The 70,379-nt window shown below is 42.6% G+C and overlaps 6 protein-coding genes and 1 long non-coding RNA gene across 7 annotated transcripts in view; 2 read left to right on the top strand and 5 right to left on the bottom strand.

Annotated features, from left to right (window-relative positions):
• Nucleotides 1-1,503, bottom strand: part of LOC118792313 (syndecan-1-like) — a 1,616-nt gene extending 113 nt beyond the window's left edge. Inside the window, exons 1-3 of the mRNA XM_036550139.1 lie at nucleotides 895-1,503; nucleotides 516-636; nucleotides 1-45 (exon numbers count right to left, since the gene is read on the bottom strand). The exon at nucleotides 1-45 is cut by the window's left edge and continues 113 nt beyond it. Of these exons, the coding sequence (XP_036406032.1) occupies nucleotides 1-45; nucleotides 516-636; nucleotides 895-1,503 (775 nt within the window). The remainder of the gene's footprint in view (nucleotides 46-515; nucleotides 637-894) is intronic.
• A 6,549-nt stretch (nucleotides 1,504-8,052) lies between these two features.
• LOC118791965 (rho-related GTP-binding protein RhoB-like) lies at nucleotides 8,053-9,530 on the top strand. The gene has a single exon (XM_036549563.1). It carries the CDS (start codon nucleotides 8,205-8,207, stop codon nucleotides 8,793-8,795), a length of 591 nt encoding a protein of 196 aa, XP_036405456.1. The 5' UTR covers nucleotides 8,053-8,204; the 3' UTR covers nucleotides 8,796-9,530.
• An 11,185-nt stretch (nucleotides 9,531-20,715) lies between these two features.
• Nucleotides 20,716-37,474, bottom strand: LOC118791964 (apolipoprotein B-100-like). The gene is made up of 26 exons (XM_036549562.1): nucleotides 37,375-37,474; nucleotides 36,796-36,840; nucleotides 35,791-35,903; nucleotides 35,536-35,681; nucleotides 34,853-35,000; nucleotides 34,295-34,447; nucleotides 33,837-33,961; nucleotides 33,485-33,570; nucleotides 32,819-33,269; nucleotides 32,484-32,601; nucleotides 32,243-32,389; nucleotides 31,921-32,132; nucleotides 31,586-31,814; nucleotides 31,228-31,407; nucleotides 30,903-31,106; nucleotides 29,891-30,058; nucleotides 29,566-29,771; nucleotides 29,269-29,451; nucleotides 29,034-29,164; nucleotides 28,713-28,914; nucleotides 28,442-28,614; nucleotides 28,149-28,324; nucleotides 27,820-27,932; nucleotides 27,317-27,690; nucleotides 22,365-27,061; nucleotides 20,716-22,177 (listed from the first exon to the last, which is right to left on the bottom strand). The coding sequence occupies exons 1-26, from the start codon at nucleotides 37,427-37,429 to the stop codon at nucleotides 21,014-21,016; spliced, it is 9,999 nt and encodes a 3,332-aa protein (XP_036405455.1). The 5' UTR covers nucleotides 37,430-37,474; the 3' UTR covers nucleotides 20,716-21,013.
• Nucleotides 37,475-39,343: 1,869 nt separating this feature from the next.
• LOC118791821 lies at nucleotides 39,344-50,671 on the top strand. The gene is made up of 3 exons (XR_005005576.1): nucleotides 39,344-39,728; nucleotides 50,189-50,276; nucleotides 50,611-50,671. It is a non-coding gene; the product is annotated as an uncharacterized LOC118791821 (long non-coding RNA).
• Nucleotides 50,672-52,341: 1,670 nt separating this feature from the next.
• Nucleotides 52,342-64,560, bottom strand: LOC118791818 (apolipoprotein B-100-like). The gene is made up of 15 exons (XM_036549282.1): nucleotides 64,370-64,560; nucleotides 63,895-64,059; nucleotides 63,520-63,725; nucleotides 63,235-63,417; nucleotides 62,997-63,118; nucleotides 62,703-62,904; nucleotides 62,427-62,599; nucleotides 62,036-62,199; nucleotides 61,800-61,903; nucleotides 61,245-61,603; nucleotides 54,755-60,997; nucleotides 54,534-54,645; nucleotides 54,139-54,168; nucleotides 53,853-54,039; nucleotides 52,342-53,626 (listed from the first exon to the last, which is right to left on the bottom strand). The coding sequence occupies exons 1-15, from the start codon at nucleotides 64,487-64,489 to the stop codon at nucleotides 52,364-52,366; spliced, it is 9,633 nt and encodes a 3,210-aa protein (XP_036405175.1). The 5' UTR covers nucleotides 64,490-64,560; the 3' UTR covers nucleotides 52,342-52,363.
• Nucleotides 64,561-64,631: 71 nt separating this feature from the next.
• Nucleotides 64,632-66,787, bottom strand: LOC118791819 (apolipoprotein B-100-like; the record flags this gene model as incomplete). Its single annotated transcript, XM_036549283.1, has 6 exons — nucleotides 64,632-64,874; nucleotides 65,035-65,233; nucleotides 65,332-65,543; nucleotides 65,726-65,872; nucleotides 65,993-66,107; nucleotides 66,297-66,787. Coding segments are annotated over 6 exons (1,356 nt in total), but the record flags the coding sequence as incomplete, so codon positions are not given.
• Nucleotides 66,788-67,869: 1,082 nt separating this feature from the next.
• The window catches only part of LOC118792312 (apolipoprotein B-100-like), a 2,763-nt gene continuing 253 nt past the window's right edge, over nucleotides 67,870-70,379 (bottom strand). Inside the window, exons 2-6 of the mRNA XM_036550138.1 lie at nucleotides 70,059-70,103; nucleotides 69,177-69,289; nucleotides 68,922-69,067; nucleotides 68,476-68,623; nucleotides 67,870-68,070 (exon numbers count right to left, since the gene is read on the bottom strand). Coding sequence (XP_036406031.1) covers nucleotides 67,885-68,070; nucleotides 68,476-68,623; nucleotides 68,922-69,067; nucleotides 69,177-69,289; nucleotides 70,059-70,103 — 638 coding nt within the window. The 3' untranslated portion in view covers nucleotides 67,870-67,884. The remainder of the gene's footprint in view (nucleotides 68,071-68,475; nucleotides 68,624-68,921; nucleotides 69,068-69,176; nucleotides 69,290-70,058; nucleotides 70,104-70,379) is intronic.

The following is a 70,379-nucleotide window of genomic DNA, read 5'->3' as shown; positions in this document are numbered from 1 at the left end:
GAGCCACAGCCAGGATGAGCCCCACCACGCCCCCGGTCAGCACCCCTGCAGAGGAAGGATCAGACGCTGTGTCACAGAGACGCTGTGTCACAGAGACGCTGTGTCACAGAGGCACCGTCTCCAGCTGGCACTGCCCACAGGGGCAGAGTTCACCCTGACACAGCCTGGCTCAGTGCCTGGCACAGAGGTAATCAGTACATGATATAGGTGGGGACTGAATGACAAGGACACGATTTGTTTTTCTAAAATCATTGCAGCATGATTGCATGACACATGCATGAATCATTCATATTCTACAATGATTTAAAAGAGCACTAAATCTATCATTGCTATTGTAATAAAATGATAGATGTATATTTCCAGAAAGCGGCATCTTTTGATGTGAGGAAACAATCTTTGCATCTTAATCCTTGTGAAATCTCCATTGTTACACAAGTATGTAGAGGACATTAGGTGTACAAGCTTCCTTTAAATCCTATCAGTGATCTTTAGATGGTCACAACAGCAGATCTTACCTGCAAGAACTTCCTTCTTCTCCAGAAGGCCCTGGCTCTTTGCCAAACTGCCCACAGGAGAGTCTGTTGTTTCTGCTTCCTCCTCCTTTGTCTTGGGATCAAATGTCAGGTCTGAGTCATCCTGAGAGGTGTGTGGAAATGCACACAGGTGAAAGTGACAGTAAAAAACCTCAGAAATCCACACGACTGCCACAGTGACACAGTAAATCACAGTCATACACATCTGTATATTTTATGACACTGAAAGTATATCTTTGCATTTATTAATAACAAACACCCATAAGTCTACAACTGCTAGAACTATCAGTCTGTTTTGAAAAGAAACTAAGCCGGAGGGGTGAGGCTTGTCTCGCAGCCGGGTCCTCAGCGCGGTTCTTACTGCTGTTTCACTGTCCGTGTTGTGGGCCCTGCCGTGGGGAATGAGCTTCTCCTCCTCGGTGAATATGGACTCAGTGCGTCTCTCAGTTGTGAGAAGTGAGCTGGTCGACATCCCAACCGCACCATCGCCAGACTCGGCGTCGTCTCCAGAGGAGTCCAGGCAGTCGGCCTCCTCCGAGCAGGGTGTGGTGTGTGAGCGAGCTGTCCCCTCCTCCTCCAAGCGGGGCGTGGTGTGTGAGCGAGCTGTCCCCTCCTCCTCCAAGCGGGGCGTGGTGTGTGAGTGAACAGTAGGGGGCGCTGTCCCCTCATCCTCAGGTGGGGTGATCATCGGCTCCCCTACAACCTCATGCTCCACATTCCCAGCAGTGAGTGCAGTGGGAGGGGTCTTGGGTGTGGCTTTTGCATGAGGGGGTGTGGTTATTGGCATGGTTTCTGCTGGACTGGCAGAGACGGCTCGGTGCTGGAGGTCCTCAGGATGAGGGCCGCTGGGTGGGGCCGAGGTGGTGCCGGTCTCCCCCTCAGTGGGGGGGTGGACTCCAGGGGGCTCCCAGTCCCCCGAGCCCGAATTGTCCAGGTCATCACCAGATCCATTCAAGGCCTCCAGGATCATAGGGTCCTGCTGTCAGGCAAACGAGGGAGACAACGTTCAGAAAATGTTCAGAGAACATTAGGTCACAACAAGTAACGCAGGCAGACATGCAGTGGGACACTGGAGTCTGGGCCTCTGGGTTCAAAACCAAGATGGTTTTCTAATGCAGAACTGACTGTGATACTGAGGGGTTACAGAATAAAGCTCCTAACGCTAAACATCTGAGGTCACATACACCCTGTATGTAGAATGAGAGATTACAATCCAAATCTGAAAGGTAGATAACAATCCAAATCTGATAGGTAGATTACAATCCAAACACCGAATGGTAGATTACAATCTAAACGCCGAAAAGGAGATTACAGTTCAAACGCTGAAAGGGAGATTACTGTCTCAAACACACTCTCACTCAGAGACACACTCTCACTCAGACACACACTCTCACTCAGACACACACTCACTCAGAGACACACTCTCACTCAGAGACGGACTCTCACTCAGGGACACACTCTCACTCAGGGACACACTCTCACTCAGGGACGGACTCTCACTCAGGGACGGACTCTCACTCAGAGACACACACTCACTCAGGGACACACTCTCACTCAGAGACACACACAGAGAAACAGCTCCCTGGCTGATGGCTGGTGAATCTCATTTCCCGATTAACTGCTGAGATAAGTGAACAAAGTGGCCTTTGTCTGCAGTAAGAGAATCGGTTGAGATCAATAAATGTTTTATCACTTGACTCTTTCCATAGGACAGAACTAAGATGACCTCTCTGACTGCATACGGTATGTGTGTGAATGAAGTCAAATATTACTTCTGTGCCACTCACTACAGCCCACACAGAGGGCATGTGGACACACAGTTTTATACCAAGGTTACAATGACAGCAGCTCTAATACTGCTCTTCATGGCTTAACCTTGAGGAATCTCTCAGCCAATCGCATGTCTGAAAAGTATCATCATCTAACACTTCAGTCAGCAGCATTCTAAAATCTAGAGCAACTAAGCCCTGGAAGACATACAACGCTGAGCAAACAAGGGCTCTAACAAACAGACCTGTTTCCTATTTCCCCCAAAGCTCAGCCTCATACAGCAGTCTTTCATGCCTCACATTCACCTCTCGTGCGCATGGCTGCAGAGGAATGAAAATAAGCAGCCACAGGCTGAACTTGCTCCTCTAATTCATTCTGATGCTTTTAATACATGTAGCCTTACAAAGAGAAAAGCACAATTTGGCAGAAATACCCTTCTCCTTTCCTCCTCGTTCCATTCTCAGACTGCTCCGACTGCACAGCTGTGCCTGACAGAGGAATCTCTGTGGAGCCAGACCGCGTGTCAGCATTCTGACAGTGACCGCTATGAATCCAGTGCAGGTTTTATTCCTCTGGAGTGGCTGCCCTCTGCCCACAACCTGCCTCTGTGCACAGCAGTCACAGATGATGGTGAGATTTAGTAACTGGCAGAGGTGTGCGAACGCTGCAGTTTTAACCTTGATATGATGTTATACGTGCAGTGCTTCTCAGATGAGATTAACACTTTACACATTAACCCTCTTTTTCAGGTAGCAAAGTGCCACAAAGAGAAATAAAGGGAGACAGAAACTGCTAACCAAAGGAAGCACAAGGGCAGCGGTTAAATGAGCTGGCTGAACAATGGGAAGGGTTATGGTTTATTGTGAACACGGCAAGTGACTGGGTGTGTCTCTGTAAAACCTGACAGTGCCACCCAGCCTCCACCTGTCCGGCTGTTTAAACAGACTCTCAGATGTTCCCCTGGCCCAGTGCACCTCTCCCAAACCCAGAGAAACCCGGGCTCCACAGGACGCCTGCAGGACAACCGCAGGAAACCCACAGGACACCCGGGTCTGCAAGAAACCTGGGCTCTGGGGTTAGGGTTAGGGTTAAACAGCCAGTAAGAACATATGGAGGGATTGGAGCAGGGTCCTGTTTTAATCTGTCCACAAAGGCCCTTTTTGTCTGAAGTACAATATAAATTTACCTCAGTATAAAAGCAGGAATTCTACCTTTTCTGCCCTCAAAAGGGTAGGTTTGTATTTCTCATTCTTCAGCCAGCAGCTCAGCTGGGAGAGTGTAATCGGACTCAGAGCTGAGGACTGGATGCCCGTTCCAGCAACGTGGGACTGACCCCACCCTCCCCAGGGCTGTAGCATGGACAGGTTGCGTTTGGACCTGCTCGTCCCTCAGATCAGAGCTGCACAGTCCAGCTGCCTGGGAGAAGCCTGGAATTCAGCCACACTGCACACGTTTGGTCCCTCTCTGGACTGAGGTGGACTAAATCATAACATGTCAGGCCTTTTATTAACATACACCACAGTTTCCCTTTTCCATCATCAGAACTGAAAAACATGCACTGATGTTCCAAACAGAAGGCAGAGAATCTGCAGGAACACAGCTGGCTGGGACCAATGGGCCGACAAACACAGACACCTGAAATTCTTATGGAACTACCAAAAGTAGCACCAGTAAGCAATTTGTTATACATTTTAACTTCATGAGTTTTAGAGATCTAAAGAGAGACTGATTAGGTCTAGAGGGGAGTATATTCTCAGTCAAAAATAATTTAGCCATCACTAGGCTTCCCAAAAGGAAATCCTTCATCAGCGAGAGATAGCCAAAGCATAAACAAATGCTCCAGAGCAGAGAATCTGCAACCTTTTATACGGAACTGAGAGTAGATACCATGCAGAATTTCAAACAAATTCAGGAAAAATTGCTGGAAGATCGATATGAAGGAAATAAAGTGTTGATCATCATCCAACCCGACCTACCACTCAGAGAAAGAACAGGCACATAGATTTATCACTAAAAACCATGTACGTTATACTTATATATCAGCTCTCGAAATGGAATCTATGGGGTAAACAGACTACATGAACATTACTACATAACCTTCAGCGTGGGTTAAAAAAAAAACTAAAATGATGATTGAAATGATTAAAGATTTAAAGTGTTAATTAAGAATATGAGAATTGCATAGACTACGTAATGAAGTAATTTCATGCATAATTTATAACAAATAATACCGACGGCTCTATAGCCTACATTAAAATCTGTCTGCATTACATTAACCCCGTTAAGACGTCCAATGCTGTTAAAATTACGGAAGCCGTCTGAAGACGTAGAATCGACAGTTATACCCGCCCCTGCGAGTACAATCCATTAGCGTAAAGTAAACGTGTGCTTACAAATCTGTTTCTCGCTCGTTCCCGTTTGCTTATGAGTCCTGGCGTAAGTTTTCATAATAACCCACTTCTTTCGTTTTTGTAAATACCACGCTGCTCAAAGAATCACTCATCACCTGCGAAGGTGTGACGATAGGAAAAGTTCGGTTAAAGTAACTTCAAACTCACCGAAAGCGCAACAGAAAAACAGCCGAAGCACATCAGCAGCATGGCTGTACCTCGCATTTTCATTTTGTCTTATGAATGAGGTGTTATTTCTTGTGACAATACTGAAGACCTATCATCGGAAGCGAGTTATTTCTTATATCTTTCAGTGGCACTGTTACATATCCTGGTGCGCTAATTGTTGAATATCAAACATAATATCACAGATAAGCTCTGATACCGCTCACTCCGCCCACGGTTGACTGACTCAGTGAAGGTGCGTCTGTCCCCGCTCAGAAAGTTTCACAGGCGTGCAGTACAGGTTGACACAAATGGCTGGCAAAGAAACGGACCGTGCTTTTATTGCTACAACTTGTGCTCTTCTTGGTTGGTGACATCCATCTTAAAAGGGAAATAAAGTTTTCAAAAAACAAGAATTATTTGTCGGGGTATCAGTCAGGCAGGGCGCTGAACTGGGGTTTTTTCAGCCTCCCAATGGGCGCGTCAAAGCACGAAAGAGCCAAACTGACATTATTAATAAACTCCGTGATCCTAATGAAAGGCAGCCATCTGATTCCTCACAGAAAATGTGCCACCATTTTCCTGGAGCGAGAGCTGAACTCATATTCTTATACGGATGTGAAAGGGGACACACACACGCACACTCACACTCATGCCAGTTCTTCAGATTCATTCTCGGTTCTACCTCAGTCCCCCCCTAACATCTGCTACTTGTAATACTAACTGTTTATCTGATTATTTCTATCTATTATTTCAATGTGTTCTGGAGTCTGTGATCTCGTGACGGTGATGTATGGCAGTGTGTGTACTTGGCTTCCCTTGGTTTCTAGGCTGTCTACTCGAATGGCGTCATGTTCACACTCAGTGGTCTGGGAGTGTTGTTGAATGGTCTGACACTTGCTCGTTCAGCTTGAATTGATACACTTCTGCACTTTTGTGCTGGAAGTCGCTCTGGATAAGGGCGTGTGCCAAATGCATGTAATGTAATGCAAGTTCTTAAATGATAGCTTTGAAACAGTCCACATATTAATTTCCTGCAACTACACCTTCAAAATTATAGGCATGTGTTAGTGTCCAAAATGATTAGTCTAGCAATGTATGGATTGAATTGTGTACATTCATTCACTCATTTCCAAATTCTACCTGCTTCCATCTATCTGCTTGGCCATCATCTTGTGGGTGTCGATAACTAGGATTGCACCGCCATCTGCTGGCCATGATTGAGGATGTCTCGTTAAAGGTAACCTTGTTCTTCCGTGGTAAGATTGCTCAGAGATAACGCAATCACAAAAAATCATGGTACAATGCATGAAACACATGCTACATAATGGAATTAGTGAAGTTAAATACATTATATTAAAGAATTGGTTAGAGACTAGAGATAGATAGAGACTATGCTAAAATGGTGTCTCCTGGGAGGTAGTGAGTGTGTCTACTGCGTGGATTAATTGGATTTTATGCCAAATAATCAATGATTGTGGATGTAAATGACCCACTTAATTATTAAAAGGTATCAGCAAAATCAGATCATTTACACCTGCCACCCTAACATGGAGCATGTGTTTCCTCTCTTGCCATTAGTTACATATCTTCCAGCAGAAAATGTAACACAGGTTTAGGTGCTACACCTTACAAGCTGTGTACAACACTGTATAAAAACATAATAATTACAATATGTTTCCATCAATGCTGATATAGACTTCCCTTAGTAAAACGCTAATTTAATGAAGAAGAAACTGCACAGCTCATTGGCTGATAACTAGAAGTGATATTGCCATAACTTTAACTGTAAGAATGCGTTGTTGAGACCACAGCAGTAGGTGTTGCATTTACTGTATGGGTGGTGAATAAGGGCAGTTACCAAAAACACAGTTCACTCACTGCACCCATCTGGACATTCCAGTGCCACCTAACACTGGCAGGTGACATGGTGCACAGTCATTCAGCAGACTGTGGTGGGCCCCGCCCTGTCCACAGCACATTAGCTGGGAAAAGAATGGAGCTTTATTACAATTATGACTTTACCCACTCTAATATCCAGCATGTAACTGAACTTGTGCATCTCCTGCCAACACGCCTGCTTACCTCTGTATCGATGTATATGTGACAGATCTCTCCACAGTCTCATGGACAGCGGAAATGCACACCATCTTTCAACAGAGCCTTCAGACCTCCTCCATCACTCTTTAAGCCCATATTATTAGCCATGTCCATGGTGGTGAACTGAAACCATCACTGATAGAGACACAAAAGTCTGTCAGAGTCTGAAAGGCAATGATTTTACACTCCCTCACTAAATGTGTCCTTTAAATATGTGGCACAGCTGTTATAAAATTATTAAGTTGAATATATATTTTAAATTGGCTTAAAATTGGTTACTTTCATCAGTGTCCTGGTGATACATGGTAAATACTGATAGCTGTTCATGGAAGGGAGAACTTTGTGTGAAAGCTGTATGAAACTGAATGAAACCAGGCTTTACAGCGATTGCTGTTGCATTTGATGATTGAAAGGGGAACATGCTGCGACATGCAACGTACCCAGCCAGGAACTCCCGCCTCCCGCTTCATGATGGCTGTTAACATTACCCTACACGTAAACACTAACGCCGTGCAGTGAAAACTGCTTTGAACTCTAGCATTTTATTAATTCAGTTACTGTTTTTTGCATGAAAATAAAGAAAAGTGAATGTCACAAGATCGTTTCTCACAGATTATTTAACGTATTTATTGGGTGGTCTGCTAAGGTCTGCTAAATTAGTAACATTTAACGTGATGGCATGGTTATCACAATCTCTAGCTGTATTTTTGTAATTACTCTTTAGATTTCCGAGAGCATTGCGTTTGATGTGCGCTCTATTTTCACAACTGTGATATTGGACGCCTGCATGATACTTGCTGACCCTGTGTAATCCCATGTAAATAGGGCCTAGTGGAGAGTGTGCTTTATTCGCGCGAGGGTTAGGTGGTCCCGGATCAGCGTGCTTGCTCCGATCCTCATCCCCACTCAGCGTGGGACTCCTCGTGGTAATACCCTTACCTCCGCTAGTGGGGTATCACAGTGTCGACCAATCAGCTCCTCTTTCACAATCAATGAGCTCACTTCTCCTTTCCCAATTGGATCGCTATATTAGGAAAGCAGCTGGGCACTTTATAAAGAAGGTGCCCCGATACAGTTAAAAATTGTACCAAGTACCAAGATACGGAGAGGGTGAATCCGCTTCCTGGGGCTGGGGTTTTTAACTCAGCGTTTGGTTACAGATTCATCATCTCCAAAAACCCAGACACTGTTAAATTACTCAGGTCATCTTCTGAATTGTCCTCTTTTTGTCAGAAGATTGGAAACAATGGCCGCTATCCGTAAGAAGCTGGTGGTTGTGGGAGACGGTGCGTGTGGCAAAACCTGCCTGCTGATTGTATTCAGTAAAGACGAGTTCCCCGAGGTGTACGTGCCCACCGTGTTCGAGAACTACGTGGCCGACATCGAAGTGGACGGCAAGCAAGTGGAGCTGGCCCTTTGGGATACGGCCGGTCAGGAAGATTACGACCGACTTCGTCCGCTGTCCTACCCGGACACCGATGTGATACTGATGTGCTTTTCCGTGGACAGTCCGGATTCGCTGGAAAACATTCCCGAGAAGTGGGTGCCGGAGGTGAAGCACTTCTGTCCAAATGTGCCAATTATTTTAGTTGCCAACAAGAAGGACTTGCGGAATGACGAGAACATCAGAAACGAACTGGCCAGAATGAAGCAGGAACCGGTGAGAAGCGAGGATGGGAGAGCCATGGCTGTGCGTATCGGCGCATACGACTACCTGGAGTGCTCAGCCAAAACCAAGGATGGAGTGCGGGAGGTGTTCGAGACGGCCACCCGCGCAGCTTTACAGAAGATATCCAGGTCGTCTGGGGGCTGTGTGAATTGCTGTACCTTGCTGTAAACTGAATGGGTGGAACTACTCCAATGCGAGAGGTGAAATCGCAAAAAAAATCGTCCATCTGTGCCAAAAGGGTGCAGAGACCTCCCCGACACCGGCCTTTAAGCTCGTCTGTAAAACGCGGTGCGCTTCGCATAGGACGTTAGAAGGGTTTGTAGACCTCTGTCTGCTGTTTGATGGACCTCTGTCGTGGGACCGTGCTGGGGAAGTTTTGTTGACCGTACTGAGAGTATCTGGGACGAAATGTATCATGTTACTCGGCGGTACATTTTGAAGATAAATCCTGCTGCAATTACTACCTAGCTAGCTAGTAAAACGAAAGACTGATGCAACTGGGAAATAATTTGGAAGGACAATTTAGCAGTAAAGAGACACTTTACCTGAACATGCTTCAGATTCTGACGCTTCCTGTACGTCGTGAGTGAACGGAACAGCCGTGGAACAGAACGGAGCATGGTGAAATAAATGGGAACATTTTAAAAGGGTGTGGGGGTTGGGTAATAGCGCAGACTGGTCTGGCGACAAATGCTTCAGCCACCTTGCTTCTATAAACGGGTTGATCAATAAAAACGTGCCTGCTTTGTCTCCGTTTGCAGAGTTTTGTGTACAGTACAGTATTATGGAACTCCAGCTTTTGCCCTGTTGGCTAACCACTTCTTCCGTGTCTTTATGTTGCACAATAACCCGGTGCTAATATGCAGACAAACCTCTACATCAGCGTCCAAACGCAGCGTCCCGAGAAATTATGCTGTGAAGTCTCAAATTTTTTGCTCGAGTGATCTAAGCCGCATTTGGCTGCCATAACAGGACATTGTAATGTACCTCGGTTTTAGTGAGTAAAATAACTTTTGGAGTATTGAAAAGTGTTTGTGTTAAAATGCATTGATTTCTCTCTTGAAGAGAAAGCTAGGAATGTTTCCTGATGTATTTTTCATACTTCTTAAAATGTGTAGTACAATGGTGTTTGCCGTTTAAATTACACTTTGTATGAGATGTTAACAGTAAGCTGTTTAAACAGCTTTTCTGAAACTATTAAACATTTGAGATAAATACTCTTGTGTAACTGAAATAGCGTTTCACAACATTCTCTACGCCACAGAGCATGATACATACAGCACTGTAAATGTGCATGGCTTTGATACTCATTCCATTCACACTAGAGCAGGGGTGGCCAACCCTCTGCATGTTTTAGGTCTCTTCCTGCTCCAACACAGCTGATTCAAATGATCAACTCGTTATGAACTCCTGAAGCTGCTGAATAACAAACTGATCATTTGAATCAGCTGTGTTGGAGCAGGGAGTGATCTAAAACATGCAGGAGTGAGACAAAAAGTCCTTGGTAGTATTTGGTATCCTGTGTTTCCAGGGTGAGGTCGCAGTGTGTTCATTCCTGAAGGTCCTAGTGCTCGAAAGTTTCAGTTGTAAATATGCTTCAAGACTACAGTGTAAACATAGTGTATATGCTTTTTGTTTCAAGACTACCCACTTATTTTTCAGATATTGCATGGCAGAAGTCAGGCTTAAGGCCAGTCATAGCTCCTCTGTTGTTCGTTCTGGTGTAAGTTGCGGGGTTGGGATAAACCGCCTGTAAATGCATTCTCTTATACCCACTGAGTTAAACTTGACTGCAGGTGGTTTTGCGAAGCAGCTCAACAGAACAGCACCAGACAGCAAAGAGCCCATAATCCTTTTGTCTGTTTTTTTTTTTAATCTAAAACTGCAATTACACTTTGTAGTGATCAGAAGATTGATGATTGTCTTGTGTTTGAGTGTTTTCAGCAGAATTGCAGTGAGTGATCACTACCAGCATTGCAGTATGGATGCTGACTGTTTGAGTGAAATTAAAGGCACACATAAAGAATGTTTGTTCTGGTGGGGACACACAGCCTGCAGCTGCTTTCAGTCAGTTTAAAAACATCAAGATCAAAACAAGATGTGGGATGCTGGGGGTGTCACATGACCAGCCTGTCAGTCACACAGCCGTTTGCCTCCTCACATGCCCAGACGTGTCCCAGCTGGAGTGGGACCCGTTCATCAGAGTGCTAACATGGCACATCTCTCCCTCATCAGTGTTTAAGGCTCTGGATAAAGAGGGACCAAGCACCTATGGCCTAGCCTTTTATGTGGTACTCGTTCACATATATGTATTTTTCATTTCGTTTCTGAAATCTAACAATTCCAAGACAGATAGATATATATATAGCTATATATTTCAGTATTTTAAGTAATTTTACATCAACAATTTCATTTTAGCCTTTATCAATGGGAAGAAACCTGAGCTGAGTCTGCAGAACAGAAAGAGGAAACATCCATCCCTCAGCACAACATCATACACACAGGGCCTGCATGCACTGAAATCAGCAGCACTGGAATGCTTTGAATTGTCGCTCACTATTGAGTTTAAGACTCATACAGGAAGCTGTTGTTGTTGATGTTTTTGTTTAAATCAGGAAACGCTAAATCTGTGAGGATGAAAAATCACTGGCTGAGGCCTGCGTGGAGCGGCCAAGCCTGGGCTTTGAGTTGTGGCTCACTGCTGTCCCCAGCTTGTCCCCCCCAGCAGTCAGCTCAGAGGAGCTGGGTCGCTCAGAAGCCGTCTAAACAGCTGTCACATTGTAACTGACAGAAAATGATAGCGTCCATCTTTTCCACACCCCAGAGAGCACGGGGGATAGCGGGAAGGAACCAGACAGAGAGACAGAGAGCATTGAGTAACTTTAATGTTGCAGAGTCACTTCAGACCTCCGCTGTGGTAACAACTTCAAAATTGCTGAAATTCTCTGCTGGAGGGAGAGGTGAGGCTTGAAGAAGACCATTCAGCATACACGTGTGTTACCTGGACACAGTTTCTTAAAGTTTCAGAGATACAATGACATACATGACAACACGCTACGGACAGCTCCTTCACCCCAGTCCTTCAGACGGGGCCTGAAGACGCACCTCTTCAGACTCTACCTGGACTGACCCAGCACACAATTGCTGCCCCCCCCCACCCCCCCCCGCCCATCAGTGCTGTCGTAAATTGCTGTGCTTTTTAAATTGTGCTTTTAAATTTTGTCTCTTGTTGCCGCCTTTACCCTGACGCTCATGTGCCGTTTGAAGTTGTTGAAGTTTGCCGTTCGAAAGTATATCGTACTAGTTGCCCTTTAGGCTGTAATTGTAAAAATCTGATAGTACTGCGTCCTCAAACAGACCTTGGTCTCAGCTGAGAACTGTCTCATTGTGGAACTGTACACATCCTGTCCCCGTACTGTCGCTGTACCTACTGTATGCACTTTTGTAAGTCGCTTTGGATAAAAGTGTCTGCTAAATAAATAAATGTAAAATGTAAATGTAACACTTACAGACATGGGTTTTAATGCACAATGAATTTCAAGTACTATGACAAGAATACCACTTGAAAGGGTTTGATGGCAATGTGAAAAACACAATGTTAAAATCACATATTAATCTATGGCAGATACCCATCTCCACAGTCCTGTTCTCTCACAGGTATGTACCTGTGCGTATAAGACTTGAATTTGATTTTCTATAAATCCTTTGATTATGTTTCTGAGATCAATCTCTGTTAGTATTTATCATATTCCCAACACTCCCCGTAGTTTTTCCCGAGTGAATGTAGTAGTTTAATGAATTGTTGATGTTTTTTTCTTCTAGAAATCCACTTTTCTGTGCATAACACACCAGAAGAAATACAATCTACTCAGAGAGGTGTCAGTCTCTCCACACTTTGATTTATTCCCAGTCCCAGCCTTGCAGTGAGAGATGGGCCCTCTGGGACTCTCCTTGTCAGCCTCAGTACAACAAGCAGAGCTTGCTGATGTCTCCTGGGAACTCAGTCCCTCTCCCAGCATCTGCAAAGAGCTGTTTGCTCATTTTCACTGTCCCCCACAGAGATGTATCAGAAATGTGTCATTGGATTGCTGTCTGCAAATGTATGCATTTGTTTTTGCACCTCACATAATTTCATATATAAATGTTTCCTCAAAATAAAACTGGATTCAAGGGCAGTAATTTGCTACTGATCATGTCTGGATGGACAGACCTTGCTGTCAGATATCCTGAGGATCCTGAGAATATTGGCCTACTTGCATACTGAGGGGGCCATTTTGGCTTCCAAGATTCTCATTTCCTTTTTGGTCAGCAGTGAATGTTGAGGTTTTGATTGTACCCACATATGTAAAATGATTGGACCATGGTAATCAGGCTATACTGCAGTTCAGTTCATCAAAATACATCTGAAGTGGTTCAATTTGTGTGCGCTTTGTGTGTGTGTGCGTGTCTGTGTGCGTGTGTATGCATGCATGTGTGTGTGTAGTTGTGTGTGTGTGTGTGTAGTTGTGTGTATGCATGTATGTGTGTGTGTAGTTGTGTGTGTAGTTGTGTGTGTGTGTGTGTGTGTGTGAGTGTGTGTGTGTGTGTGTGTGTGTGTGTGTGTGTGTGTGTCTGCGTGTGTGTGTGGGTCCCTGCATGCATGTTTATTTAGTGCAGTAGAAATGGCACAAAATGGAAAACTGTTTATCTTTGGGTTTATCTTTGGAAGACACTCCTTTTGGAAATGAGACAGAAGGCAGTCAGCTGAAGCCAAGGCAGAGCCTCACAGCCCGCTGTCTGTGGTGCCTTTTAAGGCTCCGTTTGCAGCTGAGCTTTCCTGTGTTTGATTTCTCACTGCACGAACGTTCCAAACTAGCCAAGACAACCCCTCTCTGCTTTAATTTGTGTCCTGCTGCAATTCCAAAACTGTAAAGCTTTCACATACACTGTAGCTCCACATGAACCAAAACACACTCCAGTTTGCATCAAAGGGTCAAATGAGCATGGTGTGAAAATACCTTATGATCAGACAATGTAGTGTGCTTACTGTCAGATACTTCAGCAATGCACTTGGTGCCTTTTGGCCACAGCTCCTAGTGTTTGTAGAGTGCATTCAGGGGTTAGGGCAGCCGTGTGTTTGCAGTCTGCACACAAGCCCCTCTCTGTGACATCACTGTTCCAGGGAGAACATGTTCTATGGTCGATTTTTGGAAATGAAGCAATACATTGGTGCACTTTCCTCAGTATTGGGCTATGGAGTATTCTTTCCTTGATCTGCCTGGGATGTATTGACTGTTCAAGCCTGTACCAGCTTCCATCAGTGGTTTTACAAATGGACAATGCACAAAATGGACAATCATAAAATGAACAAATGTACAAATGAATAACTTAACTAAATGAATAATTTAAACAAACAATGGAATCAGGCACATGTAGATAAAAAAGCATGAGATTTCATAAATTTCCTAAAACTGATGCATAGCATTCACCATCACACCATTGGGCCATACTATTAAAGGTGTCTTCGCCATTGTTTGACTCACACCCAGCTCTCTGATACTGCTACCGATGTGCACTCACTTCCTGTGAAATAGAATTCCCTTGATGACACTTTCCATTCAGCAGATAAGACACACGTTTATTGAGCAGAAGTCATCCCACTGCGATTAAGATCATCACATTTTTGCTGTCTCAGAAGAGTTCCTTCTTGCATCTTGAACTGGCACACATGTTGGGAAAGGGACCAGCAGAATTTGAAAGCATTGAAAACAATCCAAACCTAGATAGTGCATAGCATTAGTGGCTAACCCTATTCCTACCGTCTTATACCTGGATGGTACATAGCTTCATTTATATTTCATTTATATTGTACGTCATTTAAAGTTCAATAAAACGTCATTTATATTTACTGTGTAAAGTGTTATGTTGCAGGGCTTTGTATTGGGGTTGGTATATCCTGCTGAAAGATACAGGCACATACTGGACATCATTACAGCCAAAAGGGCTGGACAAAACCAACAACTTATTAAACATGAACGCGTTGATCATGGTCACTACTTTAGGTCATTACTTGGTTGAGCACTGCAAAATGACACACATCTTTTCACCACTATCATCGGATGCCTGCCGCTGGCTGCTAGTCACTGCTGTTTCCCTGGGGACCTGGTGTACTTTTTTTCCAGAGTTCTGTTAGCTCAGCAGCTGCATTACAGTTGCCTGTATGTCCTGAAAGCAGCTTCAAACACACTTTGGCACACGTGCAAGGGGAGCTATCTGCTCTGTTTTTACCTGATAGTTTTCTGCACAAAAACTTAAAAATGTATAAGTGTGTGTTTTGTTAGAATTAGGGCCACATCCATTTACATTTACATTTATTCATTTGGCAGTGAGGTAGAGTACAACACAAGCAAAAACCATATGGAGTTAACAATATTAATTTTATTTTATTTTTTTTAATTCAGTTCAGTTTTTTTTTTTTTTTTTTTTTTTAATTTAGTTCAGTAGGAAACAGTTTTGAGGGGGTAGTGTTTCAGGTGCTCAGGTGAGAGCGGAAGAGCTGTGTCTTCAGATGTTTCTTGAAGACAGAGAGGGACTCAGCAGAACGGATGAAGTGTGGAAGTTCATTCCACCATCGGGGGACAATGGCGGAGAAAGTCCTGGATAATGATTTAACACCACAATGCGACGGGACCACCAGGCGCCGTTCGGAAGCAGAGCGTAGCGGTTGCAGCAGTGATTTCAGGTAGGTAGGTGCAGTTTTGATGGTCGCCCTGTACGCAGGCATCAAGGCCTTGAACATGATGGACCGAGAGCAAGAGAGGTGTAATGTCAGGCATTTTTGGCTGGCTGAAAACCAGACGTGCGGCCGCATATTGTATCAACTGCCTCAAACAGGTGAATTGCTGCCCGGAAGAAGAGGGAGAAACAAGCATATTCTAGAATTCTAGAACTTGACGGAGACATTGAGGATATTGTTTGCATACAGTTTGGATGAGGAGACCAGTTTACAGCATTTGGTTGTGGCTGATAACGATTCTGGTTTTTTCCGTCATTTTGCGGATGGTTTTCATCAGGACGCTGATAAACAGCGGTTGTTTGTGGCCTCCGGCGACCCTAGAGCTAGGTTGTTTTGATATGCTGTTTGTTCCGTTGGGACTCGTATTTGTATTTTTAGGCTCTCTTACTCGGTGTCAGTTCTCTGAAGCCGATTTTGTGCCTCGTTTTTAAATAAAAATAAACTAAGCAGATCAAACCTCCGGAGGCTGGCCCGGGAAGAGACCCCACAGTCGGCGGCGTCACTGCTGTTAGCTCGGCCTGGGAGCTGTGTCTCACATGACTTTTTTGGGTTGGTTGCTTGTTTGCCATCTTCATTCATTTCGAGCCAGGAAAGAGTAGTCATAACATTGTCAGTGTGTGTATGACGTGTGGGAGTGCATGTGTTGAGATTATCTCGTGTATATTTGATTTTAGATGTCAGCTAATGTAGGATTCTTGACTGACAAGCCCATCATACCTGAGACTGAAAATTGTTTCAAGTATAAATTTTACACCCAGGGGAAATTAAACTAAGCCTAAAAATTGTGCTAGACTCATTGCACTTATGTGTGCATATCTCTTAAATGAATGTGTCTTCATGTAACCGTAGTGTACAGGTACTAGAACTGTGAACAGACATTTAAATTACAGAAATATATGCTTTGAGCGGAAAATTGATGATGTGGCAGTCGAATGCATGTTAAAAGCCAGTTTCAGCATTGCTATTCATTCTGTCTGATAGACTGCAGCATGGAGGCGACAGGGTGCTGAGTCAGTGCAGCACACTGTTTCTAGGTTGCAGGTTATTTTTATTGTTTGTCTGTGATTGGCATTACAAGTGAAACACATGCAGACATTGATGGGAAAAGCAATAGTGAGCTACAGGGAGTGACCCCAGTATTTGAGTAATCTATATCTAATTAACCTGTCTCCTGTATGCCCCTGCGAAAGCTATTCTCTGACCTCCAAAGAGCCAATCTTAGTGCTGTGCTCCTGTAGCGCTGTGCCCCTGTAGCGCTGTGGTCTTGGTTGAGGTAAGAACCTTTTTGGTTCTAGGGCAGTAGGCAATTTCAAAAGTGGGGGAATAGGCAAATACTGTTACACATTTGTTTCAGTTTAATTAAGAGGAATGGAAAAATATGTTATCAATATCACAAAGAGATGGAAAGAGACATATCACAGCTCATTTTCAGTTTACATCTCCATGGCCATCAGTGAAGGAGAACCTCACCTGTCCCTCACCTGTCCCTCACCCTTCCCCCAAACCCATTCTAGGTTAGTTGTTGTATTGCTATATTTTTAAATATGCAGTTGAGGATCCTGAGTTTTCCACCTCTCACCTCTAGCAACAGTAATACTCTTTAGCAATCAGCTTAATTTGCTTTTAAAATACATTTTTCACCTTTGCTTTTAAAATAAATTCTTTGATTCCTGAAGTTTTTTAAAAGAAAGATGTCATTCTAACACAAAGTTCTAGTAACTTCAAAATACTCCATTTTTCGCTGTGTTCTGGCTTTTGGCCCACACTTATATTCAGTTGTTTTCAGAATATCTGCAATACATGCTCCTCATATCCTGAATAAGAAAGGAAGTAAACAACATCTCTTCTCCAAAATATCCCTCCCCAGGAGAATTCATCTGTACACCAGCTGTACTTCCTCCCCAGGAGAATTCATCTGTACACCAGCTGTACTTCCTCCCCAGGAGAATTCATCTGTACACCAGCTGTACTTCCAGATCATTCAAAGTGAGCAGTTGCCTAACTAGAATGGGCATATAGCAAAAGCAATCATAAAAACACACTCTCCTGCCTAATTTACAGAAACATGAGAACATCCCTGCAGTTTCTGCAGCAGTGTGTGTGTTGCTACTACAGTGCATCTCACACAGGAACTGAACAGAAAACCCCTTTTTCAGCATTACACAGGCTGGTGGAAAAGCTGTCCCTTACTCCCTCCCCAAGGGCAGGGGTGGAAGGAGTTTTCAGTGAGGTAATGTCTGTGTGGGGAGGTCTATATTTAGGCCACAGGGAATCCTATACTGCTTCCATCAGGAGAAATGATATCACCATTGTGTGGGAGATATTATCATCACACAGGCAGTTTATTTTAATTATTATTAAAAATGATACTGAAGGTGTGATCTTATACCTCTGCAGCTGACAGTCTGTCTGCCTCTCCAGGCTGGAAACTTGGCTCCTCCATTCGGCTAAGGGTACAATGAAGCAATTTAGTGAAAATCAGAAAACTAATTGTAATGGGAATTAATTTGAATGTACATGAATTAAAAAATGTTCCATTCATAATTTCCAGGCAGAACTTATTTGTGTGAGACCAGTGCCATCTAGTGGTAGTTATTAGTGGCGGCAGTGGAGCATAGTGGTAAAGAACAGCGCTAATAACTGAAAGGTTCCTGGTTCCATTCCCCCTTGGGGTGCTGCTGCTGTACCCTCGGGCAAGGTACCTAGAACTGCCTCAGTAAATCAGCTGTGTGAATGGGTAACATGTGTAAGCCGCTCTGGATAAGACTGTCTCCTAAATGACTGGTATGTAGGTATGTAATGTATATTAATGACACTCTAAGATGCAACAGTGTTACAGTATGCCTACAGATGTGCTGTATTAAGGTTTCTAAATATTCCATGGAAGGAAATCTCTGGCTACATGACCAATGGAATGAATAATAATAATAATAACAATGGTAATAATGAAAACCTCACTAGCCAGTTGCAAAGCCTATAGTTAGTAGTGCTTAAAGCTTGTGGCTCACATGTCTGGCTTCCAAGGGCTGCTGTCCTTCAGGATGTTAATAGCCTTGTTCATACTGGTAAAGAAGGGATATAGAGAGGAGCAGATATGTACCTCAATGCAGGGCCATTTTTACTCAATTAAAAGGATGCTGCTCCTTGAAAATGAAAGCACCATTAGCAGTTGTTCTGTGTGTACTATTGCCTATTTTATATTTATAACTGTATTTATGATAAGATTTGATTGGTGAGTCATAGTGAATTGGTGAATTTTGGTTTGTTTGCAAATAGGAATGGTTTTCAAAACATGTTTGTAATTATTTTGTTATGTGTGTAACATATTTGATCATGTATAGGTCTTGAGTCAACTGCTTTTTAAAGGCACAGTGAGTCAGTGAATCTTTTGGCCTGGATACTTATCTCCAAACTCAAATGTTTTGGGTTAAACTCAATTCAAATCAATTCAATTTCATTTGTATAGCGCTTTTTACAACACAAGTTGTCACAAAGCAGCTTTACATTGTTCCCAGGCCTGAGACCCCCTGAGAGCAAACCTAAGGCAACAGCGGCAAGGAAAAACTCCCCAATTAACAGGAAAGAACCTTGAGCAGAACCCGGCTCAGAGGGGGAGCCCATCTGCTTTTGGCTGGCACTGGGCAGATAGAATTGGAATCAACACAGTATTCTCAGCTTTATAACTTCAGAAATCAGCTTTCAAACCTCAGAAAGGCTTATATAGGAGACTCACTTTTTTGAAGTATTTTGTCAAAGTCAATTTTGTCAATGACAAACGCACTTTCCCCCCAAATGACAGGTTGGTATAACACCTTTGTTCTGGTAACAGATATTTACCCAAAGTGGTACACACTCAAAGTGTGCGCTGTGGTCATGGTGTATCATGAGTGTAAAGACATGACACTGTACCATGAGAACGAAACAAGAGGTGCCATCTGGAACTCACTTGGCTAGCATTTATGGCATTAAGAGTGTCATATGTTTAAGAATGGCTGATTACATTTTAAAAACTCTCTGTAGTCTGTAGGATTCGCACATACCCCGGGAGACTCCAGTGGATTTCTAATCCATCGCCAAAACCACTTGGCCAGGACTACTACACACTTTGTGTGTGTGTATATGTAGCCCACTATATCTCAGATACATTTGCCATTTATTAATGTATTGCATTATTTGGCTTTGACTAGCACAGTAATTTAGGTGCTTATGTCTTTAATGTCGAAGCCAATTTACCAGTGCTGGACCTCTAAACCAGTTGTTTCAGATTGAGCCTCCAAGGTAAATGTAGAAAAGAGTCTTCAAAAAGCGGAATCATGTATGTTGATTTTTATGCACATGGAGAGCCTCAGGCAAAGAGTAAAATGACATTTATCACAGTTTGCTCCACGTGTTGAAAGCAGCAGTGTTGCCATACCGCTCTAATATATGAACTCGCAGCCCAGCCATGAATATCGGAAGGTCATTTTGACAAGACGCCAGTTTGTTATGAAGATCTCCACCTGCTGCCTTTAGGTTTATATTACCTTCTGAAACCACAGCCCAAGCAGAAAGATACATTAGCACCCTCTTCTTGCTAGAGTTTCTACTCTACCAGTAGCTTTACATTTGTTAGTAATGAACAGTTTAGTGAAAAGTGGTGGATTCAGCCTTTAGGGAATTCTTCTATAGTTATCCACCATGTGGTAGAGGTCAGTGACCATTTCCCTGCAGTCTTAAAATGAAAAACAGAATATTACCCTAAGCCAGCTTTATCTCTTTTGTCTATTTCAGGCATCCCAGCTCATTGTTGTAAACATCTAAGTGCACTTAAAATATTTTGTAGTAACTTCTAATCTATTTCTTTTTATTTGCTACTTAGTTTCACTTTTGGATCACTAGAGGGCTGTTTCCATTATGAAAATTTTGAAGAAAAACTATGCTTCTCAGACCATTAAAGGAAGTGAAAGTTTAGTCATATATGCATGTATGGGACAAATATGCACATGCAAGTCAAGCTAAGCTGTGTTCTATTCTTTATAAGCATACATAAGAGATTACATTCTTATTAACATCACAACATCGTGTGGTGTTCAACACCGTGGCACAATGCTCAGAAAGCATTTTTAAGGGCAGTACTCTTGTGATTTCAAGTTGTCACTTTTAGTGTCCTTTGCCATGAATATGAGTAACACCATTTTCATTTTCATTTAAAATTGTAAAATTTGGTGATATTTAAACCAGTTGAACAGTATGTGTTTACAATGCTTGTGTATGTGTGTTTCAGTTTATACTGAAGGACATGAATAAAGGTTTAAAAACATGCTATATATATTCTGCAGTGCAAATTGTCTTTATTGAGACCCTTCATTCATTGGATATTCAATAGAAAAGAATTAAAGGGAACAAAGACTCAAAGAATTGCTATTTTTTAAAACTGGGTAATAAACTAAATTAGGAATTCATACAACAAAGAAAAAACAGTAGCTTTAACTTGAAGCACATGTGTATAACTGCATTAAATACATGCTTTAATTTGTTACAAGTAAAGAACAAGTGTTTATTTTTTGTGTCTTAGCAGGTGACTATTTTGATGAGCAACCTTCTCCACTCAGATGGTAGTGTTTAAAAATGCTCATTGTCCATTCTGTGTGGGAATGTTATCAGAGGATTTCCAAAGAAATGGAAAAGGAATATCAATGTCCATTTTTTTATCACTCACTCTCACATAGGGCTGCATATTTTGGGAAATTTGTTTCAGAAACTCGATGACATCGTTGTGAAATGAGTTTAGGTGTTTAACAATTGCATCAATCCAGGATTTAAGGATGGTGTTCAGATTCTCCAGGGTCATCTGGGAGTAGACCTCTTGGATTTTTGCTGTGGCTTCCTCTAGGTATACTCCAGAAGCTCCTGCAGCCTCCATGATTCGTGCCGATATGTCACGCACAGCTTTGGAGTTCACAGCATCATAATAGATGGAATCAGCCCAGGCAGAGAGTTTGTCTAGATTCAGTGATGTCAGGGAGGTGATGAGCTGGTCGGCTTTGTCCACAACAGACAGTAGAAGGTCCCTCAGTCTCTCCAGCACCTCATCTAGTCTTACAGCCTGCAGGTTCCTTACCACTGAAATGAACTCTGTCTGGATCTTCTTCATGTTGGAAGTCAGGTCATCAAGGATGGCCCTCCCACTAATGACATGGTTGGAACCTGGCAGTGTGATCTCGATATTTCTCACGTAGTCAAGGAAGTCGTAAGTGTGGGAGGCCAGTAACTCTGGGACATTCTGCACAGCATTTTCAATTAACCCCATTACAAACAGGGTGATTCTCTGGTAGATCTCCATTCCTGTGAGCTTCTCCTTGAACCCTGGCAGCAGGAATTCAGTCTCCCTCAGGAACGTGATTACTGCATCCAGCAGAGCTTGAATGTTATTCTGGTACTCTGTAAGGAGGTACCTGACATTGGTAGATAATTTTCTACTCATTTCCTGCAGGTTTATGTCTGCAATATTTTTTGCAGCCCTCTTGTACATCACCTTGCCCTGGTTCTTGATCTGCTCAATGCCACTCTGCAAAGCGTCGACAGACTTGGGGATTTCACTGTACACTTTCTCAATAGTGTTTGAGAAGGTGTCCTTCAGCGATAGCACAGACGTGATCTCAGGAACCTTCTCTTTCAACCCTAAAAGCATCTCATAGGGAGCCTCCATGTTCCAAGAGGCCTGTAAGTTCAGCTTCTCAGGATCTTTCAGAGACACTTTTATGGTGAGTATGTCCACATCGTTCTCAGGTGCAGACTGCAGGAAACAAATCAAATAAAGAAAAGAAATTTAAGTAGCCAATCATCAACGAAGTCAAACAGACTGACCTCAGTGATCTTGCTGTGAAACAAATACAGATAGACATACACAAATAAGTGCATTTCTTTGTAGCAACAATGACTACATTATCAGACAAGAAGATAAGTAAATAAAAGTGCCTCACCAAATATCGACTGAACAGTCTTCCAGACACCTGTGACAGTGCCTTCCTCTGCAGCTGAAACCCAAGTGATCCGGTGGATGGAGAGAAGACTGTGGCAGTGAAGCCATCCTTAGTATTTCCAGTGAATTTCTGATTGAACTCGAGGTTTGAAGTGGGCAGGCTGACCTTGCCAACGGTTGTTACTGACGCTTCCATGCCCTTCCTGTTGAGGGCGATGGTGCTGTCGTGGGTGCCCTCAGCATTCATGTGCTCCAAGGACATGGTGGTAACCAGTTTCAGATTTCTTTTTCTAGTTAGGGTGGAAGTGCCATCGAGTTTTCCTTTGAGAATGTCAAACACAGAGGCCGAGGACACTGCAAACTTAGCTACAAGGTCATCCTGGTTGTACAGGCCAGCACTGGAGCTCAGGGTGATCATAGCTGACTTGAAGGAGAAATCATAGGTCAGGTTGCCCATTGCAGGCATGGTAATGCTCTGCTGGATTGTTGGCAGAGTGAATCGGGGCAAGGTCAGGCTGCTGAGGGATGTGGGCACATGGAGGACAGGGAGCTCCAGTACAGGCAGGACAATAATGTAAGATGGAACAGTGTAGTCTACTAATGGCACTCTGAAGCTGGGTGAGTTGATTTCTTTGGGTATAACAAAGCTAAATGCAGGTAATTCAGCAGTGAAAGGTGAAACTTCAATGTTTAAGATGGGAACAGTGTACCCAGGGACTGTGAAGGTGGTAGGCATCAACTTGGAAGTATCAATCTTGAATTTTTCATATTGTCCCTTAGCCTGGTTGTATGAAGCTGTGAGGAGAGCAACTGCTATGTCTCTTGCAAGTGCAAAGTTTTGATTCATGATCTTGGCACTACCATCAATGGCTTTGTAGACTGGCTCAAAGTCCATGCGAATAGTATACATATCAGGGTTCTTCTGATACTGGAGATTGACATTCAAATCAAAAGTCTGGTGGGTGGTGGTCAGGAGACTCTTCAAGCCAGCGTCTTCCCAAGGATTAAATTCCTGCACTGATGGGATTTTCATATCAGTAAAAGGCACAGTAATCTCAGGTATGCTAATTTGATTATTCAGCAAATCAAGATTAGCTTCACCGTTCATGGCTGCATAGACTGCAATGGAATTCTTGTTGTTGTCCATTGTGAAACGGTGAGAATACTTGTACTGGTTGAATCTAGCTTGGCCCTCCCAGCTGACTTGCTGTACTTCAGAGTTCAAAGTCACAGTGTAGTCATTCTGAAGGCTGATTTTTCCAGTTAATTTGAATGGTAACATTGCCTTGCCATTCCCACTGTTTTTGCAGTTGAGGACAAACTCAAAGGGATGGGCCAGAAAGTTGACTGAGTTGGACAGTGTTCCATCAAAAGTGCCTGCCAGTTTAGAATCGTGTGAGGCTGTCACTTGAATTTTCAGGTCCTCCATTTGCACCTGTCCACTCAGAACCATAATGCTTTCCTTAATGAAGGGAGTTTCAATCTCAGACCGTCCATCAACAGTGATGTGCCTGGGGAGGACAGACTCAGCTTTTACGCTCTGTTTTGTTTTTAGGAGTTTGCTGTTTATGTCACTATTGAAGGTTAGCTTGGCGGTGTTGACATTAACAGTAAACTCCACTTTGCTCTCGTGGGTACCTTCATCAGAGAACTCTAGGAAGGACCACTTCCCATTACCTGTATTTTCAACAGTAACAGAGATAACACCTGATTCCAGGCGAGCCATTGATTTCTGGTTGGCAGAGACTTGGCTGGAGATGTCAATTAATGGCATGTTGAGATTGTGATTGTATGTAGTCTCCAGAGATGATGAGAGATCACGATCCAAAACAAGGGAGACAGAGCTGACCAGGTCTGCAGTGTATGGCTCAGTGGTTGCCTTGGCAGTAATCTTTGCTGAGGCGTGAGCAGATGCACTGTAGAGCGTAACTGTACTCTGCTGCTCGACCGAAAAGGCTGTGTGGCCCACTTTCAGGGACTCCTCAATCAGCAGCCGCTTCATTTTGGGGGCAGCAAGGCGGGCAGTGGCATCCAGCGTGTAGGCAAGAAGGTTGATGTCAGATGTAGCCTCAGAAGTGAGAGAAGCTGTGAACAGTGGGGTAATTGGGTTAGTTGTGGAGTTCTTGAGCTCGGCAGCAGTCTTGAGGTTGTAGTGTGGTGATTTCATTTGGAAGCCACCATACAGCTTGCCAAAAGCTGGGACTTGGCTCACTTCTTCCAGTTTCTGGCGTACCTCATCTGCAAATGCTTTATAATCAAATGACTCCACTTTCTTTAGAATTTTGTCAATGTAATCTTTCATGTCGTTAATCATTTGTTTCAAGTCAATTGCTTTTAGAAGATTTACCACCTTATTCACCTCTTGCATGGCTTTTTCAGATAGGTCTTTGAAGTCAATTGATCTCAGAACATCAACTACTGACTGCATAATTTCTTTGATCTTGAATTGCTCAATGAGTTCTAAAGCCTTCTCCATAATAACCTTCACAGTGGTTTCTATCTCAAGCTTGTCAAATAGCTCTTGTAATTTTGCAGTTTCAAATTTCTTGATCTCCTCCTTGATGGAGCCAACAATGCTGCTTGTTCTGGTGGAAATTAGAGCAACTACTTTCTCCATGTCTGTGTCAATGTTAATAGAGGAGATAAAATCTTGCAGATCCTCAACAAACATCTTGATCTCAAAGCTGTCAATAACTTCTTTCAGTTCATGTGCCATCTCTTGAATCCTAGTACTAATTTCATATTTTTCATTAATGTCCTGCAACAAAGCAAAACTGCTGTCCTTCAGTGTCACAATGGTGCTTTTGAGCTGATCAAAAATTGCAGGGAGACTCTCAATAAAAGGTAGCTGAATAATGTGGCTGTCACTGTTCTTGTCGTATTTCAGGAAACCGGAGATGCCGAACTCCTGGTTCTCACTGGCTGGTTTGTTCAGAAGGTCTGTGAGAACTGTCCCAGACAGCTCCAGTCCAATCTTCTCATGGTTATTGTAAGCACTGACTTCCTGGTTGTATACATGTTTGTTGAGCTTTGATGTCACCCTCCACGTTATCTGCTGTTCCTGGGGATTCAGCACACTGTCAAACTTGTTGTCAAAGCTGGTTTCAATTGGAGCTCCTCTGTCCAGCTGGTGGGTGGTGGAGGCTCTGCAGGTATGTGAGCAGGTAGAGGACAGGGGTTCTGCTTTCAAAACGAACTTGCTGTACAGCCGACCAGTGTGCTGTATACCGTATAGGTTGAGATCACCATCAGAGCTGAGGCTGGCATCAATGCTGAGGTCGAACGGAGCAGCAATAATTTCAACAGAACTATCAAGGTGGACAGGTTGGGAATTGAGATTAGTCACACTTTTTAATTTGGAGGAGAATCCAGCCACCTCCAGGTCAGTGCTCTGGGCCAGCTGAGCACCCAGGATTTTGCCAGTCGTGCTGCATTTTAAGTTGGCAATCAGATCAGCATAGCCGATTCCATAGGTATGTCTAATCTCCTCCTCCCTAAAGGCTCCATTCAGACTGCCAGTCAGATTCATCTTGTAAGGCTCAAGCATGAACTGTCCCTCGTTTTTAAAGTACACTTCCAGGAGTTTAATCTCATTGTTCACATTCACATTCATGATGTAGTGCTTCATGGAAACTGTTATATCATGCTTGTAGGATGTGGTGTCACCCTGTAGTGAGCCAATCAGGTTGTTGGAGATGGTCATACCTTCTTGGTCCAGTCTGAATTTCATTGTGTTCCTGGAGTCTACAGCAAAAAGGTTACTGTTGAACACACTGTTCAGGTAAGCTTCAGTGCCTCCAAATTTCCCCTCCACACTGAGGTCAGCACTGTTCTGCTGAAAAGTTCCCTTGGAACTGAGGGATATAGCTGCTCCAGTGCCATCAACTCCTCCATTGAAAACATTCTCAAATGTAAGTGGGCTGCTCTGCAGGGTGGTGGTGCCACTGGTGGATATGCCATCAGCATTGATCCTCAGGGTGGCCTTGTGGGAACCGTGGCTGGATTCAGAGTTGATGGAGGCATCAGTGTTGATCTCAAGGCCGCGGGCATTCAGAGAGCCGGAAAGCAGAGAGTAAGCACGATTTGGTGTCTTGTCAGCCTGGGACTCCACCCTGATGCTGGCAGATTCGGTGGAGGCAGTGACTTCAACCTGGTTACGGACAGTTGTTCCAATTGCTGTGGATATAGAGTCAGACTTCAGGGAGACATGGGCATCCTTGTAGCTGATGTCAACCTTAGTCACATGCTTCAGATGGTTATTGTTCATGTTAGTGCTGGACTCCACAGACAGCTCGCCATTAGCATACGTTCCCTTGATCTTATTAAGCACTTCGAGCAGTTGGCTGTCCACTCTCAGTGTTGACTCTCCTCGGCCCTCTGTCTTGCTGGGATATAAGGCGTAAGACACAGAATATGTGGTGGTGCCAGACAAGGGGCCCAGTTTGATCATTCCATCAAGGTTAGAATCTCCCATAATTTCATCAAGGCTGAGGGTGGCCTGGCTAGTCATAATAAGGGATGTTGATAGACCCAGGGGGCTGGAGGCTTCTATCTTATAGTTGCCTGTTCCCTTCATAAGGTCACTGCCACTCACAGATTCTGCAAAACTGAAGCGAGCATCAATGAGCTTATGGCTAAGGGAGCCGTTAAGAAGAGTCTTCATGTATTCAAGGGTATCCAAATCGATCGTTCCAGTTCCTATACGGAAACATAGGGTGAGCCAGACGTTAAAGTCAGACATCATTGTGCAGAAAACAAGTCAAGAGTTATGTTATTCCCTCTGATGCTTATTTATAAGCAAGAATTGAGTATTAAAATGTAGGAATGCTTAAGGCAGGCAACCAATTTAAAATTTAGAAGTGATTTATCATGGAATATTTTTGGTAAGAAAATTGGTAACAAATCTATACTTTAACCACATTTAAATTAAGAAAAAGCATACAAAAGGTTTACCTTCAATTTTGTATGACAGGAGCTCCAGGGGACAGTCAGCCATGACTTGGTACTTAAGGATGTAGCTGGAGGTATCCACTGTATTGTTTCCACCAGAGACTGACCACTCCCAGTTGTAGAAGTTGCTGTTGACCTTGGCAGACACCTCAGCCATTCCAATGAGGGGAAGTGGTAGCTCGTAGCTGGGGGGTATGGAAAAGGCGGGGATGCTGACCTCTCTGGAGGGAATTTCCAGGCCAATCTTGGGAATAGACAGCTGAGGAATAGTCACAGTAGGGGGGATGCCAAGATCTGTAGATGATGTACCACCCAGAGGCAGAGGGACTGTGAGGGTGATATGATCCTTGTTGAACTGGTATCGGAATACACTCTCTCTGCCAGAGGAAAAATGATATATTAATTTAATCAGTAAGTTCTCAGGAAACTAGGGAGTGTGGTTCAACAAATTCACAAAATACAGTGTTAACCATGTAAAATAAAAAATTTATACAACGAATACTTACGAGTACAGGAACAATTTTTCAGGCATAGCAGGCAGGGTGAAGTCTGGGATGTTCCTCAGGTTCTCCATATAGGGGACATCAACAGCAAATTTGTCCAACCAGATGCTGGTAGCCTGCAGAAAGACATCATTTCTAAAATGTAGCACCCATAGTATAATATGAACAACACAGCAGAAATCAGAGGATTATTTGAGAATTAAAATTTGTTGGAAACAAATCACGCTTCCAGACGTCCAAAGGTGTCAGTTTTGATTTAATTACAATTTGAAGAACATTGGAATCTATAAATAGGAAATGAAGAAGGAAGAAAAGTTAAAGTTGCTTCTTACTTCGACGGATTTGGAAAAGATGTGGCGCATTGTCATGTCAGTTTTAGCCACCCTCTGGTCCAGAATGTCATTCAGGAGCTGCTGAAGGTGCAGCGGGTAGGCTTCAGCATCGGGGATGAGCTTATGGACCTCGGAGCTCAGGTCTGATTTCAACTCAACTTCAACCCTATCTTCATCTGCAAATGAGATTAATTTCCTAAATCAATATATTATATGATCATGTACAATAAAGCATCACAGTGGTTAAGATAGACTTGTAACCTGCCCTCTCCCAGAATATTTGAGGTGTGTACCATATCTGAAGATAACTTTTTCCACATAGGAGGTCTCAGGAATATTGATGGAACTCTCAAGTTCCAGAGTCAGATCCTCAGCTCTCTTCAGCATGGCAGTAACAGTGGCATCAGTCTTCAGAGAGGGGATGGACAGCTGGACCTGCAGCAAACCGTCCTTCATCTCCTCAAGTCTGCAGAAAAGAACAGAATAAGCATAGTTAGCTTGATATAACTCAGATGACCTGTATACAAAACATTGAGTGGGTAAGGAAAAACAGTGTTTGCTTACTTGGCACGGCCAACTAGGGACAGCTGTGGGATATTTTTGTTGGTGATGTCAAAGGTGATCTTCTTCCCCTTAGTGCTGCTGTCGGTGATGCCCAGTCTGATTCCAGCCTCCACATCGTAGTCAGGGATCTGGATGTCGGTGGAGAGGGTATTCCTGTTCCTGTTGTACTTCAGAGTGGCTGTGGCTTCAGAAGGCTCTGCACCTGAGACAAAGAGAAGCAGGGTTCATTCAGTGCTGACCAGACAGTAAATATGCAACACATTCACTGTTCATCATTATTAAAAATAATCATCATGATTAGCCCTCAAGCGATGTCTGTACCCTCTGTCTTCAGGGTCATCTTCAGGGTATCCACCTTCTGGCGTCCGTCTTTGCCCTCTTTCAGGAGCTCATAGGTGAAGGCGGCAGTGTATTCAGTGACCTCACCAGTGGGCTGGATCTCCAAGGCAAATCTACAGGAACAGTGGTTTTCAGATCAGCACCCTGGATTATTACTTTATCAAATAAAGAGATACAAACACAATCAACTGCAGTGCTCCTGAAGCATAGCACTTACTCTGTTTCTCCGGTCAGAGGGAAGTAGGGAGCAGCATTGTTGGAACTGGCATCAGAGTAGCGCAGGGTGGTGCAGTACTGCACTCCAGAAAAGAGCGGGCTGCATGTCACAGAATCAGTCCTGCCCTCTGCCATCGGAGGCAAGACTTTACTCTGACCAGAGGTCACAGACAGCAGTCTGTTGCTGAGAATGCAGCAAAACAAATAGGTAAAAAACCCAAAGTGTTTATTTAACTATCAGAGAAACTCAACAATCTTCAGGTACAATAATGTCAGTCAAAGAACGACTGAGGCCTACCTGATTCCAAAGAGCTGGGTGGTACCCTGAGGAGCAGGGATGGCCAGCTTGATCTGATTGTCACTCATGTCAAGTCTGGCATTGAGTGCACTCTCATGGTAGATGCTGGTGTGCATCTCTATACCAGAGATGACAAATTCAGGAATGTGGATGCCCATCTGTGTCACAAATTCCACTCCAACGGAAGGCATGAAAGACACTTTGTGCTGTGGGTAAAGTCAGCACAGTGAGAAAATGTTGTATTTCATTTTAGAAATAGCAAGCTCTTCTTCATTTATAAAGGCTTGCATTAGTGTTGTCTGGGAAAGAAAGCATGGATCCTTACCATTCCAGGTGCAATTGTCAGGCCTCCCTTGGCTCCAGGGGCAAAGGTACCTGATAGAGAGACTTTCAGGGGGAAGCCAGAAGCAGTTGGCAGGGAAAAGTCATTGTCCATGAAGATGTAGTGGACAAAGAATTCATTTTCAGTGCTGGACAGCAGAGATTTCAAGAACTGAAATCAGAAAAGGCAAAAGAGGATTATATGGTAGCAAAAAACAAAGTTTCTGGCAGGAAATAATATCATGGATCATGGGTGATGTTTATACACCTTACGTACATTTATAAAGAATACAATAGATTGTTAGTAATGTCTGATTCATCAATCTAAAGTATTTTATGAACGATTTCCCTTTCAGGTCATTGCTGGTCTTTTTTTCAAAGTAATTTCAGAAAATTGCTTTTGAAAGCATAGAAATAAGCAGTTTGTCATTGTAATATTCTCACAGAGTAGATTTATAAATTGAATTGAAGTAGGTCAATATTATTTTACATCAGTTGCATGAACCATACAGACTGAAATGAGAGTACCATAAAACACATGACACATTTCATATTTAAAATGTAATGTAAGGGTACACTCTATCTCCATTGTCTGTGAAGTGAAGAATCAGTTAGAGGAAGGGCATTCATATGGTTCAGACTTATAGCAGCTTTATATTTTTCATTTGATTGTTTTTCAGTGTTCACATGTTAATTACTTCTAAACTGGATTACTGAAAATGGAACTGTGAGGGTAAATACTTTTTGAGATGCATTATATATAGAATATTTTATGCATTTGGTGAGGAATATGATTTATAGTAAATGACATCAAGCTGGTGAGTTAGGGAAAAAGATGGATGTATTTCTTTGGCTGTAAAAAAAAAAAAAAAAAAAAAAAAAATAGGACTAAGCACTTCTGTATGTTCTATGGCTATGTTAAAGCTCAGAGTACAGTGAGTCTGTATTCAGAACCCATGACATGCATGACAGTTTTGACATTGCAAATACTATGCTGTGTTTGCAAGTGGCACTACCTTAGTTGGCATCATCTTAGAAAAAATCTCGGCATAGATGGTCCCAGATTGTGCCAGGTTTTTCAGTTCGCTAGCCTTCAGGTATCCAAGCTCTGCCCCCATTATCCTTAAATAGGCCATAGCCTCTGGGGAATCCTGGGACTGCAGTTCCTTCACCAGCTTATTGGCATTGCGTGCAATTTCCCTCAGGAGGTTCTCTGGAACCTGCAGGTAAGGAATAACAGAATAGTGATCACAGAAGTGTCTTTTTAAATGGTAGACAAATTAAATTGAAAGAGAGTGCATACTGGAGAAGAAAATAAAGACTGGGTTTTGTTTTGAATACCTGTCTCTTCATTCTTTCATTTCTCTGGGGATTGATCCAGTTTTTCAGAACTTCATTGACTTTGTTTGGCATCTTGTCCTCAACCCAGTACATAGCTTTTGACACAGTGTCAGGGAAGAAGCCATTCTCTCCAAACAGAGCTTCAATTGTTGGTTCAAATCCCTTTCCTTCTATGCCAACCTTAAAAAGAAAATTCACAGTATGTGTGGGCTGAAAGCCTTTTGGATCTCAGCAAAGATGAAAGAAAGAAACTTCTCAGGAAAGAAATCATTACAAGTCATAAAGATACAAATTTTAAGTTGGCTGATACTGGCTACATTAGGCTGTTCTGAAAGAAGTATGTGTGTTTTAGTCATACCTCTAACATGTCTAAGTTGTATCCAAAGGCCTTCAGGGTAGTCTCCAGCATGACCTCTTTAGGCACGTAGCCAGTGGGATCAAATATCATGTTTCCTTGCATAGTGGCCATCAAGGGATCTTCTGTTGCCACAGAAGTGTCCAGCTTGTAGTTGCGAGAGAACTTGGTGTACTCAAAGTGGGTGGTAACTTCATTGTCTTGCATAGCCTCAATGATCTTTCTCCTTAACCTACCAGGATGTAGAAAAGAGAAAGATTCTTGACCATTGCATCCTAAATCTAAAAACGGTTTGTAAAATTCTGTTCCACTTTGCTTGGATGTGTAAATGTACGTACTCTTCTGTTTCAGGACCCTTTGAGTTCACGATGTTGTAGATGTGGGATGCCACAAAAGACTTGACCTGCATGTTCTGCTCCTGTGTCAGAATTTTCTTCACTATCTCAATGTCAGTTGCCTCAGGGTCCTTCATCAGTATTAGGTAGGCTGCAATCCGCTTCTGTACAGCTCCCTTACTGTACTGGAATACCTTCTGGATGTTACTCCGGACCTAGTCAAAGACATACATGCATCCTCTGTGAAACAGTTCTATGATTGCTATGTAAGTGTGATGGATGGAGAGACGGATTAAATGGTGAAGATGGAAGAGGGTTAGTTTACCTCTCCAGTGACGGACATCTGCCTGAAGGCCTGGATGGCAGCCTGCTGGACGGACAGAGTGGTGACAGGCTGCCTCATGCATTTGATGAGAGTGGACTTTAGAGCTGGATCAGCAGCCTCCATGGCTTTGCCCATGTTTCCAAGGACCTGAAAAACAAGGGGGGTCATACTGCAACTGAGCAAATAGCTCTGAACATCTGAGAAAAGACACTGTGAGACAGACACAGTATAGCATACATACCCTCAAGGTCAGGAAAGTCTGGTCCTTGTCACCTGCACAGTCACTACCAAGCAGGGAAGCAATGTACTCCGCAACTGCAGTGATCTCAGGAGTGACCTTGCCCTCAGCCTGGTAGAACCTGGAGATGACAACATAGTGAAAACCAATAAGAAAAGCTGTTAGACATGTTGGATTAAACAGCTATACCGCAAATGTGGATGCTCCCCCTAATATATCCATCAGTGAGCAACTCTCCACGTCATTAAATATTCCAACATTTATAAAAGGGATTATATTTAATAGGATGTTGAGAATTAGTCAGACTGAAGAATTTAATAACAGCAGTCTTTACTTACCTCCTAACACTGTGGCTTAGGGCATACATTATGGGCTTGCTCGGCTTGTGCTGTGCCATGCTTAACATGCCCTGGACGAGGTGGTTGCTGGGGTTGGTCAGGAGCCCCATAGCATAGACGGCAGCATCAACCTCAACAGCAGTTTTGTCCATGGTGCTCAGCACCTGCAGGATGGCACTGCTGCACTCAGGGGTCCCACACTGGGCCAGAGCCTGCCAAGTCAGGGGCCCGGAAACCTCAACCATCTCTGGGACAGCTGGGCCCAGGGCCTCGATCTTCAGACCTCGGATCTGAGTCACCAGCTTCAGGAAGAGGCTGGCACGTTGCTTCCCCTGATGGGTCTGGGAAAGGGTGCTCAGTTCCCTCAGAGTGGCCAGCACAGCGTCCTTAGTCTGGATGGGAGCCTTGTCTTCAACAGCCTCCAGCTGCAGGGCCTTCAGGTTAGCCTCATCTACACAGAATGAGACGGGTGAGTTAACCCCTCGAAAATTATAAAATCAGACTCCTTTGGTAATATTGTAGGAAATGAACAGTTTGCTAAGATGCTGAGTTGAGGAACAAAGTAAATAAGCTTTTTGTTTTTCATTCCCATTCAATTTCAGAATGAATGCTCTGGCATGTATTCATTCAAATGGATGCTGAATTTTGGACAGAAGTGACTCTTACTGTAATCAAAAACCCTGTCGTTGATCTTGCTGGACTCCTGCAGGGTCACGGTCTGTTTCACCAGGGCTGAAATTCCATACTCTTCCCTGTGTGGGAAGGAATGGGGAGGAATGGCTCAGAATATGATACTGAATAAGATCAGGATCCTATATTCATGTGCTCTGAGAGAGTGAGAGGTAAATTATAACTGAAAGAGATATTAAACTGCTATTTCAAAAAACACCAAGAGGGAGACACCAATATGATGGAGCTATTAGTGTGCAAGTAGCAGAAAGAAATTGGCACAGACATTTGCTGTAACCCTGTGGCCACATGCAAGTGCAGAGAGCTAAGGGGTATTTGTGGGACTTACTCGTGAGAGAAAGGTAGGAAGATGTGTTTCTCAGTGCAGGTGCCCTCAGTCATGTGCTTCTTCTTGTTGTCAAACTTGTAGTTGCAGGTCTGGGTGCTGCTGATCAGTGTGGAAAGGGGAAGGTTCTATAGACAGGGAGACACATACACATTATATTATATTCGTGATTATATTCACGTTAATGATTATAACAGCTAAAGCAACTTGAATTGTGTTCTGTTGTGCTGGAAGTCGCTCTGGATAAGAGCATCTGCTAAATGAATGTAATGTAATGAATTAGGACCATGCCAGAATTTTTTAATTGAAGTGAGGCACCTCAAATATCAGGTATTCAGCTGAAGACACAAACCCTAGGACTATGCCTCATGCACCCATATTCAGACTTGATAATCTCTTGCTATAGGTTTGTTTTTTTTTTTAATTTATTTAACTCCCTGTGAATACTCATAAATACTCACCAGGCCAGAGATGAGTGCCAGGGGGCTGGTGAGGTCCTTGCTGGGACGGAAACTGTCGCAATGAGACAGGTCTCTTGTGACGGTGACATCGGTGGCAATGTCCTCCCTGGTGTTGACAGTGAAGTCAGTGCTGCACAGACCATGAAGAGTGGCCTGGAGGAAAAAGGAAACAACAGCACCTAAGAACCACACATACTCACCATTTGGGCACAGGATACACACAGAACTGCAAACTATTCTCACTTTAACACTCAAATAGTTTGAAGATATTGACAGATTAGTGTTGTAATGTTTTATACATGTGTTACCTGCTGTGACTACCAATAAATGGAAAACCATTCGTTGTTCCATAAGGATTATATATTCTGTCTACTGAGCCATTTCACACCTTGAGTAAGAACTCTTGATGATATACAGTAGGCTACAACACACTACTATCAAAATAACATATTGAGTAGGTTAATGTATTGTTTTTTATTTTGATTAGACCACATGACTTAACTTGATTTGTCTTGTTTTAGTCATATCTGTTTAACAACACACAGCACGAGCACCTACCATGTTGCTGTTTTTCTCCTCCTCCAGCACTGGCACCAGCAGGGCAGAGATGATTCCTCTCTTGATGTTGAGGATGTTGGTGGGCTCATCTGCCTCAGGGAACAGGCTCACCTTAGACTCACCCTCCACAGTCAGCTTCAGTGGGTTCCTGGACAAGGGTGAGAAGAGATGCTAGTCATTTCCATGCAGCCTGAATCATATCTTATTCTCTGTAATTAAGGTCATTCCTTTTTCCAGGAAGTGGCTCCTTTATGTTGCATGATACTTATACAAGATCTCAAAGGACTACAGATTGTTTTGTGCTGTGTGTTTAGTTTATGCCAGTATTTATTGCACCATTATTTTCAAACTTTCCCCCATTTTGTGGTGTTCTGGGCTCTGGCCAAGTAGAGGTAGATTATTTACATTTACATTTACATTTATTCATTTGGCAGACGCTTTTATCCAAAGCGACTTACATAGGTTACAGTTCTTTACAATGTTATCCATTTATACAGCTGGATATTTACTGAGGCAACTGTGGGTTCAGTACCTTGCCCAAGGGTACAGCAGCAGTGTCCCAGCGGGGATTGAACCGGCAACCTTTCGGTTACAAGTCCTGCTCCTTAACCACTATGCTACACTCCCGCCCAGATCATGGGATAGAGTGCCCTCTGGGCCTGTGAACAGAGTTTGGAACGTACTTCTCCATGGCGGCCTGGAAGGCATCAGCTCCGGCAGCCGGTGCGTACACGGGCAGCCCCTCGGCATCGATGTCAGACACCTCGCTCAGAGTGCACTCGGGGGTGGACACTATGTAGCTGCATGTCTGAGGCACATCGATCACGACCTGCAGGAGGAAGAGCAGTTAAAGAAACACTGTTTCTGCAGGCCTACAGGGTAGCTTTCCAAAACTGACTCAGACAGGAATCAGGTCAGGACTGTGTGATCACACCTACCTTACAGGTGACTTTGGCACCGTTCCTGTGGTTGGAGGCTCCGCTCACTCCATTCAGGGTCTCGGCTTCGTACTGGTACACATATTTCTTAAAGCTCTTGAATCGTGTTGCCACTGTAAAGAGTAGCAAACTTTACATACTTAAGGTGCATAACAAAAATGATTTGCGGTAAAGGCTGAATCTGTAGATAATTTGATTGTAGTGGGGCGGTGTTGAAACACTTATAATCTGAGGCTGATACTTTATGATAAGTGGACCTGGACTCTGGAATTTTCTTGATTATGATCTAATGGATAATGTTGACTCAGCCAACTGGAGCCTTGGACATGGACAGTGCTTTCGTCAGCAAGGGTCCAAAAGTCAAAAGGTGCAAGAGATAATCTGGAACAGGTACTGGGGTGAGTTGAAGAGGTAATATGTTGCACAACATATTATGGAGGTGCTGTTGGGAGGCGAAGTCCACAGCTGTTACAGACACACAGCCTTCAGCCCTGTTTCCCCAGCCACTGGCATCTCTGTGCTACAGTGTATAACGTGTCTTCTGCTCCCAAAACCCCATGAACTATGATCAAAGTAAACGCTTTACGGCACTATAATATCTATAGTAAAGAAATCATTGATTAAACAACCAATATTATACTCTTCTGAATAATTATTCTAATCTATAATTAAATTAAAACACAGGTATTGAAAAGGTAGCCCGAACCATTATAAGAATCCCTTTTTCTTTCAGAAAAGTTACGCAAGCAACATACATATCAAAGTAATGGAACTATAAAGTTATTTAATATACATAATTTCATATAAAATGTAGTTTTTGTGTATGTTCAACTATGCTCCTATTTTATATAATTTATAAATAAATATACAATATGTCATTTGTTGCAAAAAATAGTACATCACATTTGTAAACACTTGGCCACTCAAAGTGGAAATACATGACATAAATGCAAAAAATAAAACGTTTTGGCCTGAAAAGAACTGAAGTAAAAAATGCTGACTTACGTAAGCATGCTGGAGATTGCTCCTCAGTGCTGCTGACGCCTTCCTCTGCAAAGGAAATGCACATAACACCGTAATATAACACCTTATTATAATGCTGTACTGTGAATGATTGTGTCTACATAGGGGAACCATGGGTTCCCACCCATGGTTCCCAGCATGGAATAAGCCTTAACCTTCCACAGTTTCCTGCAATAGTCAAGATCGGTGTCCTTCCTCAGGATGTGTTTGTAGGTAGTATGATTGTAAAATAGAAGTAAATACCTTCTTGAACAATTTAAAAGAGCAACCCTTAATAAATCTTTTTACAAAATCATTGAAAATGAGATTGAAGGTCCCATTTTAATATTATGCCTTCACATTCACTGTATATGGTATCATGCATGGATGGCAATTCGGACATCACAAACCAATGGTTTTTGCTGTATTGCTTGGTTTTTGGGTCTGTCTGCATTTCATAACTTGCTGTTTCACTTATTAATCTGTCTTTGCAATTCAGTAATTCACCTCAAAGAACTCTTCTCCAGGTTATCTAAGGTATCCAGGTACTTTTATTAGATTACATTACATTATGGTACTTACGGGCCAAGGCGTAGGCGCAAAGAAGCAGCAAAAGGCAGAGCTTTGTGTCCCCCATGATGGGTTCGATGCAGCTCTGTTCCTTGGCTTTAGCGAGTCTTCTTTGAGTCAAGACTGATTCCACGGCTCCAGCCCCTGCCTTTTATACCCCAGCCAGCCAGGCCCCAGGCCCGTCCGAGTTGCAAAAGTGCTGCTGCAGCTCCAAAGTTCAGAGCGTCCGTGTGGCAGGACAAAGGCGACTCATATCATAAACACTACTAAGAATTGATTGTCAGCACTGGACTTGATGGGACTCTCTGATTGCAGTGGATTATCTTTCTTCTTCTTCAATTGATTTTCTCTTTCTCTTGTCAGTAAGGCATGTCTTAAAATGTTGTTGCTAGGTGTCTGTTGCTTGCTGTTTTTGCTAGTTCCATAAATTGCACTGAACACCATCATCTGAATTTTTAAAATGCGGCTGTTGTTTCTTTAATTTTATGAAGTGTGTTTTTCATTGCTTGAGCATAGACATCCTACAACAAGGCTTATAAGAAAACTAATAAAGAAATCTTTTACTTTCTTTTTTTTTTAACAAATTAGCCACGTGTAGAGATGGGTGGAAGTAACAAACTGTTCTGGGTGAGTCATTAACGTGTTTACAGTTAGTCATTTAGCAGATGCTCTTAACCAGAGCAGGTCAATACTGATCATTTATACATAAATATATAGACACACACGCACATAAATATACATATATACAGTCTAAAAATGTTCTCATCTGCTTACAAGATCTTGCGATTACTGAATTGCTTCTGTTGAATCAGTTTTGTTGGGTTGCTATGTTATGTGGTTTTCTTGTACTCATGATTTTTTTAAGCACAAACACAAATTATCAGAAATGGAAGTTGAAAGTAGAACCATGAAGAATGGTGAGCTTTGTTTGTTCAATTTCAAACCCAATTATATCCATTGGGTAAATTCATTTTATATAGGCACTCTGCATTTATCATTTATGATTCAGTCTTGATTCTATCCATGAGATTAGATGAATTTTAATGTGGAGCTGCTGACTTTATGATTTGATTCTGCTGAATGCTGTAACTTATAGCATAGTGGTTAAAAACAGGATTTGTATTCTTAGGGTTGTGAGGTCAGTTCAGATGTGGGGCACTGCCATTGTACTGTTGACCAAGGTACATCTTAATTGCCTCTATAAATATTAAACAGTATAAGTAGGTTATATGGCCAGTGTTATTTCTGCCAAGCAAAGAAAAGTATTCAGTTGTGTAGATGCCATAATGCTGTGTGAATGTTTTTACTGTTGCAAAAAGAGTTGTTTATAAATGTGAGTTGCTTTAGGATGCACAGATTTTTTTACCTTATGAGTACATATTTTGTTTAATTTACTGGCTTATCAGTATTTATTTTTTTCTTCTTAAACAAATTTTTGTTGTGGAACTCTTACTGGTCATTTAATTTTTTGGGTTTACACAGCTAATCATCAACAAGAAGGGACAATGTAGCACTGTCACATACATTACATTACATTTCATTTTATTACATTTCATTACATTACATTTCATTATATTACATTACATTTCATTACATTACATTATTATACATTTTTTTTTTTTTACTTTTACATGTTATTCACTTATACAGCTAGATATCTACTGAGGTAAGAGCAGAATGTAAGAATACCCTTTACACAGCTCATGTGTCTATATATAACATTTTGTGTAAACACCAATTAACAAGATCAACCTGTAATGAAAATGGCAGTCACAGGGACTTCACACCTGCATATGCATATAAATATTTCTCTGGGTACCTCTAGGTATCTCTCTTGGTTCATTTGTATTAACTGCTACTTAATTGTATTAATTTAATTAGTGCTATTTTTCTCTTCTCCTTTGGGTTTGTAGAGAACACTATATTATATATATATATATACATATATAAATATATATTATTATTGAGAGAACAGAAGTGATTAAATTTTTAAATTGTAAATCACACCAAGTATCCTAAGTTAAGAACAGCAGAGTTTTTTATATCAATTGTGGAAAAGAGAAAATTCTGTCTGAGTTAATCATAAATTGTAGCTGAGGTTACATTGAACCTCCCCAAAAAACTTAACATAGCTATGCAGTTAGTGAGCTACTGCAAATAGCCATGGACCCGCACACTTCAACTGAAGAAATCATATATGTTTTCTACAGAGCTCACAGAGTGTACAATGCCTGCCCAAGGGTCTCGTTTGTCTTTTTATTTACACAGAAACAAAACATTTGATACATTTGGAGACATGCGGCCACAGAACTACTGATTGTTCATCAATATCTGCTGGAACTGGGTGGAGGAGCATAAATTCTCGAGTAAGCATGCTCTGCTCTTACTGAGTTTTAAGTCTGATACAAATGGAGCTGAGTATTTCTTCAATATAAAATCTCTCCTAGTACTATGTTTTCTGTTAATACATAAAATGATTAAAAATGACAGAGGTTGCACTGTGTGTACATCTTCACACCGGGGTTATGTGATGAACACGCTTCTGTAAAGCAGTGTTTCACTTGGATAGGATGCTTGTTATGTCATATATAACTAAACTGCAGTGACTTATTTCCTAAAAAAAAAAAAAAAAAAAAAAGACTGGTATAGGAGTCACACTAATATTTAGGCCAAAGTGGAGGATGTCCTATCTTGTTATTGAACCAAAAATATCAATAGTAGCTTTGATGATGTAAGCCTTTTTTGGGAGTGGACTTACACGTCAACACCATCAAAACATACAATGTAATGGTTTACAGCCTGTTACTTTGCTGTGTTTACCTATGTCTTTTTCTATTTGAAATGAACATTAAATTAAAAGCTAACCAACACCAGATTGTATAGTAATGGTAAATCTATCCTTACAGTCCAGACTTGACACAGTATTGGATACTCTCTAATTGTAATGGTGAGCTTAGTTGAGTCGAGTGGCCTGTTCTTGTCATAATATGTTCTTATGTTCTTAAATCCATCCATAACTAAATCAAAGTGATCTGGTACATCAGTTAAGATGACAGTAAAATGTCAGAACTGGAGCAGTAACGGCAGATAGATCAGATGATCCAGTTTAAAATCACAGTAGAACATGTTCCATAAAAGAGTGAGACAGCAAACAATGACATGAGGATGTTTTCAGCAGAGATGGACCTTTGTATTCCATCAATAATTCAGAACACATGGTGGGAAAGCAGGGAGAGTAAATAAACATGTAAAAATGTACAAGATGGACTTTTATTATTGCTAATTTTGCTTGTATGTCAACTCAGTTATGTTAAATTATGTTCTTACGTGTTATGTGAAATCCAAGGCAATTTTGGAGGTGAACCTGAAAATATGAAACTTGCAACTAAGGTATAATATTGTGGGGAAATACTACAGCACATGAAATAACTACAGTGTGACCATAGCTAAGGTCACAGTGCATTATGCCAATACACAGTTAGTGTTAGTGGGACACTTTTCACTGCTTTATTGAAATAGCTGAACGTGGCACTGAAAAGGCAAGAAACTTTATTGTATGAAATACCATGCAAAGAATTCCATAACCTGAAAATAGACCTGTCAATTAAAGTGACAGCAGTATGACCCCACTTTACAGCTAACAATTGTACCTACATAACCTCATACTGACAAAAGAGATTATTACAAGCTAGTGCTAAAAGGCATACACTTTCAGATAACTTGTCCCTGTAGGGTTTATTACTTAACCATGTTGATACAATTTGCTGTCCCCACCAATGCACTGAGATAGTATCCTATGTTGATAATGATCAGGCAAGAACAACTTATTCCTACAAATGGAAAACATCATTTTATAGCTACATCATAAAAGGCATGTCTGCTCTAACTTGCCCTGAAATGAACACAACAATCTTAAAAACTCATTTATTGTAGCATACAAATGAACATCAGTTTTGATTACATTAATACACAGACATGTATAGGTAATTCCTTTCAGGATTTCTGTAGAGTCAGTTTCTACCACAACAATCACTATGTACTGCATACACCTGTATAGCATGCCAAGGAGCATACAATGGAATAGAGACATCAATGGCACTAACAGGACCCACCGGTCTCACAGCTGCTGCTTCATATTACCAATGTAGCTAATGCTTGCTACTACTATTGCTTTTCTTCTTATGATTATGTTTGTCATAACTTCTACCACTGTTAATTTTGAAAACATAACTTTTTCAGCAAAAGAGGATTTAAATACACCTTTTATGTTGACATGATTGGCAATGTATTAGAACAAAGATAAAGATAAACCATATACTTTCCTCGCAATTGCCAGAGAAGAATTCACTTGTTTGGTTTTACAGACAAACACATTTAAACACCATTTTATCTTGAGGGTTTCAAAGGCATGTCTCCCGAACAAACCCTTTTTCTTATTAACATTGTGCCTTTTCATTCAAACACATTCATTGATATCATTTTAATTTATTATCAACACAAAATGTGTTACATGTTGTAATGATCTTATTTCATATTTTCTATTGCTAGATGAATAAGTAGAGCCACAGGAATAAGATCAGGTCATGTGTGATGCTGCTGGGGTCAGTGTGATGGTGTGCAGTCAGACTGACTGCACATTCCATAGAAGGACATTACTGTTGTACCTTTCAGAAAGGTTTTGCAAATATTGAGTTTTATGAGTGGATAGAATATTTACAATAAAACTAAAACACTTTAAATAACTGCCTAGGTTACCCTGAATAAAGGTTGTCTGCTAAGTAAATATGTAATGTCCAGCTTTCCAAGGGCATGGGCAAGGCTGAATGGAATTGGGATAGAACCCAGAAAACAAGGACACTATCACTGCCTCGAGCTAACAGCGTTCATCAAAATTGGTAAAAAAGACAAATTTCACTGTAAGCACTTATTTTCAGCTGTATACCTGGCCTTTTTAAGCATTAAGGTTCTTGTGTATATAATGTGTTGTGCTATAATTTTCTTATTTATGTCTGTCGAACTACAAGTATATAACAAAAGGCTTGTCAAATTGATTTTTGCAGGTAACGTCTATCTTGTGCATGATTATGAGGTTTGTAACACAACAAGCCTGTAGCAGCACAACATGTTTACCTCACCTTACCACACCATTGATTTACTTGCGCAAGTGGCAGGGTTGCCCTGTTTTCATAATTCCCCTTTCGGAGGCCAAATAACCTGTCACTGTTCAATGGTCAGGCTGTTGAGTGCAGTTATTTCTGAGACACTATGAGTGTGTGAAATTTTCAGAAATAAATTAAGGACCGTATGGTCTGCAGACATGTTTTTCACTCTCACTGGTGACAGGTGTATGCAACAACTGGAGATCTGCATTGCTTGCTGATAACAGGAAACAATCTGAGATTCTGTTTAGTGTCTTCATTACTAAATATGTTTCTAGTAAGCCATACCTTAAAGCGCATACAAAACACTGCACAACTTCTATTAGTCGTTGACTATTCCCCCATCATACACACAAGTTAATGGATCATGAACATGCAAGTGAAACCACCAACTATGTACTGTGAATGTACCACAGGATTGACATGAATGTATCAGAGGATTCATATGTGGTTTGAATGTATCGCAGGATTCATATGTAGCGTGAATGAATCGGTGGATTCATATGTGGTGTGAATATATCAGAGGATTCATTTTGGCGCATTCCTCTCTTCTGTGCTTCCTGAAAAAGTGAAGGAAGGTGTCACAGTGCAGCAAGCTTATTGCTTACTTAGCTGTTCTAAAATTGGGGAAAAATAAATAATATATAAATAAAAGCCTGCAGAAAGTGCTCTCTCTGTGCTTGAGTCACTCTGGCCAGTGGCCACGCCTTCACATTAGTAAATTTGACTTGTTTTTCAAATAATGGGTGTTGTATATCTTATATTAGGGCCATTACAGCCCTTATTATGTTAAGTTGTGTTATGCAATGGTTATATATGATTAGATTAAACATATCTCCAAAAAAGTAATTATATAATTAACAGTAATTATTTAAAAGAACAGATTCAGAGCAATGTATATGCATATACTCAGCCAGAACAAAGCCAACATGTGCTGTGTACGCATAGCTTAACTATTGAAGACTACTTATCAGATGGTGCTACCACACCGTAAATATATAAAAATTCTTCACCCACGTGAAGATCAGTGCTGCCATGTTCAGAGGCTTGTCTGGAAATGGTGGGCTTTTTGGTCAGTTATGGTATTGCTTGTTTCTTCTTCTCTTTGGTATTGTCTCATTCCCAGGATGTTTTGTGTGTTTGGACTTTGCAGTAGGGCATTGAATCCAGATTTTCCCTCACTATTATTTTTGACATTGGTGAGTATTTTGTGCTTTGCATGGCACCCTCTGCAGATGGTGTGTCAGATGCTTTCATTCATATTGCACAGCTGAAGCAACGTTTCATCCATGTTTGTGTTCATCTTCTTTGGATGGCCTCATGTTTTCTCCATTTTCATCTCTATCTTTATATCTTTTTGATTTTCAGAGGTGTTGGTTGGGAGTTTTGGTGGGGCCCATTTGGACCTTGTCCCTTGTGAGTTGCTCCTATTTGATCACTCCTGCTGATATCGAATAATATGGCCTGTAGATTATTTATGAGGGCTTCCAAAGGTTGGCTGACTGTGCTGAAGAATACACTCTCTGTATCAGGCTGACAGACCGAATCATTCACACAGCAGGAAAGCAGGCTCACCCCGAATCAGGCTCGGCGCCCAGACAAAATACAGAGGGGTGCACTTGCAGTCCTCAGGAGAAACGTCATTTCTTAAAAAAAAAAAATACATAGTTTTTATTACTGTTTAACAGATATAAGGAGACAACTGGGGGTGCACTGAGGTCCATCTGGGGGTGCAATGCACCCCTAAGCACTCCCATAGCGCTGGCCCTGCAAAAAAGCAGGCAACATGGCAATCTGTATCCGTTGTTTTTTTTCTTTCATTGTTGGGTCTTTTGCTGACTGAGGTCTCTGAGCAGAACTCCATTTCTGTGGATCTGTACTTGCAGCGTACCATTTATGGCTAGCAGTTTTACAGTGAGATCATCATCAGGTGGTCTTTTTTGTTGATCCCCTGATCTTAACTGTGCCTAGATGGTCCTGTAGTGGGCATTCAGAATTAGACAAGCCAGCGATATTATTTACATATTCATTTCTGTGCAGCTGGAAAACAAAAAAAAATTGCACCTGATCTGTTTTGATGTCCAGGCTCTTCATTCAGCCTCCCAGTTCAGTATACCTCCTTTTGACCCAGATAGTCTGCTTATTTCCGCTTATTTCAGTTGGTTATTTTCATTGTGGTGGCAGGAGCATCATGAGACTGAAACATTGAGGTAGCTTTGCTAGTTAAGAGTTAAAGAGTCATTTTTAGACATTGTTAGTATGATTTTTTGTGTAAGTTTAAAAAGAGGGGGCAGTGGTGATGTTTGGGAGAGTGGAGGCAATTGTGACTTTAGTACATTGTCCATGGATACAACAGGGAATTGAACCAGCAACCTGTCGCTTATGAGCCCCGCCCTGCTCTTTACCACTGCACCACACTACTGTCATATATAAACAAAAGTAATTAAAATTATATCACATTAATACATACAAAAACAAGTTAAAAGAAGCAAGTTTTTGTAATGTTTGGAAAATCAAGGAATTGCTACAACATGTATTGGTTTGTGCTGATTATGTAAATAGTTGTATTTGCATAGATTTTGAGGGAAACCTCTGCATGATAGCATAACTATGAACACTGTGTTTTCAATGACCAGAAACACCTTCATACTTTTTTCACTATTTTACCCTTTGGGACACCCCTTAAAAATTTATTCAGGAAAAAAATACTGCTTAAAATTATTCTTATATTTTATATTGTATATGTTAAGCTGACACCGATGTTCTCAGTATTCATGCTGCAGACACAGCAGCCTTATTAGTGGTGGTGTGGATATTGTTGAAATACTTGGATATTTTCAAAACTCCCCACAAAATCTGAAATATTACATTGAAAAAGCAAACACCTTTAACATGTAAAGTCACTCCATTTGTGTCTTAAATCATAGATGCATTGTGCAAAACCAAATAAACTGCTCTAAAGCAGTAAATGATTAACTTTTTAGACTAGTGGTTCAACTTTTTCACTGTGTCCCAAAAAAAGTTCACTCCCCTCTCACGACCTCTCTCAGAAAATAAAACTAGGCAAATTAAACTCCCCAACTCTATGTATGTATGTATGTATGTATGTATGTATCTATCTATCTATCTATCTATCACAATTCAGTATGTACCTGGGTTTTTAGGTCATTGTTTGAGGCATACTTCAGAATACCATTATAAACAATCAAAAAAGACAATAAGAATTTTTTTCATCATGCAGACATTTTTTTATGAAAGCTATAAATTGCAATCTTCTAAAACATTAACATAAATATTTATTTTATTACTATGGCTATATATTTTAGTTGGCAAACTTAATATTTTGCAGTGAGGCTAGTAAATTGTCAAAAAAGACAGTAATAAATGTTTGTAACAAAGAATGTTTGAATGATGGTTTTTGTTCACTGAATCTGGGAAAACAACTTATTTCAGTTGTTTTACATTGCTAAAAGAGCAAGTACTTGAAGTACTTGACCAATAAATAAGATGAAAACGGCTGGGATAATTTTATCAGCAGTAGCACAGATGGCAGTGGGGCTATGGTGGACAGTCAGAGTGGATTAGCAGCAAGAATCAAAGAAGCTGAACCCATTGTAGTGTCAGCAGAGAGATACTATGATCCGATTTGATTGATGTTTCCTTCTGTCCTGAACGCCCTTAAACCCATGTTCTTTTTGCAGCCCTGTGCAATAAAATTGGTCCTGATTACCAAGGAACTCTCCTTCATACAGAGGTCTGCTGGCTGTCCTGCAGATCTATGTTATAGCAAGATTAGCAATTGCCCGCATAGATTTGTTGGAACACAGTTCTGACATTTCAAGGCTCTGAGATGGAATAGAAAACATTTGCTCATTAGACTGAACCTGAGTTTGCAGGGTCCACAGACAAACATGGTGGACATCTGATAAAACGGAAGGATTGACAGCAGCAATACGATGCCGGAATGAGTGAGTGAGAAGTGTAGTAATGGTGATGCTCCCCTGTCTGACTGGCTGCAATGTGGAAAAGCTGCTTGGGGCTCTTCCACTTTCATTCCTCCTTAAAAATGGACAGGGAGAGGACCAGAAGAGGGGCATTTAACTGCTCGGCTCTTGAGATTACTCCATCAATACACGTTAAATCACTTCTGTGACATAACCCTTCCTTCATTCTGCCTGTCAGTCTCAGGCGTGACCACGCCAGGTCTGCAAGTAGGAAATGTCTGTGGTGAGGTGTCCATTTGCTCTGTACAAGTTCAACAGACTGAGAGCTTCACATCCTAATGTGCCCCCTTATAAATCTCAGATTAGTACCGTTTCTGAATCATTTTTATTCATAAGTACCTGTGCTCCATGGCTTGGTATAGTGTATACCAAGCCATGTGTATGTGTATTCTTTTGTATTGACTGGAGGGATCATCTCAACTGTTTCAATTAAGACACACAAGAATCAGAGTCCACTACATTTTCATCTGCCAGTTCACTGTAAAACAGAAAATGTACTGATAACAGGAACACTCGTACAAGTATGAGACAGAAGGACATAAAAAACCCAGTCACCTGCTGAGGAGTAAAGTTGAAAGGAAAAGTCAAAGGACTACATTAATCAGCTGCAGACACTTTGTGACCATGCATTGCATTCTCAGAACTTGAACACTCTCAGGAATCTTCTCATTCTGCTTTTAAAACAGTCACTTTTGATATGATAGTCTTCTTCTGGGGTCCTCAGAAAGTATACTTTAGAGAGGGCTGGGACATTCTGCTCACAGATCTGCAAACATCCTGCATGCTCCATTTCTATTGGACATGAGCGCCAAGGATGGCTATGATGTCATCAAGTGTGATCTGCTACCCCTTTGGTTTCCCAGGCTGTGGACAGCATTGCTACGCTATATCACTTTACATGTAGGTATAGCGTGGCAATGCCACTTTTAGCTAACAGGAAAAATCAAGAATCTACCATGAGTGGACACAGTATGCATGGTTTCCCTGTGAATGCATATTTATATAGAGCAGGGTAATTAAGACAGACAAGTGAGACAGTCAAAATTTTAGGGCCAAATGTGATATGAACGCGTAATGAATCTAGGTCTGTGGTAAATTCGCTCGCTATGCAACGAGACTAATCTAGTCTGTATGGTTCTAAACCACAAATCGACTATAATTTTTTTTTTTTAGGTCTACCCATATGATAATAATAAAATGATGCTACAAAGTTTCATAGGTAGCTAACAAACACCAGCATTTCCTTTACCATGTTAGTAGCACATTAATAGTGCAAACTAGGTATGTGTGCTATCTGTCTAGTGAATGTTATCAGTGTTCCAGGCAGTGCTGTTTAGGGGATTAACTAGCTAGCTAATCTGTTTACTCTCTTGCCAGGTAGGTGCTGTGTGTTGTTTACTATAATAAGTTTTTATTCCCTTTGTCAATTAATTAGCTTTACTTTGAAACGTGGATGGCCCTCTAAGCAAGCAGCCATCCGTTTTTTCTTTCCCGAATTGGCTGAGTGCAGCCACATTTTCCCCTCCTGCCTTTGAATGTAGGCTGCATTGATTTGTAATCTGATGCTTTTTCAAACGACCTTAGGGTCACCCTCATGGTTTTGCTGGCCCCTTGCCTCTCGTCCCCTAGGTATGCTGCCATACTGCTTCTTTGCCGGGATTTTTCCCTATTACGCACATGCATCCCTCTTCCCCCCTCTGTTCCCTCCTTTGCCTTTATGCCTTTATGTTTCCATTCCTGCACTTAACATCCACTAATCACTGTTCTCTATTTGTTTCCTATCCCTGCTCCGGGCTCCTGCCTGGAGCTGTAGCTCAAGCGTCACATCCCTATTTCCAGTCCTGCTACCTCGCTGCCCTGCCCATCAAGCCAACTGTGTGCCAAGAACCGGACATTATAGGATAGATTTTATAATTACTATGTCGTTAATTACTGCTGTCTATCAAACTCAAATGTCTTAAAGTACATTGTACAACTTTAAATTACTCTCTAATTCTATCTGCCCAGTGCCGGCCAGAAGCAGATGGGCTCCCCCTCTGAGCCGGGTTCTGCTTAAGATTTCTTTCTGTTAATTAAGGAGTTTTTCCTTGCCACTGTTGCCTTAGGTTTGCTCTCAGGGGGTCTCAGGCCTGGGAACAATGTAAAGCTGCTTTGTGACAACTTGTGTTGTAAAAAGTGCTATACAAATAAAATTGAATTGAACTGAACTGAACTGAATTGAACTGAATTGAACTGAATATTCTGTCATACATACATCAGTGGACTACAAGCAGTCTGTTTCTCCTTATCTTGATGATATTAATACAAAGAAAAAATGTAAAAATCAGAGATAAAGTCTGCAGAACTGAAAAAGCAATTTCTCCAAAGGGAGCTAACAGATTAGAAAAGGTGTAAGTATCCTGAAAGGTGTGACTGCTGAAGTCCCATTAGTCAGTGCACACCTGAACATCCCCAGGTTTCATCTGGCTCCTTCTGCATCTGTTTGAGTGGTAATCAAGTTAGCAATGGTGACAATACACACAGACTGGAGATCAGTGTAAAGGACTGCAGGGGGTTCATAACAGAATTCATGATGTGTAAAAGAGGCTGCTGGATGGTCCAGCTGAATTACCTTGCCTGTGCACCAATGAGCTCATCATTCAACCCAGAACCTCTTGATCAAAAACTGCCCAGAACGAGGACATTACAGAGAAGGAGCCACTTCACAGTCAATGAGAAGGAATGCCATTGTAGTTCTGATTAGAGTGGGTGTCATCGAGCTTGTGAGTAGATTTCATTGTAATGTTAATGTAAACACTATGTATACAGTAGCTAAATGTCTTCCGTGAAACTTTCAATGTTATAAGTCATGTTTGACGTGTTGTAGATGTTGCTTTGGTTGTGAGTGAATTGCTCCCCAGCAGGATTTTCACTGTAGTTTTTTAGTTTCTAGCCTACTGGCATTCAAGGTAACAGCGATAGCTATTCTGCATACAGCTTGAGTGAAAATGACTCAGTTTGTGCCAGTTGTGTAGTATGTGGTAGTTACATTCTGTTTGTCAGTCTGTATGCACGCTATGTGGAAACATTGTAGTATGGCTCCCCCTCCTGTACTACATCGCATGAACACTGTCAGGCTGGACTGTCATAATAATAATAATAATGCTGTTTATGTTAGCCAATGAGGTGTACTGCCAGGGCTAACATGGTATTTATGTTGTTATTTCCTTATTGCATATGTATCTGATCATCTTCATGATTATAGGCAGGTGAAGTAACTGTGCCTACGTGGTGTGTGTGTTTGATTAACCTGAAGGAGTGCAAACCTGCTCCAGTGTAGACAACCCACACTGATGGTGGCCAAACCTCACAATTAGCTACCATAACCCAGCACAGAAGATCCTGATTTTCACTTGAAACATACGACAGATGTTTTCACTTCAGAGTGTCACATTGAAAATGTGGGCATTGCAGTTAAGCCTAGTAACAATTTTAGCTCTACAATAAATTGCCACTTTTCAGGCTATCCGCTTCAAAGGGAACTGCAAATAGTGCTCTCTAATCTTATACCATCACCAGCATGATGCTCAACAAGGGAAAATTTTCCCAATACTTTGATGTCTTTTTATTTAATAAAACTTTAAATTTTCCTTGTCTGATCCCTATATCAACCACTTACATCAGCCATGATGAACATCTCTGACAGCCTACAAGCACAAGCATGCAGGTGATTTCTGCAAGTTATCCTGAAGCAAAAACATCCAAAGGCAAAGTAAGCAGCAACATTACTGTATTTGAGATTACTGAATTACTTGAATTGAATTAATTTACAGTTTAATTTACATTCAATATGTTCTAGAATTCATGCCTGTTTCTTCTCTGACTGCCCACCCCTGCCTGCAGTGAAGGCGTCAGCTCAGCAATGGCAGATATTCTCATTGAAACCTGTGGGAACCTGCATGGCTCTTCTGTGAAGTAATTCATTCACAAATTTGGCTCCTCCAGGCGCAGTTACATGTACCAGCCTTTTCCCAGACAAACAGTTTTTAACCATTTCATCATTAAGATCAGGGGTATCATGTGTCTCTATGTTGTGTTTTGTGCAGCAACCACACAGGAGTGTTGCCGCCAAGCCCAGAGCAAGATAAAGATGAAGCAATCCCAGCAATTTGAACAGTGACATTAAAATGAAAGTGAGTTATGTAATTTTTATTGCATTTAATAAAAATGATATAAACATATAAACGTATAAACTTAATATAAATTATATATTCAATTGAAATAAATTTTGTTTCAGACAAATTCAGACAAAGTTATTGTTTAAAACATAAACATCCATTTTGCTCTTTTGTTTGCAAATGAACATGGATGGATGTGATTCTCATAAGCAGAATGTGCAGTTAAAATACTGAGTGTTAGCTTTCAGCTAGAGCCACAGACAGAGGAAAATACAGGTGTCATGTTGATCTGTGTTGAAGTTGGACTTATTTACACTTAGCTGGATGCTTTTAAGTGCCAGGGGCCTCTTTTGAAAGTGTGCATACACACCATGTTTAAGTGTAAATTGTGCATATGTAGAAATCCATACCAATATTGTGATTTTTTAAACGCTAAACTTGAAATGTGCATACCTGTACACAAACTCCATAGGAACTCCACAAAGTACCATCCATAGGAACTGATCCTTGTGGCTGAACTGGTTTATTGTATGAATGCAACAGAAGCTTTCAGAACTGTTAACATGACTCTTTGAAAAAGCCTAATTTAGGCTTTGTTTGGAAGTTTTCAGGAATGTTTAAAAGCAGCAACAATGTCTGAAGTATATAGGCATAATTCAAAGAAAGTTAATATTGTGGGTATTGATAACTTTCAGAAATTAAATCCTATAGGACCCAGCTACAGATGTAATGTGTATATTACTCATATTCATGATTGATCCAACTCAAATAAAAGGATATTTGTTCCACAACAGAATTGTTCTGCAATGAAATTATGAAATAAGGCAATAATATATTATACCATAATACATTGTCACATCAGTAAGTTTGTAACCTACACGTTTTCAATCAATGTGATAGCGTTGCCGCCAAACCCATTACCAGTGTGACAGCTTATCTAAATAATGATAACTATGTGCGCTGTGTTCACTGTGGGTCTGTGCTGTACTCTCATTGAAGGGAAAGCAGCAATAGCACTTCTGGTACCTTGTTGTGAGTATGCTTTGAGAAACGGCTGCTGAGAGAGAGAGCCTGGAGAGCCTCCCTGGATGCAGTGACCTTATGCCAGTGTAGGTGCAGGGCCTCTCCACCCTCAGCTTTTCTAGCCACTCCCTGCAGTAGCTACTTGAACTTTACTGCAATGTAAAACAATGGTCTTTAATTATTTTAACTGACCCATGTATGCATGTTGTTTAAATAAACCCACTGATCACACCTCAACAAACTCTGTCTGCTGCTTTGCTTCCAGAGCTTCTCTGTTACCAGCCAGTGATTTTTATAAAGATGAATACCCATGCATTGTACTTTCTGCAGTACAAATGGCCTTTATTGAAATTCTTCGTTCATTATATCTTACATGGTAAAGACATAAAGGAAATAAAGATTCAATAAAGAATTGCTGTTTCTTAAAACATGATAAACAGAATTAGTGTACCAGTCAGGTTCATTTACATAAAAAAGAAAGTATGAGCTTTAACGAGCTGTACATGTTAGCATGACCACTTTAAATACATATTGAAAGATTTATGTGTCCATGTTTTATTTCTAGGCAAATGTTCTGTTCCTTCAGCACATTTCCCGAATCAGTTTGGTAGTGTTTGACTCAGTGTTCATCTGGTATGGATATTGCACCCATGTCAGGTTACACCTCCTCTGCAGCTGGCACCTCCTCAGCTGCTAGCACCTCTTCAGCAGCGGGTACCTCCTCAGCGGCAGGCACCTCCTCAGCAGCGGGCACCTCCTCAGCGGCGGGCACCTCCTCCGCGGCGGGCACCTCCTCCGCGGCGGGCACCTCCTCTGCGACTGCCACCTCCTCAACAGCGGGCACCTCCTCAGGAGCTGGCACCTCCTCTGCTGCTGGTACTTCCTCAACAGCGGGCACCTCCTCTGCAGCGGGCACCTCCTCAGCAGCTGGTGTTTCCTCTGGAGCGGGCACCTCCTCAGGAGCATGAACTTCCTCAGGAGCTGGCACCTCCTCAGAAACGTGTGGTTCAACATCAATGGCTGTGCTGGTGAGCTTAGTCAAGGGGGTGCTGACTGTTTCAGTCAGGGTCTGCAGGATGCTGTTCAGCCGTTCCAGGGTTATCTGGGCGTGGACTCCCTCAAAGACATTCTTAACCAGTTTGAGAGCCTCAGAGACGATGGCATGAACGCGGGTGAGAAGTTCTTCCAGGATGTCGGACTTCAATGTGGCAATGAACTCCTCAGCCTTCTGGGCACAGTCATGAATCAAGTCTTCTAGCTTCTGCAGAATCACATCAAGGCTTTCGAGATGCTTCACCATATATACAGTTTTACTCTGGATCGTCTTTATGGTGGATTTGACTTCCTCCAGGATTTGTCTACCAGTGAGGGCCTCCTCAGTGCCAGGCATAGTTATCTGGACATTGCTCAGGTGGTCAATGATGGCCTCAATATAGGGCTCCAGGTAGCCATTGCTCTTCTCTATGACGTGGTCAATCACTATAGCAGCAGAGCTCAGAACCCTCTGGCAGATCTCAGATAAAGTGAGCCTTCCCTCAAGCCCGGGCAGCTGGAGTTGGAGCTCCCTCAGGACTTTGATGACTGTGTCTAACACAAGCTTAATGGTGTTCTGGTAATGCCTGATGATGTTCCTGAAGAGGATGGACAACTGGCTCAATTCTGGGAGGTCAGCAGAAGTGAGGTAAGCCCCCTCAATAGTGGAGGAGATGGCATTCTTCAGCTCATGTGAGGCACTGCCAATGTCCATGCCGAAGTGGGCACTGTGGTACTTGTCAGCAAAGTTATACAGAGAGGCAGTGATGGCTGGCACTCTCTCCTTCAACCCCAGGAGTATCTCATTGGTGGCTTCCTTGTTCCAGGCAGTGTGGAGGTTCTCGGCCACTTTGACATTGAGGATCTCCACATCATTCTCAGGTTCAGACTTTAGGGTAAAAGAGAAAACCAGATAGTGATTTTATGAGGTTACGCAAACTTAAGACTAAAATCAGCAATGGCAGCTGTGAAAGAGAATTATAATGGACTAATTTGTTGAGAATTGTGCTCAGTATGTTCCATTGGCTCAAAACGGTACTTGTATGAAAATGCTGGCTGACGACACGTGTATTTTTCTTAACTACAGTAACCTAGAGACCAAAAATGAGCCTCACCGGGTATCTGCCGTACAGCCGCGCTGCCAAATGTGACAGGCTCTTCCCCTGCAGCTGTAATCCAAGGAATCCAGAAGTTGGAGCTGAAACAGAGGCGCTGACACTGTCTTTGCCAGATGCATAGCGGATGCTTATGTCAGTGAACGTTGGGCTGGTGATGTCAACATTCAGAATGTGACGGGAAGAGCTGAAAAACAAGATTTTTCTCAAAGTTAATTCAAATATTATTTAAAACAAAGACAGCAGCAAAGCCAGCATTGTAAAGCTGCTCAAAAGGAATGTTTACCTGGCATCTGGTGCATCTTGGCGTTTCCTCCTATGAAAAACAAAAAAAAAAGAAAATCACAGAAAGAAAACGTAAGGACGTTCAGATCTAAACATAAAGTTTAAAATGCACATCATCACAAGGTCAATATTAAAATCAAATATACACATATACCATTTCATGAAAAATGGTTGTTGACAAGTATACATGCAGGTATCATTTATCTTATGATTCTCTCATGATTGTCAATACCTAAAATTGCTCTGTAAATTAGTGATTATGAAGATGTTTAATAATCACGAAAAGTTATAATAAAAGGCTTCCAACACCAACACCATGTCACTGACTGTGAGGAATTGTATAATATGTCAGTAATAATTATTCAATACAACTTCTCAATAAGCAATAAGTGCTACCTCATAACTTGTGAGAGGACATGTTGTAAGTCTATCTTCAGGTCACTGTGGGTGAAGGTAGCCTTGTTGTTCAGGCTCAGGGCCCCATCCTCAAGGCCTGCAGTTGCAGTGGCTAGAGCAGATCAAGGTAACATTGCATTGAGTACATTTCAACAGACATGTGTCACTGAAATACAGAACTACTGCAAATAGTTATGTATAATTTTGTAAGGATGACTCACCATCCAGATCATGTGCCAGGAGGAGTATAGTGGAAGTGCAGGAGGACTTGAGTGAAGCAACGTAGGCAGAGGCCGTGTCCTCCAGGCTTGCAGTCAGTGTTGTGCTGTAAATGGGAGAAGAGACTGCCACAGTGGCAGATACAGCCACAGGTACAAGTCCATTTTTGCTCTTGGTGTACACTGCAATAGCGGAGCCCTTGAGGGACTGCAGGTCTTCCTCTCTGGTGACCTGGTCAAACTTCAGCAGCTCCCAAAGGTTTTTGTGGTAGATGGGAAGCTCGATAGCCTTCAGCAAGGCAGCGTGACCATCAAGTGAGCCGCTGACCTCCGCGCGAATTTCTGTCAGATCGTTGGACAGCAGCAAGTCACAGCTGTGAGCAACAGACATGAGTTGCTCCTTGCCTTTCCAGGTCAGCTTCTGTTGCCCTGCAGCAATCTCAAGGATGATGTTTTGAAGGACGCTTGCCTCTCCAATACTGCTTGGCTGTGCCAGTTTGCTGATGAAGTTCAGCACTGCAGATACACGGCTTAGAGATGCTTCAAGAGCCAAGTCTTCATTCAAGTCCAGACTCCAGATACTGGTCTCACCATAGTTGCCATTAGAGTGGGCATCGGTCTTCAGAGTGGAGCGCAGGCCACTGGTATCCAGGTGGATGTTAGCCTCATTGTTCAAAGCTCCAGCAAAATTACCACTTGTCAACACTGTTCCCTCAATCTTTCCCTTCGTAGATGCATCCAAGGAGATGTGGCTAGACAGTCCGTCCAGGGCCAGGTGATGATCAATATCTCCACTGCCAATGGCATCTATCAAGGGCAGGTTAAAGCTGAACTTCGCCTTAATTTTGGAGGCCACGTTAGCCTTAGTGTTTCCAAGGAGTTCTTGATTGACTTCCAGGTTGAGGATAGGGAGGGAAACCTTAGCAACATTGGTAACAGAGGCTTCCAAGGCCTTCCTGTTGAGAGTAATGATGCTGTCATGGCTTGCCTCGACGTTTGTGTGCTCCAAGGACACGGCAGTGGCCAGTTTGAGACTTCTCTTCTTCCTAGTGAGGCTGGTGCTCCCATCCAGTTTACCTTTTAGAATGTCAAACACAGAGGTTGAGGAAACTCCAAATCGGGCTACAATGTCTTCCTGGTTGTACAGGCCTGCATTGGCAGCCAGAGAAATCACAGGTGACTTGAGTGAGAAATCATATATCAGGTTGCCTATGGCTGGAATCACAATGGGATCTATGATGACAGAAATTGTGTGTGGGCTCTTCTGATACTGAAGCTTCAAATCTATGTCAAGTGTCTGTTCAGTTGTAGTCAGGAGGATCTTAAGGCCTGTGTTTTCCCACAGAGACAGTTCATTGATAGCTGGGGTTCTCACATTAATGAATGGCACATTTAGCTCAGGGATAGCAATGGGCATAGTCAAAATGTCCAGATTCACTTCACCATTCACTGCTGCATAAATGGCAATGTCCTTGTTGTTGTTCTCCAGTGTGATGTTGTGGGAGTATTTGTTCTGGTTAAGTCGAGACAAAGCCACCCAGTTAACCTGCTGCACTTCAGTGTTGAGAGTGACAGCACAATCATTCTGAAGGTCAGTCTTCATAGTCAAAGACAAGGAGGATGCAGAAAGGTCAAGTATAGCATGGCCCTTGTTCTGTAAGTCTAAAACAACATCAAATGGATGAGCTACAAGGTTGATTGAGTTGGACAGGGTTCCACTGACCGTACCAATGAGCTCTGTGTCATGAGCAGCTCTTAGTTCAATTTTCAGATCTCCCATGTTAGCCTTTCCACTCACTACCACAAGGCTGCTCTTTATGAAGGGAGCTTCTGTCTCAATACGACCATCAAGATTGATAGAGCTGAGAATAACGGTATCAGCATTCAGGATTTGCTTCATTTTTAAGCTTTTGCTGTCTGTTATGCCTCTGAAGGTCAGTTTGCCAGAGTTCACGTTGATGCTGCAATCCAGGTCACTCTTGTGGGTTACTTCATCGGAGTAATCTTCAAGGGACCACTTCCCACTGCCTGTGGTTCCATGGGTTACAGTGATGGTTCCAGCTTCCAGACGGAGAATACCTTTTTGAGTGAAGGTGGCTTCGCTTGAAAGATCAACATATTGAAGGTTCAAAATGTGGTTGTAGGTAGTGTCCAGAGAAGCAGAGATTCCACTTTCCAGGGCAAAGAATACACTGTTGACCAGATTTGCAGTGTAGATTGCAGTTGTGGCCTTGGCTGTGGTCTTAGCAGAGGCCTGAGCTGATAGACCATACAGGGTCACCGAGCCCTGATGCTCAAGTGAGGCAGCGGTGTGGGTAAATTTAATTGTCTCAGCGATGATAACACGGCTCATTTTTGGAATACCAACACGGGCAGTGACATCCAGAACATAGTTGAGGACCTCGGCGGAAGATGTAGCCTGTGATGATATGTAAGCTGTCATCTGCGGAGTCACTGGGTTGGTCGTTGAGTTCCGGAGCTCAGCAGAGGTTCGGAGGCTGTAATGAGGAGAGTTTAACTTGATCTCACCATAGAGTTTACCAAAAGCAGGAACCACGATTCCACTGGGGATTGAGGGCAGTGCGATCTCTGGGATCTGAAGCGTTGTGATATCAAAATTCTCCAGACCGAGTTTTGGGATGGCGATTTCAGGGAGGCTGATTTCAGAGAGGGTGATTTCTGGCAGTGTAAAGTCAGGCAGGGAGGACAGATAGGGCATCGTCAGCTCTCCAAATAGAACCTCAGACTCGGGTAGCGGAATATAAAAGTGCATGATGCTGTCAATCAAGGCAATGATTCTCTGTTTGATTCCCTCAACATCAATGGTGGTGGCTGGGACAGTGTATAAACTCAGAATGGTGAACTCGGGAATAGAGATCTCAGCTGGGATACTGGTCTCCTGCAACTTTGCCAGGTTGATCTGAATGGTAGGCACAACAAGGTCGGTGAGGGGCAGAGTGAATGTAGGGGTTTCAATCTCTGCAGTCTTCAGTGCAATAACAACTCCATCAACAATCTGCTTGAGTTGGTTGACAATTTCTTGGCCTTCAACTATCTTGTGGATCACCTCAAAGACAGTGTTGAGTTGTTCAGCAATGAAACTGATGACACTGGTATAGTATTCACTTGCGTGTTGCAGGTATACAAGAATTTCACTTATAATGTCCATATCAGTGATTTTCTGTTTCAAGCTCGCAATGATGTCATTCACTGCAACGGCATCGGTTATGTCTTTCACTACACTGATTACATCCGCCACTTTTGTTTCCTTCAGTTGTTCCAAGAGGTTAAGGATAGAAGCCTGAATCCATCTGACAAATTCTCTGGAAGCCTCAATTTTCTGTGGGATCTCTAAGACCAGAATCTGCTCATTCACAAAGCTGATTATTTCACTGATTTTTTGATTTGCCTCATCAACAAATGCATTGTAATCAAATGACTTCAGTGTCTTGACAATAACGTCAATGTACTCATTGAGTCTGTCAACTATTAGCTTGATGTCGGCTGTTTTCAGGAGGTTAACTGCTTCATCCAGTAGCAGCAATGCTTTGTCTGATAAAGATGGGATATCAATGGATTTCAGGATGTTAACTACTGCCTGTACTGTCTCTTCAATTTTGTACTGCTTGACCAGTTCTACAACCTTTTCCAAGAGTTCTGCGATTTTCTTGTCAGCCTCATGCTTCACAAGTACCTCTCGGACTTTAGCGTAGACAGCATTGATTTTGTCCGTGATTTCTAACTCCTTTATAAGATTAAGGATCACGCCTTTGATGGAGTCCACAATTCTGATGATGCCCTCTGTGGGAATCTGAGCAACAAGTTGTTCAATGTGCCCTCCTACACTGAGGGAAGAGACAAAGTTTTTCAGATCCTGAATGAATACTGTAATGTCAAAGTTTGCAATGACCTGTTTCAGTTCACTTACTTTCTCCTGAAGCTTAGCTTTGATTTCAAATGTAGCATCAAGCTCCTGTAACCAAGCAATGCTACTGTCCTTCAGTTTCTGCAGATCAATCTGCCCGATGATATCCTCAATAACACTTATGATGCTGACGATGGTTTCACTGATCTCATATTCTGCATTAATGGCCTTCAGTTCTTGTACAATTGGCATGAGAATGTCTGTCAAGGTATCAGTCCAGGCCCCGCTTTCAATTACCTCCTTGATGATAGCTACAATTCCTGTAACTCTGGATGCCAGATCATTCAGGACTGTTTCAAGGGTAGCCTTTATGTGTTCAATGGTAGCTTCTAAGTCTTCCACAGTGATAGCATACCCCTGCAGTAAGGCAGTTATTTTCTCCTTTACTTCAATGACTTTGGTCTCCAGATCCTGATCTTTAACAAAATCACCCAGAGCCTGAGGCAGACTTTCTAGCCTGGAGCGGATTTCTTCTCTGTTAACGTACTGTTGTACAGTCTCCAGAACACGAACGAAGGATATTTTCAGCCGATCAAATGTGGCAGGCAAACTCTGAATGAAAGGCAGCTGGAAAACGTGGCTGTCGCTGTTCTTGTCGTACTTCAGGAAACCGGAGATGCCGAACTCCTGGTTCTCAGCGGCAGGTTTGTTCAGAAGGTCTGTGAGAACTGTCCCTGACAGCTCTAATCCAATTCTCTCCGGGTTGTTGTACAGGCTGATTTCTTGGTTGTATGCATGATTATTCAGCTTGGATTTCACCCTCCATGTTCCCCTCTGCTCCTGAGGAATCAATAGACCATCAATCTTGTTGTCAAAGTGGGTCTCAGCAGCAACTTCAGGGCCCAGCAGATGGGTAGTGGAAGCTCTGCAGTCGTGTGACAGAGCGACAGCCAGGGGCTCTGCCTTCAACAGCAACTTGCTGTACAGCTGACCACTGTGCTTTCCAACCAAGTTCACATCACCATCAGCGTTGAGAATGGAGTCGACACTGAGGCTGAAGGGTACAGCCAGTGTGCGGACAGTGCTGTCAAGGCGGAGAGACTGGGAGTTGAAGCGAGCCTCGCTATTGAATTTTGCAGAGAGTCCAGCAACCTCCAAGTCGGTGTTTTGGATCGCATGAGCTCCTAGCACCTTGCCAGTGGTGCTGCACTTCACAGTAGCGGTAACATCAGCATAGTTAATTTCATATGTGTGTTTCAGCTCTTCTTCTCCATAAGCTCCCTTCAGGCTGCCGGTCAGGTCCAGCTTGTAAGGTTGGAGCTTGAGCACACCTTCATTGTTGACAATGATGTCCAGGAGTTTAAGATCATTGTTGATGTTCACAGAAGCTGTGAAGGGCTTAATGTCAACAGTGATGTCGTGTTTGTATGAAGTGCTGTCGCTGACAAAGTTGTCAGTGTGGGAACGGAAGGCTAAGGTGGACAGAGTGAGGGCCAGAGTGTTAGTGTTTTCGATCTTCATGTCGTGCAGGGAACCCTTGGACATAATTGACAGGGTGGTGCCAGAGCCATCAATTCCACCATTGAAGACATTCTCAAGGGTCAGGGGGCTACTCTGCAGGGTAGTGGTGCCACTGGTGGCCAGACCACCACTGCCGAGCGTCAGAGTGGCTTTGTGGGAACCACGGCTGGTGCCAAACATGAGGGAACCTTCAGTGTTCACCTCCAGGCCGCTGCTGCTCAGGGAACCGGAGAGCAGGGAGAAGGCACGGTTAGAAGCTTCATCCACATGGAGCTCTACTCTGACGGTAGCTGACTCTGCAGAGGCGGCAAGATCAACCTGGTTTCGTAGTTTTGCTCCAAGGGCCGCGGAGAGCGCATCAGATTTCAGGGAGAGCCGGGCATCCTTGAAGCTGACCTCAGCCACATGTTTCACAATGTCATTGTACAGGTTGGTGCTTGACACAATAGACAGCTCACCATTGGCAATGACTCCCTTGATCCTGTTCTGGGCCTCCAGGAGGGTCGAGTCTACCCTCAATGTTGACTCTCCTCTCAACTCTCTGCTGAGAGGGAGGACCACATAGGACTGGGAGGAGATGGCATTTGCATACACAGGGCCTACTCTGACGCCTCCATCCAGGTTGATATCACCAGCAATTTCTTCAGTGGTGAGGGCAGATTGAGCAGTGTAGGACAGGGACGCCATCAGACCCAGCGGGCTTGAGGCCTCTATCTTGGTGGTGGCTTTTATGTTCAATTTGTCTGTTAAACTTGCAACTTCCTCAAGGCTCAAGCTGGCAGCAAGGAGCTTGTGCTGCAGGGAACTGCTGACAACAGCCTTCAGGGATTCAGCAGGTGTGATGGTGAGTGATCCAGCACCTGTGTATTGAAAAAAGTACAAATTTTACTTAATGTCTCTGAAGTCTGCTGCAGCTGCATTATCATCACACACGGAAATATTCTAGAGTCAGATTATTGTTTAGATATTAACATATTTGGCTGAGCTACTATTGAATTATTCCTAATGATGACCCATTTTCAAATGAATGAATTTGGAATTGATCAATAGGTTCTGGTTGTACATTTTTCAACAATGGGGAAATAGCAAGAATGGGAGATTTTTTACCTTCAACTGTGTAAGAGAGAACTTCCACAGGAGAGTCACCAACAACTTTGACCTTGGCTATATAGCCAGGGGCATCCACAGAAACTGAGCCCTCCCAGTTGTAGAAGTTGCTGTTCACTTTGACCGACGCTTCAGCCACTCCGAGAAGGGGCAGTGAGAGCGTGAAGCTGGGAGGAATGATAATGGAGGGGATTCTGACCTCTGTGGAGGGAATCACCAGGCCAATGTAGGGTATAGTCAGATGGGGGGTGGTCAGGGTAGGGGGAATGTTCAAATCCTCCAAAGATTTTCCACCCAGAGGCAGGGGGAGAGTTATGGTGAAGTGATTCTTGTTGAACTGGTATGAGAGTGCACCCTCGCTGTTGAAGAAAGGAAATATTCATCACCATTAAACTTTTAGATGATATATGTCTATACTGTAATGCAGACTAAAATAGTAAAATATATATGTCTACACAAATATTCAACACATTTTTACAGATTACATTTGTCAATTTTTTACACCAAATGAACTGAGAATTAATCTGATTCAGAAGCAGAGGAATGGTTACTCACGATGTCAGAAACAGTTTCTCAGGCAGGTATAATTCTGGGATTGTTCTCAGGCTGTCGATGATGGGGGCATCAGCAGCAGCCCTGTCCAGCCAGATGTTAGTTGCCTATTGAGAGGTATAATATGTTAGGTTTCTGACAGGAATCTGAAATTAAAGCACTGCACTTGCACAATGTGAAACAGCCCTGAACGGGAAGCTAATGTGAAACAATGCAGTGTGTTATTATTGCTCCCCTACCTCAATGGATTTGGACACAATGTGGCGCACTGTCGTGTCAGTCTGAGAAACTGTCAGGTCCAGGATGTCCTGGATGATCTTCTGGTATTCGTCAGCGTTCTGGATGAGTTTGTGGACCTCGGAGCTCAGGTCAGACTTCAGCTCAACTACAACCTTGTCCTCATCTGCAAATGAGATGTATTTCCTTCAGTATCCCATTGTAAAGAATTTGAGAACAACATTGACATATAGATGGATATATTTCACTGGAACAAGAGAACAACTTGATTTCTCATAAATCCTCACACAGTCCCCCTTCTTATGATTCCTCTCTAAATAAGAAGGGAACACAAACAACTTGTATGCTACTCGAATGATGTGTTGAGAAGTGAGGAATATCAGAGAGGTGTACCGTATTTGACGATGACTTTCTGTATGGAGGAAGTCTCGGGGATGTTGATGACACTCTCAATCTCCAGGGTCAGGTCTTCAGCTCTCTTCAGGGCAGCAGTGATGGCGGCATCAGTCTTGAGAGAGGGGATGGTCAGCTGGACCTGCAGCAAACCGTCCTTCATCGCCTCAAGTCTGTGAAAAAGAACAACATTATTTTCCATGGTAACAAACACTTGGAGAAACTGTATACTAAAACAGACTTGGAAAAATTAAGGCACAGACTAGAAGGACTTACTTGGCACGACCAATCAGAGACACCTGAGGGATGTTCTTGTGGGTGATGTCAATGATGATCCCTTTCCCGTTAGCGGCATCGTCAGTGACGCCCAGTCTGATTCCAGCCTCTAGGTCACAGTCGGGGATCTGAATGTCGGTGGAGAGGACGTTTATGTTCCTGTTGTATTTCACAGCAGCTGTGACCTCAGTGGGCTCTGCACCTGAAAATGAGACTCAGGGTTCAGCTACTGCTGCTGCCAATAGCTTTTTAAAAAAAATATTGTCATCATTAGCTTCCTGGAGATGCTCGTACCCTCTGCCTTCACGATCACCTTCAGGGCATCCACCTTGTCATCACCCTCCGTCAGGAGTTCATAGGCGATGGTGGCGGTGTATTCAGTCACCTCTCCAGTGGGCTGGATCTCCACAGCAACCCTAGTAGAACACCCACTTTCCGTTAAATACACCCATTTGTTTTGTTTTAACTTCCTTAAAATGGTAAATCCAGGAATAATTTAGACATGTTTTAAGCGTGGAAGGGTAGCCCTTACTCTGTGTCTCCAGTGAGAGGGAAATAGGGAGCAGCATCAGTTGAGCCGCTGCCAGAGTAACGCAGGGTGGAGCAGAGTTTCAAGCCGGGGAAGACTGATCCGCACTTCACAATGTCAGTTCTGTCCTCCGTCATGGGTGGTATTGCTTTTGAGTCAGTGGAGGATACTGAGAGCAGTCTGTTGCTGTAATTAGGGGGAAAAAAACAAGACAGTCTGAGTTAATAACAGCACTGGAGAATCTCAGAAAATGATGCTCAGTTTGCTTAAAGAAGAACTGAACCTTACCTGATGTCCAAGAGCTGGGTGGTACCCTGAGGAGCAGGGATGGCCAGCTTGATCTGGCTGTTGCTTATGGCAACCTTGGCATTGAGTGCGCTCTCGTGGTAGATGTTGGTGTGCATCTCGACAGCAGAGACAACAAACTCGGGAATGTGGACACCCATCTGTGTCACAAATTCCACTCCAATGGAAGGCATGAAAGACACTTCTTGCTGCACGGGGGCACAGTGAATAATACCTCATTTAATGACATTCAGCATTGCATGTCTGAAATCCTATTTCATTGCAAGCAGGAAATACTTAATCTTTTCATCATGAATCATATTTTGATTCAATCATTGAGAGTCTTAGACATCTGGGAAAGACAGCAAGGTTGTTTACCATTCCAGGTGAGATGAGCAGGCCGCCCTTGGCTCCAGGGGCAAAGGTCCCAGACAGAGAGACTTTGAGTGGCACACCAGAAGCAGTTGGCAGGGAAAACTCATTGTCCATGAAGATGTAGTGGATGAACAACTCATTGTCAATGCTTGAAATAAGCTTCATAATCTGAAAAAGGCAAAGAAAATTAAATATGTGAATTGGCAGTATTGAAAACTAGTTTCAGAAGTTGCAAATACTGTTGGCTATGGAAGACACAATACAACAAAAATAACTACAATTACATTGTTATTTCAAGAGAATGCTATTAATTAGCTAATTTCTTTCCTGCTTCATGAACCAATTTGATTTCATTTTTATAAATGTAGTCATATGAATATTTGATGTACAGTTTACAATCCATTAATGCATTTTTGTGAATGATCAAAATATGCAAGGGTAAATCTTCTTCTTGTGTTTTGCACTACAGGAAACATACATCCGTGGGGAATATCTTCAGGAGGTTATCTGCAAGCAAAGCAGCTGAGTAGGCCATCTCTTCCATCTCATTGGTCCTGATGTATCCAAGCTCAGCTCCGAGCAGTTTCAGGTAAACCATGGCCTCAGGAGCCTGCTGAGACTTCAGCTCCTTCAGTAGTTTGTTGATGTTCCGGCTGATTTCCCTCACAATGTTTTGTGGCACCTATAGAGAATGCGTGTAACACCAGAACAGAGTTAATACTGGAAAACTTACAAAAAAAATGCAATGCAGAACATAATGAAAAGTCTTTATCTTTGACAGTAAGAATAAGCTATGTGTGACATGCCTGTCTCTTCAATCTCTCATTTGATGGTTCCAACCAGTTCTTCAGAATTGTGTTGACTGCAGGCGGCATCTTGTCTCCGGCCCAGTACAAAGCCTTTGTCAAGGTGTCAGGGAAGAATCCATCTGGTCCAAACAGGGCCTCAACAGTTGGTTCTAATCCTTTCCCATCCAGTCCAATCTTAAACAACAGAAAGGATTAGCTCATTTTTTGGAACAAAACTATCAAATCTGAGTTATTTGATATAAAATTGTATACAGTTTTGCTCCACATATTATTCTCGACCCAGTTGTTTAACCTTTTTTGAAGTAAAAAATGCTTGTGTCGATGTGATTCATACCTCCAACACATCGAGATCGTATCCAAAAGCTTTAAGGGTAGTCTCCAGCATGACCTCTTTGGGCATATAGCTGGTGGAGTCAAAGATAACATTTCCTTGCAGGTTGTTACTCATTTTGTAGTGTCGGGAGAACTTGGTGAAGTCCATAGGCGCAGGGATGTCATTGCCCTGCAAGGCCTCAGTGATCTTCTGTTTTATCCTGTAGAGAGTAAGAGAAGATGACGAAATGATCAGGCAGTGAGAAAACTGTTAGTTGAAAACTCCAGTCTCTAAAATTGACTCCAAATGTTAACATACGCAAGGGAGGCAGGATCTGTGGAACTCAGGATGTTGGCAATGTGGGAGGCCACAAAGCTCTTAGTTTGTGGGTCCTGCTCATTTGGCAGAGCACTGATCACTTGAGCCAGGTCAGCAGTCTCAGGGTTCTTCATCAGCACCAGGTAGGCAGCCACACGCTTCTGAATGGGGCTTGCGCCATCCAGCACAGTCTGCAGGAGAACGCCACGAGCCTGGGGACAACCACACATACACACAACTCATTTCTGAGTACTCCATTCGACAGTTTTGCTGTGTCTCTGGGAGGATGTAAGTACTTGTTGACAGTTGTTGGTTCACTTGGGTAAGAAAGTATAGCAGACTTGCTCAAATCAAGCTGCTAAACAAACATGTAGTGTAATCAGAGCAATTTTACCTCCTCAGTCACGGTCAGCTTTCTGAAAGCTTGGATGGCAGCCTGCTGGACAGGTGGGGTGGCAGCGGGCTGTGTCATACACTGGAGCAAGGCAGACTTCAAAGCAGGGTTGGCAGCTTCCATAGCTGTTCCCATATTGCCAATCACCTGTAAAATTGAAAGGTGAGGGTCAGCAGAGGGTCAGCTTTCAGTACCAACTTTTTTTCTCAGTACGGGCAAGAAAAAAATGAACCTTGTCAGAGGCCGTTATAACTACTGGGTACTTACCCTAAGGGCCAGGAAAGTCAGGTCCTTGTCACCAGAGCAATCGCCCAACAGGGAAGCCATGTGCTCAGATACTGAGATGATCTCAGGAGTGACCTTGCCCTCAGCCTGGTATACCCTGATGATGGGCACACAATGAAAAGCGTTAGGAAGAACAACTGAGCTTGTGAGCTACAGCCTCTGATGTGGATGGTCCACCTGGGCATTACATCCTGCATCTGCCACCACCAACAAAGTGTTACAGTTAAGAGAGGTTGAATTATTAACCCAGAAACCATAAAATTGTTTATGAATATGTTTCCCTTACCTTCTCACAATGTTGCTTAGGGCATACAATATGGGCTTGCTCGGCTTGTGCTGTGCCAAGCTCAACACATCCTGGATGAGGTGGTTGCTGGGGTTGGGCAGGAGCCCCATAGCGTAGACGGCAGCATCAACCTCAACAGCAGTTTTGTCCATGGTGCTCAGCACCTGCAGGATGGCACTGCTGCACTCAGGGGTCCCACACTGGGCCAGAGCCTGCCAAGTCAGGGGCCCGGAAACCTCAACCATCTCTGGGACAGCTGGGCCCAGGGCCTCGATCTTCAGACCTCGGATCTGAGTCACCAGCTTCAGGAAGAGGCTGGCACGTTGCTTCCCCTGATGGGTCTGGGAAAGGGTGCTCAGTTCCCTCAGAGTGGCCAGCACAGCGTCCTTAGTCTGGATGGGAGCCTTGTCTTCAACAGCCTCCAGCTGCAGGGCCTTCAGGTTAGCCTCATCTACACAGAATGAGACGGGTGAGTTAACCCCTCGAAAATTATAAAATCAGACTCCTTTGCATTTTGGAAAGTTTATGTAAACTCAGACAGTACACACATAGCTCACATTTACAAGGAGTAAGCATTCACTTTTCATTCACTCAACTCTCATGAAATTTATATATCCCTCATATTTAATAGTCACTTGAATGCAAATCTGGACTCTTACTGTGGTCAAAGACTCTGTCATTGGTCTTGCTCAACTCCTGCAGAGTCAAGGTCTGCTTCACCAAAGCTGACACTCCATATTCTCTGTGTGGGGAGAAAGAACAGCAGGAAAGGGCTGAGAATGTGGCATAGCACATAATCAGAGATGATGTGCACAAATGGTGAGAGAGCGGTGAGAGGGGGCACCAGTATGTTGCAGTTACTGGTGTGAAAATGCAAAAACACTTGAAGCGCTACCACCTAAAGCACTGTCTAATGTCTTAATATTTGTTTACATTAAAAAAAAAACAAAAAAAAACAAGTCTATTGTTTCAAGCGCTCGTATCGCTGCCAGGTAGCTTATATTTTGCTTGACCAGCTGTTGAAACCTGGTGATGCAGCGCTTCTAATATCGTTGACTCCGTATATGGCTTTTTGTGTGTGTTGTACTCCGCCTCACTTGTAAGTACCTTTGAATAAAAAGGCCTGCCAAATGAATCAAAGTATATATAACGCAATGTAATGCAAAAATCACCTCAGTCAATAGCCTCGATGCAAAACACATACACACACACACATAAATTAGCACAGGAAGCTAAAGGTTATCTACTGGTGTGTGGGACTTACTCGTGAGAGAAAGGTAGGAAGATGTGTTTCTCAGTGCAGGTGCCCTCAGTCATGTGCTTCTTCTCATTGTCAAACTTGTAGTTGCAGGTCTGGGTGCTGCCAATCAGTGTGGAGAGGGGAATGTGCTGTAGACAGGGAGACACACATTACTGAGTGTAATCATAAATTTATAAACACTGGCTACAGTATTGAAAACTTAATCATTCATACCATCTGGTTTTTAGAGTGCACTCATTCACGTAAACCCAAGCTTGGCTAATTTTTCTGCCAGTGAATACAAAGTCCACATAACCACATTTTGATGAAACCCTGCAGAACCGCTCCTCAGTGCTCTCCCCTGAAGTGTCGGGGTCTCACCAGGCCAGAGATGAGTGCCAGGGGGCTGGTGAGGTCCTTGCTGGGACGGAAACTGTCGCAATGAGACAGGTCTCTTGTGACGGTGACATCGGTGGCAATGTCCTCCCTGGTGTTGACAGTGAAGTCAGTGCTGCACAGACCATGAAGAGTGGCCTGGAGGAAAAAGGAAACAACAGCACCTAAGAACCACACATACTCACCATTTGGGCACAGGATACACACAGAACTGCAAACTATTCTCACTTTAACACTCAAATAGTTTGAAGATATTGACAGATTAGTGTTGTAATGTTTTATACATGTGTTACCTGCTGTGACTACCAATAAATGGAAAACCATTCGTTGTTCCATAAGGATTATATATTCTGTCTACTGAGCCATTTCACACCTTGAGTAAGAACTCTTGATGATATACAGTAGGCTACAACACACTACTATCAAAATAACATATTGAGTAGGTTAATGTATTGTTTTTTATTTTGATTAGACCACATGACTTAACTTGATTTGTCTTGTTTTAGTCATATCTGTTTAACAACACACAGCACGAGCACCTACCATGTTGCTGTTTTTCTCCTCCTCCAGCACTGGCACCAGCAGGGCAGAGATGATTCCTCTCTTGATGTTGAGGATGTTGGTGGGCTCATCTGCCTCAGGGAACAGGCTCACCTTAGACTCACCCTCCACAGTCAGCTTCAGTGGGTTCCTGGACAAGGGTGAGAAGAGATGCTAGTCATTTCCATGCAGCCTGAATCATATCTTATTCTCTGTAATTAAGGTCATTCCTTTTTCCAGGAAGTGGCTCCTTTATGTTGCATGATACTTATACAAGATCTCAAAGGACTACAGATTGTTTTGTGCTGTGTGTTTAGTTTCTGCCAGTATTTATTGCACCATTATTTTCAAACACTCCCCCATTTTGTGGTGTTCTGGGCTCTGGCCAAATAGAGGTAGATTATGGGATAGAGTGCCCTCTGGGCCTGTGAACAGAGTTTGGAACGTACTTCTCCATGGCGGCCTGGAAGGCATCAGCTCCGGCAGCCGGTGCGTACACGGGCAGCCCCTCGGCATCGATGTCAGACACCTCGCTCAGAGTGCACTCGGGGGTGGACACTATGTAGCTGCATGTCTGAGGCACATCGATCACGACCTGCAGGAGGAAGAGCAGTTAAAGAAACACTGTTTCTGCAGGCCTACAGGGTAGCTTTCCAAAACTGACTCAGACAAGAATCAGGTCAGGACTGTGTGATCACACCTACCTTACAGGTGACTTTGGCACCGTTCCTGAGGTTGGAGGCTCCGCTCACGCCATTCAGTGCTTCGGTTTCATACTGATAGACGTAGTTTCTAAAGCTCTTAAACCGTTTTGCCACTTGAATGAAAAAGAACAATGAGTATACACTTTGCGCCCGGTAAATCTTTGTACTCCTAATGCTGACTCAACTTAATTTAATTACTGCATCACAAGCCATATATTATTTGGGTTCAGGTCCTCTGCTCTTATAGTATCAGCCCTATAGTTTTGTGTTTCACCAAATTTATGATTCTGTACAAACCTATTCACATGAGTGGCTGATATTAAGCATGTACTGTGTGACACAAGTCACAGGTGCAAGCCACATACATTTTTGAGATAATGTCACATTTTCTTAAGCATAACAGGCAGGTCTCTGCCTTCAATTTACTCTGTAATGTGTCTGTGTAAGCTGTTTGTTTACCTGTACTTGGCTTCCATTACCTAGTCAGGTTGCACATGTTAGTTTGTGGTAAGGCTTAAATGGAATAATTCTCACACTCACTGGTCTGGGAGTGCTGTTAGCCTGGTCTGACACTGTCGCTCATTTAACTTGAATGGAATCACTTATATTGTATTTTGCTGAAAGTCTGTCTGGATAAGAGTGTCTGTTAAATCCATGTAATATAATGTAATGTAACTGTAAACTTTAAGTACAAGTTTTTCCCCAAGTCACTGTCTAAAGAGTTTTTCATCCTTAATGTTATTTATCGTATAATGCATTTATAATCTTTTGGTCTGTCCTGTAACAAAGTCAGTTAGGTGAGCATTATCTCTCTTTCTTTAAAAGTTGTTAGTTGACTTTTAGCGAGTCTGACAGACAATATTTTGTCCTGAGGAGACTTACGCAAACAAGTTGGAGATTCCTCTTCGGCACTATCGATGTCTTCTTCTACAGGAGAAAAAAAAAAAACAATCATGCTTTGGTATTGTAGCTAACCTGTAAAATCTAAGCATCTTTAAATACTTTTATTTTCATTTTGTCTCAGTGTACAATGTCAAATTGCCGAAAACTAACAACATTTTTGAAATTCAGCAGAAACTCATGTGGACTTGAGTTTTCTCCCTACAGAACATGAAGTTGCAAATCCTTATCAATTTTCGAAAAACCCACAGTTCACCAGGCAAAAGTCAGCTGTTGAGTGGTGGAATATATAGTAACGTATTC

This window comes from Megalops cyprinoides, chromosome 17, assembly GCF_013368585.1.
Source record: "Megalops cyprinoides isolate fMegCyp1 chromosome 17, fMegCyp1.pri, whole genome shotgun sequence".
Classification (NCBI taxonomy): Eukaryota; Metazoa; Chordata; class Actinopteri; order Elopiformes; family Megalopidae; genus Megalops; species Megalops cyprinoides.
The sequence above is the reverse complement of the archived record's forward strand: the minus strand, read 5'-3'. Positions and strand labels throughout refer to the sequence as shown.

Excerpts from the sequence above, each read along its gene's own strand:
- LOC118791964 (XM_036549562.1), bottom strand. The coding sequence starts at position 37,429 with ATGGGGGACACAAAGCTCTGCCTTTTGCTGCTTCTTTGCGCCTACGCC. Across the intron at positions 33,962-34,294 it reads TGGCACTCATCTCTGGCCTG|AACCTTCCCCTTTCCACACT; the intron begins GTGAGTATTTAT and ends CCCTGTCTATAG. Across the intron at positions 32,390-32,483 it reads AGACTTTCCTGACCTTGAGG|GTCCTTGGAAACATGGGCAA; the intron begins GTATGTATGCTA and ends CTTGTTTTTCAG.
- LOC118791818 (XM_036549282.1), bottom strand. The coding sequence starts at position 64,489 with ATGGTTTACCTGAAACTGCTCGGAGCTGAGCTTGGATACATCAGGACC. Across the intron at positions 63,119-63,234 it reads CCTCTCACTGGAGACACAGA|GGTTGCTGTGGAGATCCAGC; the intron begins GTAAGGGCTACC and ends GTGTTCTACTAG. Across the intron at positions 62,600-62,702 it reads TCTCTGATTGGTCGTGCCAA|ACTTGAGGCGATGAAGGACG; the intron begins GTAAGTCCTTCT and ends TCTTTTTCACAG.
- LOC118791965 (XM_036549563.1), top strand. The coding sequence starts at position 8,205 with ATGGCCGCTATCCGTAAGAAGCTGGTGGTTGTGGGAGACGGTGCGTGT.